Below are 72,089 nucleotides of genomic sequence, written 5' to 3' on the forward strand. Positions count from 1 at the left end.
CTTTTTTTATATATACGTGGGCTTGTTTCTCACAAATATTTAACCATTTATACAATAAAAGGGAGCCCCTTTGTGCCCAGTGCTGTATTCTTTGCTCCACTGACTTTGTCCCCAATAAAACTTTTTTTATATATACATGGGCTTGTTTCTTACATAAGCAACAGCAGAGATACAGCAAGAAACACACTACTTTCCTCAACTTCCTACTGCCTGCCCAGACAATGAATTCGGCTCTTGTGGAAGAGTATTAGCCCAATAGTAGGGCACTTCAACACAATGAAGAAGGGAAAGGTTAAATAATTAAAATATGTCCTGTGTGAACCAAGTTTTACATTAGTGATCTACAATGAAATAAAATAGTAAAAAGAAAAATAAGTGAGCGTGTATAATAAAAAGAATAATTATTTAATTTGAAGTGCTTTCGCAAGCATAATGTTAGTATTTCTGGTTTAAATCTTAAAGGATCAGCATTTATGAAAGTTAGATGACTCAGTTTCACACATCCAATAGCACTGGTTAAAACCCCCGGCAGTGTTTGTATATATATATATACACACACACACAAACTGAATAAAAATCAAAGACACACGAGATGTACAAGCACGCTTCACAGCTTTTATTAGAATTCAAGCAATTTGAATTCTCAGATAAAAATAATTATTTTAAACATCTAACATTGAACAAGCATGTAGATCGGATGTTTCAACTGTATCTAGGTAAAAACTTTTGTATCACATGGGAAAAAAAAGAACTATCAGCAGTACTTACAGTTGGTTGAGTAAACTCTTAATACTTGAAGACATGGCAATATTAGCCTGTGGTTTTGCAAATTCTGCTTCACTAAATTCAATGATATGTTTAGGGCACCATTAATTCTTGCTTTCATGCCAATCTTTTTGTCTGACGTCAAAGAAATACAAGATTATTCACACTAATTTTGAAGTTATCAAAAAAAAAGTTAAACAAACTGTGAATTTCTTCTGCTGTCAACTCTGCTTACCTATTTTTCATCATTCTTTCCTCCCCTCTATTTTACTCATCTTTGTGTTCTCCTTTACCAATTCTGAATACATGCATGCTTACACAATAATAGAAAGAAAATTTTTTTGAAGTTACAATCATAAAACTACAAAGTATTAAGCCATATTATGTACGTATATCATTATCACCTTTTGGACCAATTTTTGCAAGAAGAGTATGAAGAAGCACCATTAATTCTCCAGTTGGTGGAGAGTCTTTGCTGGCAGTCAAAAGCAACTGCAATAAGATCTGTGTCCCTCCTTTAGTGACTAAGACGCCTGCCCTCTGACCGCCACCTAGGAATTAAAACTCAACTGATATCTCCGAAGCCAAAGAACAATTAAGAACCTAAGCTACAGTTATCATAAGGGAAGTCTTTAGAACAGAAATATTTTCCTCATATGTGACTGCACTAGGCAAGAACCTGCTGGCCTTATACTTACAGCAACGTAAATTATTTGTGTATGATTATTTGAAAGGTGGCTTCAGTCTTTGTGTTCTTTTTATTCTGCATACAAATCACTGTTAGCAAACATCTGAAACCACCCAAAAAAATTACTAAACAAACACAAACCTGCCTCCCAAAGGAAAAACACAACTTCTGCAGAAGAATACAGGAATATAATCACAAATTGAAAACTGCTCCTTAATGAAAACTTACCAACTGACACAATCTCAATGAGGATATTCAATATATTTCGAATACTTTGAGGATCTTTTGTATTCTGCAATGTAAAATAGAGGGATTTCTTTACTTAATGTAGAAGTCTAATACAGTGGTTTAAATACTTACAAGCTCAGAGAAACTGCCACCACTAAATCAAACAGAATTTAAGATGTAACCACCCAGCTAATCATCTACTATGCAGCCTGAATTAACCAAAAAAAAACAATTAAAATTTAGTTTGCAATATGGCATATTAATTAGAACTGATAATTGACAACTAATTTCTTACAATATTTAAAAATAAGGGAGAGAAATTCTTAACTAGACCATATCTAATCATCACAGTCCTACACAAGTGTTGGAGACTAGACAGGATAACAACGTATTTGTAGTAATACAAAGCCCGGTGATAAAATGAAAACTTGCTACGTACCCATAACCACACAGATCGGAAGGTTTTACCTCTAGGGCTGACAGGATAACTTCTATTCCAGTGGAGCCCTTAGAAGTCATCTCCTCCTTGTTTTTTTCTGCCAGTCAGAAAAAGACCATTTTTCTTTTAATATACTAGCTTGTGGGCAAAATGCCCTGTGATCACATACAGATTGATCAGAAAATCTACACTACACTGTAAATAATAAAATCTATTAAAAACTGCATATATGTAGATAATACTAACTAAAATAAATCAAAGACTTAAGTGACTTTAAATCTCATTTTTGCTTTCACTTGTTCAACAATTTGTCCTAGAAAAAAACACTGTAAAGGTAAAATCTGTAAGAAAGCTCTCTTCCAGATACTTCTACTTCTCGTATATATATACACATGTATACTGTGAATTATCACTTAAATTATAGCTGTTTGACAATACAAAATGCACTCAGTGTAACCAATACTATATCAGACAACTTTAAACATGGCCTTAAACAGGTGCTTTAAACAATCAGTGACAAAAGCAGATGGCTAATCAAGTCCACCGAACAGAAACAACAATTAAAGTCTACCTCAGAAGAAATACGAGAAGGAAGGCTCATCAAAACAAAAACTACTAAAACCATAAAACTGAGATATTTACCTTGACTCTGAACTAGATGAAGGATCTCTGAGGTAACATATCTGGCATTGTCTGCTTCTCCTAATACAGAATCCAAATTGATCTTCTCCAGCTGTGACAGCAGAGACATAGTCTGAGAACTGGTAGAAACACTACAACAAAGAATTTTTACATTCATTTTTCCACCTCGATCAGAGGAAAAAAACACTAACGACAGAAATCCCACGTTAGAATAAGGGGAGTTGCTAATTCACCTTCATACTTTATCTCAACTGGAGAACAGTCTTAATTCTCTTTAATTCTGGCAAATTTACAGATTTTACAAAGCCTGCATTGCAGCAGACTAACTATGTATAACAGCATCTCCAAGACCAACTGTGAACAGAGAAATTAGTTGCAGCAAAAAAATCCAGATGTAGGTACAAATGTTGTTTATGTCAGTTAGAGTAATTTATATTTAATACAGTTTATCTTAAGGGCCAGGATACTGGATCAAACCTGCCATTCAAGAAAAAACTGCCTACAAACAGTCCCAAAGACTGTTTGCCTTCCGGGCTTGTGTTTCTAAAGTGAAAGAATATGTAATTCGTGAGGTGAGCAAAGCAGCACCCACCATTTGAAGAAAAAGAACACCATTCTGAAGAAAAAATTTTCGAAGGTGTTCAAAGCTATCATCAGAGTTTGAATTCATTTTTAACATCAAGGTATTTTAGCCTGACATCATAAAATTGCCTTGAAAATGTATTTAATATAAGAAACAAATTTAAACCAGGGACTCGTATAGGTAGGTAGATTACAGAGGCTAAAAAAAAAAAAGTAAATATTTATAGTATTCAAAATAGAATCAGTCTAGAAATTGTTTTATTGCTCTCCAGTTTTAGAACACAACAATTATTCAGAATAGTGCTGAGATTCACATTTCCACATGAAAGTAATTTTTAGACAATTTTTTAACATTTGAAGTAGAGTCATATAATTAATTACAGGAAATTATAACTTCCAAGGATTAACTACCTTGACTTTGCACTTTTGTAACATTAGCGTCCCACAATAACCGACAATAATTCATTTCATACACATACTGTTCTGACTATCTGCAATAAAACTAAAGTCTGTAACATTAGCTTTATAAATATGTCAGGTTTGTTTATAACAATGAGGAATTATTACGCCTTGATTTGTATTTTACATATATGAAAAGGTTTCACACTTACAGTTATCTCTACTAAAATAATTAGCTTAGATTTGGGCAAGTATGTTAAAATCAAGGAAAAAAAAGGTAGCTGACAGCAAAGTCTGTACTGCCATGAAAGCACATCGATACAACAGCTGCTGGGGAAACTGCTTCTACCACTTCCACTTTTCCACACTGACATCTAAATGAGAAGCGTGACCAAAAATCAATTTCAGATTACAGATGATACTTACAAGCTGTTAACATCAGTAATAAGAAATGGTTATACTATTTATAGAGCATAAGTCAAAATAATTTTATACGGTGAAGTAAGTATATCACCTTCTCGGTTATTTGCTGGACTTTGATTTTAAAGGATCTTTGGATCTAAAATAAATCTGTCTTGGTTGATAAAATATTACTTGTTCAAGTAAAGCATAATCCCCCCAATCCTTTCTCATCATCCAAAACCAGGTTGGATAGTATAAAGCCGTTATTATTTGCATAAGATTCGTTTTGTTTAATTCTATGCTCCCATTCATCCTCTGAACTTGAAACACTCCAAAATAAACCCAAGATTTTCATGAAATCTATAACCTCTGTTCGTCTGGTATACAAGCTGACAAGCTTCCAAAAGATGTTGCCTTCAGCAGCTCACAACCAAAACAAGTAAAGAGCCCAGCCAACCCACATCTAAACCAACGTGTAAGAGAACTGCTGCTTCAGTGTGCGGGTGTGTACATATCTAAAAGTTCCACTGTGGTATTTCATTGGTCTCACACAGAAATAAATGTAGTTTGAAAGCTGGAAACAACCCAAGAAAGCAAAGATAGTCCTTAGGAACAAACAAACAAACAAGACAATACAAGTTTTCATAAAGACAAACTCATTCACAGGCACTAAAATTTCAGAGCAAACATGATTTTTGACTGCTGTGACCTGCAAAATCCAAGCAATGCCAGCACATGGAAGTAATATAACATGTACAACGTTAGCATCTAACATAGTTTCTCCATACTTACTAAAAGCTTTAAAAGGTTCAGGAATGGTAAGTCATTCTCACTACTGGGTGATATAACAATTTAAATCCTAAGATTTAGAAGTATCATCTCCTCCTGGGGCCAGAGTTTCTATCAAGAGCGATGAGTGCTCATTGCAGTGGTTAAAGAGGTATCTTTAGAATGGTTTTAGGTTATTCATCTTGCAAGAAGTCTTCCAACAGATATACAGTCAAATAAACTTCATGTCTTCAGCATACCAAATCAACTGTCATTGAAAATAACATCAGCTCAGAGTCTATGCTGAAATATAAACTAAAGCCCTGATTTCCTCTTAGCTATGACTGAGTTTTCTTCCTAAAACAAGAATTATTTATTAATATTCTGCACTAATATACATAGTGGTTATAATACTGTGAGAGCTTTCAATGTCTGCCTAGTAAATCAGAAAGGCTGTAGGACAAGAAATAGGGCAGCCAGCCTGACTGACTGATCCGTATGTAATATTGCTGTGACAACCCATTTGACCTAAGAACAAAATAGAACCCAATTTGCAGCGTGACTCCTTCTGATATTTGGAATGCAAATACATACGTTTTAACCAACAAACCATTCAGGATCCAAATCTGGGAGACAGCTCTCCAAAACAGAGGGGCAACATGGAATTCAGTATTTTTAATCCAACAGCTAGGTAAACCAAGGACGTAGTCAGAATGGCACAATAAAAACTGCGTCCTGTCTGAGCTAGATTTCCTCTTAAGCTGCTGACGCTGCAGAAGCTCACAGGTGGCCCTGAACACTGTGGCCAGCCTTTCATACAAGGCTTGTCTTCCCACTAAGGAGACATTTTTGACCCCACTCATTCTAAAACTTCCTCACAAGAGCACTCTGTAGTCATTGCAGGCAACAGTTTCTGCTCTCTTTAGCTATAAAAATCAAAATGGCTGTAAAGCACTAGAAGAAACTTCCTAAGGCCATATAAGCTATTCTCTTCGGAGTTGGATCAACACCACAGCTGCTCTTCATGACAGACATATGCCCAAACAGTCCTTAACAGCCTGCAAAAATGGTGAGTCAGTAACCAAAGGCACCTTCATTCTCACACCTTGTGTCCCTTCATTCCAAAGATTTTCTCCCTGCAGTTCAATCTCACTATTTGTGGCTCTCCTCACTACGAACGTGACTGTCCTTTATCCCTTGCAGTTGTATACCTCTCTAAGCACAGTACCTTGCACATCTTCCCAGCAAATATTCTTTTCTGCATTTCACAGGAGTATTTGGAAATCATTTGGTCCTCTAATATTTTTGCAGATCTTTCCAGTTTCAAGCTGTCTGCAGCTTTAACAAGAACTCTTTCTTCTCTTTCAGATCATTAGTAGAAGCGCAAAGTATTTTCAGTCGTTCCCAAAAAGAGGAGGAAAGAGCACATCCAGAAACAAACCGTGCGCTGTTTCCTTCTGACAGTGATCAACCACCCCTGCTCTGGTACCCAGTCAGTGCCCTACTCCAGAGCACTTGGAGAGAGCAATTGCCTCAGCTCCCTGATGGCAATCACATGCAGTGGTTATTTTAGTAAAGCTTTAAACACGTTTGTGGTATTCTAATGCCACTTTTCTGACCGTGAGACCTGTTACTCTCTCACATAGGAAAAATCAGATGGATTTTCAAGAACAACTCAAACCACCTTTGGCTGTTCGCAGCCTCACGCATTCGGTTAGTTCTTCCAGGATCCTTCTGTGCAAAGAAAAGAAGACAGCTGATCTACAGCTACTTAGTTTCTGCTCCCCGACTCCCACAGACACAACCACTATGTTTGTCATCTCTGTCTTTCACTACTTAACCCAGATCTCATGTGTTCTGAAGACAACCGATAATTATTATACTGGGGTGGATTTAGACTTTTTTTAGCATCCTCAGGTGAAGTTTACCAGGCTTGTTTGATCCCCTACACTGCATGTCTCCATGGGCAGGAAACCCTTTCTCCAGCCCATGACCAAAGGCCACAGCTCCAAATGCCCCTCACAACACCATCTTACTTGCAAAAAAGAAGCAGGAACAAGCCTGACACCACCTCAGCTGCTGCCAAAGCGCACAGTGTGGCTCTAGCTACCCAGACAGCTTTGTGGATTTCCTCTTTCTCTGGTTAGGAAAGCTTTGAGTAGATATAGAGGAAGCACCTGCCCAGACAGTGAGGAACAGAGGGCTTCAGGGGTTCATGTTTAAAAGAGAACTCCCTCAACAAGAAAACATCTTCTCAGAGAAAGTTCCCTTGCTGCAGGGACGTTTCTCCCAGTCTCACCAACTCCCCAAAAGTTTAAGCGTTATTACTCTGATTACGATGAAGTGCTAGATTCACAACTCTCCAGGAGTCCCTGTACAGTACTGTGCTATGCAAATGCTAAAACACATCATTACACCTTCCTAAGTGTTTCTTCACAATGAGAAAGAGAACTCTGACGGCTGTCATGGCAGCTTATAGGATGGTTTTCAGCTATTCACCTTGCAAGAAGCCTCCCAAAAGATAATAGTCAAATGAAGGAAGTAATCAGAAACCTTCAGTTCACCAGCTGTACCTACTTCCCCTGAAGCTGCTGTTTGCACTCAGCCAGCGCGCTGCCATAGCAGGGAGCGTCTTCTTCCCTCGCAGCAAACAGGTCTGCTGTGTTTCAGCATGTTACAGGGAGCTTTTTGAAAAATATTTTGAAGTAGGCAGGCTTCTCATGAGTCTGGTTTTGTTTTATTCCAATGCAAACCACTTCCAAATTTTTTTCTCAACCACCTGCAGTTATCACGTAATCTTCAGAGAGCTGATACTTCTGATTATTGTACAGAGATAGCCGTGAACTAAAGTCACCATAATTTATTCATTACTTTGGGAACCACAGTTTTGAATTGCAGGGATGGAAGCTCTCCTTTTAACTCAAGAACTAAAGAAGAATAAACAGCACTTAAGTAGACACTTTGTAGAAATCTAATATTCTGTGTGATAGTATACTTCATGTATTATAATTAGTAGTATTTCCAATAATACCCACTGTTGATGGAGAGCTTGAGTTTGCTTATCATATCGCCTAAGGAACTAATACACCATACGTAGAAAACATAATAGTTTCTTTACTATTTCTTTTGATCCATCTCTTACACAAACAGGAGCAACCAGTCCCTGATATCTAGCTGTTCCACTGTTAAAGTCCGCAAAAGCAAAGATGATTCTACATGCAAGTGGTTTAAACTAAAATTTGTAACTCCATCCCAACATAGAAAATTAATCCACAGTAGAGCATGTCCTTCATGCAAATTCATCCACCCACTGTAGAAGATAATCGGTATTTCAGAGAACTAAGGCTGAAGCAAAAATTCCCTATTTTCCCATCTACAGAATATTTTTTTTTTTTTTTTTATGATTAGCTGGTCTGATTTAATGAGGTGCTTTAACCTGTCATATCTTAGGAAAAGAGTAAGACTGAAATCCTTTCCTGACACTTAAGAGATATTTTGTCTTCCATAGATAACCTCATAACTTTTTCAAATATTTGCTAAAACAAGTTATCATGAAAATAACAAACACAACTTTTCAATTCTTGAAACCTTCTGTAACCCCACTCTTGTTTGTCCTAACTGTTCAAGGTTTGTATACATCTTAGGACAAACATCATAGCTTCCTATACAGTATTATAAACTTATCCTTTAATTCATTCAATATAAATCATTTTATGTTTTGCCCATATTTGCTTGAAAATATTAAATTAGTCGATAACTGTTACAATGAAATGTAAGGCGTATTTTATATTTTAACATGTCTAATACTAACTGAAAATTGTAAATTTAAAGAGTCATTTATTAAATATGAAGCTACTTTATGCTAATCAATATTGACTCCCTTGGTGTATCAGGATACACATTCTTACTAGGGGCTCATAATGCATATTTGATTTATCTTATTAATAAGATAAAGTCTGCTTTTTCACAAATCTCAAATAGCTTGATGTTGAGAAGTCACTATGGTTTTAAATTCACCTTTTTTCAGATGACGCTTTTGCTTTGTTCATATTGGAAACCTGATTCTTCAAATCACCATCTCCGATAACCTGGAGGATACCAAACAACTAGAAATTACCAACATCTTTTTTTCTTTAACGATGAAATGCTACTGTGATATTGGACGTCTCTACACTAGAAATGTTAAATAAGTTAATTTGCATTGATTGCATTTCCCCACATTGTCACAAGCTCTTCTCTCTTCAATCTATCTGATACAGCTTTTAAAATAAACTATTGCAATGTAACTATGGAGTATGAATCTGCATTATAGTTCAGTCCTAATGAAGTTCAGAGACAATCTGATCATAATGGAACAGAGATTTGTATCAGTTAACAGACAGTATTTTCATATCCGTGACAGAATTCTATCACACAAAGCCTTTGCTGAAGCCAATGAGCCGACCCTCCCCAGCAACTCCCAGGGTAGCAGCTAACCGGCCTGGCTCACCAAACCACAGGGCAGGTCCGGTCCCACAAGCAATCTGAACAGACAGAGGGCAGGTCTCAACCCCCAGGGGCAACGTTTCCTGAGGGGGGGGGGCATCTGGTTTCCTTAGATCACATTAACTGAACCTCAGTACTTCCATTTGAGATCTAGGATGAATGACTGAATACTCCCACTGTGGGAAAAAAAAAGTGTCCTCAAAGGGCACAGTGGTTAGTTTTAAGGTAGAAGACAGAGTAAAGGAGAAAAGGATGTTCAAAGACTGAGATGGTGAGCATGAAGAAGATAAAGCACTTGTTCTCCTGGCAAATGCAGGCAAGAAATCCAGTGAGGCACACACAGCCCCCTCACAAAGAGAAATTCGTAAGACTTCTCAAAAATCCTTGTTGTTCAGCGCATAATTGGGTTTTTATTACTGGTAAATTACACTCTGCAATTGCTAAAAGCCCAAAGCAGATGAAGTATGAAGCAAGGGCATTTCCAGACTGACCTGAAAGCAGAATCTTTTCCCAGCAGCCAGGAAGCAAAAGCTCAGCTTTTCACAAGGATTCCAGATTGACTCGAGTTAATAGGTGTCCTAGATTTGCCCAAGTACCCTTCAGGTGTAAACTACCTTGACTTCCTTTAAGAAAATCAATAGTTACGAGAGAATAACTGTGTCCCCCACAATGCAGACAATCTCACAAATTAAAGAGTCAGGATTATTCGGACCTGGTCGCAGGTCTTACTGAGCAGGAAATATTAGATTCTTGAATTCAAGTAGCCAAGCGCTGTTTTGCCCGCAGCGCTGACCCCCTGTCAGACAGATGATGAACAGTCTGCCAGTGCCAATAGTGCCTACATATCACAGTGCACTGAACTGCTGTACGAGTGGAGCCAGCTGCAGAGCTGAACTATCTGGAACTGCAAGGTCTTAATTTGTTTTGCTCTAAATGTCCCACAAAGCATTTCAGTAAGTGCTAATGAGCAAATGCTTGAGATCAAGGGGGAAAGACAAGAAGATAAGAAAAAGCACAAGAACCTCTGCAAAAAAAAAAAAAAAAACCAAAAAAAACAAACAGTGTGAAGGAGCAGGGAGAAAAAGGATAGAAATGCATATATCAGCAATCCAGAGAGTTGTGGTGGAACAGTTTATGCATACGAAAGTACCAAAATCTCTCTTTAAAATTTTTCTAGGTGATGCAAAAATAGCCATTTCCAAACTATTTAAAAAACTTTTATTATTATGCTTATTTTGAATAAAGGGTTGATAAGGTAAAGGCAGAAGGTGCATGAGTCCCAATTTAAACATACTTTTAAAACATATTTAATGCCACTTCCCTGCCAGTGGTAGCAGAGCAGTGGGTAAATTAGCATCAGCTCATCTGCATTTAAAAGACCACCACCACCAATTTTACCAAAAAAAACAAAACAAACAAAAAAACCCACCCCCCCCCTCCAAAAAAAAAAGAAAAAAAAACGGCCTTAAGTTGGAGGGGAACAGAGCCGAGCAGGGAGTGTTGACTACTAGTGAAACTTCAAGTTAATATATGCTGGATTCTGTGCAACCTCCACCTGCCTTTTCACACTGTCTGTGGAACATTGCTCCCTCCATCCTCCCGCCTGCACAGGGGAAACCGGCAGCTTCTTCATAGGGAATTTCTCCAGACTGGTAAAGTTCAAATCAGAAAGCTGCAGTTACTGTAATTTATCTTCATGTTGGTAGCATTATTAAATGGACTGCAAGAAGTTATATATACAGGGTTCACCTTTTCCTTTCTCCCCAGAAATGCAAAGACATGCCTTATGGGACTTGTATTTGCCTCCCTCCTAGGTGAAGTCTTTGTCACGGAGCCAGTCACCTTCTCTGCTGATCCATCTTTTCAGCCCCAGGAAACTTTGCCACTCGCTGGCAAAGCTCCTGCCAAAGGGTGGGGGATACCACCCCCACCCCCCTACCCCCGATACTGACCTTTCATGTAAGTTTTGGCATGTGCTGAAACATAACAGTAACACAGAACCCAGACTCCTACTTCTTGGATAAATACTCTAACCACAAAGCTACTGCACAGCATGGCAAGCACTGCCACAAAGCAATTTTCTTTTGCTCAAAACAACAGCTAAAGAAATGAACTGGCACCATTTCATTCACATGTGTCTGTGAGGCATTACTGGGAGTGCCTGTTAGACTACAGAGGATTTGTAAGGACACCATCTGCCTGAATACTAAATTGATTGATATGCATTAGAAGAACAGCAAGATGCTTAGCCTCTCCAAGCCAGCAATAATTCTGGTCAGATCTTGTCACAGGATTCGGAGGAAATTCTACTGACCCAAGTTAGGTAGCGACCTGCAGGAGGGGCAAAGGGGAATTAGTAATTCTGGTACTGTGCTCTTAATGCTCGACCCTAATACCGTTCTGCTAGCACAGGTGACTGGACCTCAGGGCTTCTGCAAGGAAACATAAAGGGATGATGGCTAGGATCACAGAATCCAGATGTTGCTATCCTCTTTTATAAACAACGTCAACCCCCGTTGTTCTCATGTGGATGAAGAAACTTCTAGATTTGGGCTTTTCTTTGCTCTGCCAGGTTTGGGGTTTCCTCCCTCCCCGCAGCCCCTGAAGATCGCACATCAAATACTTGTGAATGTTTCTTGTCCAAACTCTTCACTAGGGACACCAAATGAAGCCCTTATTTTTTTTTTTTTTTCCCCCCCCACCTTGATCTCACCTATCTGTATCTACTGAACAGTCAAAACCAGCTCCTGTTCTTACAGAAAGCAGTGTCTCATTCCCATTTTAGGCATTCATTTACTTTTGTGATCCTATATCTGCTGCTTTGGGGGAAGAGAAACCCAAAATTCCATCTGTATCAAAAGATAAGAAAATAAATAAAAATCCCCTTCACCAAAATCAGGCCAGTGCCGGTCCCACGTCCCTTGTTTGTCTTCTCTCTTAGAGGAATCCTTTTTCATTTCCCCACAAATATCGGGAGCTTCATACCACAGCAGAAAGCTACCTATCATCAAATTTACTCTCCATCAACTACCTAATAATGGAAAAAGGGAATTAAAAAAAAAAAAAGTAAATGCTACTAACCAAATACTCTGCATGCACTGTCACATAGCTCTTCTTGCATCTTATTTAAGATTCTGGTAGTTAAACTGATGCATGTATTTCAGGGAGAAGTGAGTAAGTATATCCCTTATTTATTGTAAGCCACCCAGGTGGAATTTCTACATGCTCTAAACAGCCATCTTTCAATAAAACTGAAAAAAATCAAACCACTCAGTACAGTAATGCATGACTCAACTGCACCAGAACCTGCAGTCAATTGTATTCACTATAAATTGTTTTCCCTTTTGTCTCCCATTATTCACTAATGGACAGTAAAGAAGGCAGACAGAAAACCAAACTGCCATCCTTAGCCTAACTTACAATCATAGCATGAAAAAATGCATAGTCACCATTACAATATGTCAGCGTTGAGCACTTTCACTGTCATTTTGATAACACCCTATCTGAGAGAAATTCTCGTATCTTAAACACATAGGAACCTCACACCTGAGGCTCAAAACTTTTATTTTAACCAACAGCAACTCTGCTTTCATGGTTGCTCTTTTATTTTTTCCTTTTTCACCAAAACTGGAAGTTTATTGTATACACAGTTAAAACATATATATTTATATTTGGAAATTATACCAGACTGTCTTGCCATCAAGACCATCTTCTTGCAATGGAAAATCTCCCCCAAAAGTATGTTTTCAAACAACTGCCACACAAGACAAATCTGCCAGTATCTGGCAAGCTAATGGCAAGCAAAGGGAGCAGTACTAGTCAGACAGGGCAAGATGACTCTGCCAGAAAACCAAACATTTACAGAGCATGCCAGGTAAAGCCTCTCTGGAGACCATGGAGGCTGAAAAAAAAAAAAAAAAACAAAACAGTTGTTATGCTAAAATCCTGCTATCAGAACTCTCTGATGGAGAAAACAAAGCTAATCTATCTGCTACTGATGGTGGAGGATGTTCTAACAAAATTCACATGCTTCAGTTGACCACAACATTTTAACACAGATCATGCCAACCTTGGAAGGATAACTGTAATTAAAACATTTAAGTATTTTTGTATTTTCTTTTCTTAACTGTCCTCTAAAAAAAAAAAAACCCAAACCAACCCACACAACCACAAACAAGAATAACAAAACATCACAGAAAAGGAAGTCCTTAAAAAAGCCAGAGACCTCTGAAATTTACCTTGGTTAATACTAGGACTTTTCTGGAAAGTGCTTTGTAACTTTGTTTGTACTTCATTTGTTTCCAAAGACAACAGCTCTTTTCATCAAATCAAACTAGAAAAATCAAAACCAAGTATGGAAATGCACAGTTTGCTAATACTATTAAATCTGTTCTACTTGAGTGTATTCTATTTTCTGTGGTTTTATTTTCCAGAAACTCCTTTTCTTAACTAATATACTTTATGTAGAAGTAAAGGCCTATTTTTCAAGTCTGTTCACGATGTATTAAAAGAAAGTATTTGATTATCATAAATGAGTTGCAAAAAACACGTATTAGATCATATTCATGAAGAGACAAAACAAAGCTTCAGTTTTATTGTGTATATCTATCACAGTAAGTCTGAAAAACCTGTAAGATTGTTTGTCTCTATATATTTTCAATGTTTGCTTCGTCTCTGAAGCTAGGTGCATCCCAAAGTGTTTTCAAAGCCAGAACTCAGGCTTCACTTATGCTTATCATGGAGTTACTGATTTGAAAGGTTAAAAAAAGTAACCATGGACAAGTGCACAGCAAATCAGTGATTTCTTTGCTGTGTATTTATCAGGTAGTGGAAGAACGGAGCTTGGCAAAATCTTTGTAAATGATACAGATAAAAAAAAAAAAAAAAACAGAAAAAAACAAAACAAAACAAAAAAAAAACCAACCAAAAAAAAACCAAACCAAACTACCAGCTAGTACACGAAAAAGGAAGGAATACAAAAGTTTAGAGGAGAATTGTGTCAAAAAGCAATGAATTAAAAAAAAAAAAGAGAAACTCTGGGTATGAACTGATAAAACATGCAATGATTTAAAATTTCATAAATGCTAGGCAGACAAACAGCTAAATCAAACCCCTCCACTAGATGGGGTAATTCCATTCTGGGGTATGCTTCCAAAGGATACTTCTACCTCTCACAGAAGTACATGTGTTTCCTCCCAGTCCCAGTGCAGAATAAACTAGAAGCAAACTGGCCTTTGAGAGTGTACCATTTAACATATCCCAAAGTCTCCGAAGCTGTTCATAGGTCAAAATATTCTTTTTTAAGACACTGAAAAAGCCTGTTTAAACACAACCGTGTAAAAAGACCATTGCATTCTTTGCCTTTGAGGCAATCTTAATTCCAGAATCCTACTTGTGGTTTCATTGTTTAAACAAAGAAGTAAATTGTTTGCAGAAACAGACTGCTTTACCTAAGTAAATTTATACTTTTAGGAATAGGCCCCGTGTTCAAAATTCAGGATGAGCAGCAACATGTGACAGCAAGAGTCACTGCCTCAGTGCTAACAAGCAAAGTACCCAGAATGCTTGTAGAGAGCGGGTCAACACTGGGATAACCAGCATCCCAAATACGGCAAACCCCCACGATAGAATTGACTGAAGGCCAATTTCATAATAAGCATGCAATTTCATTTGGGTTCAGTCAATTTAGGGTGAGGAGCAATAAGCAAAGCAGCGCGGGGAGTCTCAGCTCTGCCACACGCACCCCGAGTTCTAACAGCAGTGGCTTTTGTACTCCTGTACCTGCGTCTTGACCAATCCCCCTTTACCAGACAGTCGTCCTGCTCCTCCTCCATGGGACCATTTGAGTTGCTGGGGTGCACGGCCGTCCCTTCTTGGGTCCTTTGAAAGTCTGGAGGCCTCTGCCTCTCGGCCCGCTGTTCTCCTCTTGGATCTTTTGAAAGTGGCAGGGGTTTTGTCTTTCGGGGGGCTGTTCTCAGCAGAGGTTGCATCAGCTCAAGGCGGAGTTTCTCTCCTCTTGGATCTTTTGAAAGTGGCGGGGTTTCTAAAAAGCGGTTCCGTTGTTCCCAGCAAGAAGCACGCTCGTCTATATTTTATGCTTGCATATTCTCGATTTGATCCCAACATTCATCCCAATTATTATACAGCTTATAGTGATCACACATCATTTCAGATCCACACAGGGTACAACAATTACACTTATCACACCATATCCTATTTTGACACCAACCATGCCTATGTTTTCCACACCCACAAATATCCCTGCCCAGTATGGAAAACTGAAGCATGTTACTTGAGATTACATCTGAAACATTCCCTGAGACAGCACAGTGCTCTTCCTTTGGCAGCAGTTAAGAACTGACCACTGCTATTAACACAGTGGTGCTGCCTCCACCATCTCATCCTCTTGTACCATAAGGAGGACTGTCCCTTTGCAAAGGGCTTAGAAATTATACCCTAAAGAACCTCTTTGGCCATTTAATAATTTACTCATTCACACAGGACATATATTTTCCTAATTCAGTACCCCAAGTGACAACTTCCACAAATATTTTTTGAAAAACTGTTTTGACAGAGAATGCTTCTATTTTAAAGCCATACAAACTAGCAAAGTTCATGGAGGTGAACAACTTCCTTAATAAAAACATGAGCTCTAATGTTAGATGAAAACTCTCACAGACTGTTTTGAGTTGCCACAGTTACTTGTACAAACTTCTTTGTACCCTGAAAGCTCCATACACAGTGCTATACATGAAGGTTTTGGTTATCTATAATCCAGCTTAAAACTAGTGATTGAAAACCTAGGGAAATCCTTCAAGCTCCACAACTAAATTGTAAAATGGCAATTCCTACCTCGTACTCAACCACAATTTAGTAAACAGAACCCATACATGTAAAGAGTTATGACTAGTGTGGTACTGAAAATCTGTTTTCTGAAATGGCCTATTCCTAGTCCAGTTCCTGACCCTTCTTCTACAAGCACTGGGAAACAAAAACAGACTTCCCACCCCATCTCCAGTCTTACTTTGTGGAAGTCTCATAAGAATTAAAGTCCTAGTCAATAGAGCAGAGAGAGACAGTTTTCAGGACTAGCTGTTTCCTAAATTAAATTAAATTGTCAATTAGGACAGATAGCTTCAAGTCAAAACCAAAAAAGTCAGCTGATTAGTTTACCCATTGCTGCATATAGCAAAGTGCTGACTTTTGACATGATGAGATAAACTGCAGCACATAATCAGACATTCAAAATGACATACATAAAGCTTCACAGAAGACTGAAGCACCAAAGCCCTGTTACAGCAGCTTGCCAACTAGGTCATGCAGTGGACTACCACCAGTCCACTTCACTGTAAAAACAAAGTCTGATACACGTAGCAAAAAAAAGCTAGTAAATATCTACACAGTGATTTCCTTTAAATGTTTGTTTTTCTACCTCTTAAAAAAAAAAAAAAAATCAGGAAAAGAGCAAATTAAGAAAATGGTATTTCATTCCTTGCCTGGAAAGAAGCTCCTAGAAAGTTACTGGCATGGCAAGCAGAAGGTTACTCCTGAAGACATGACAAACTTGCCATCCCCAGGCTTACAGAGCATCACATTCACAGCCGGCATGACTTAAATTGACAGAAATACTGCAAAAGTCAGCTACTTCCTGCCCAGCTGGTATAACCCGTTTATCAGGTAGAAGGTGAATGGCACAGGGAGGGAGAGGGGGTGGCAATAAAAATAGCCAGGAGGAAAAGGACCATGATAGCAGAAACCAAGCATTTCCTTACACCAAAGAGGGAAGAAGAACTGGAGACCCAGTAACTTTCCCCAGCTCTCGGAAATGCTTCATTGATTCAGTGCTAAATGTCAGAGGTGCTTTCCAGCACCTAACCCAGGGACTGCTCCCTTGGCTCACACTGTCTTGATGGCTAAGGTCAGTCTGTAAAGAAGTCAACCAAACATTTAAACTTGCTAGTTCACCAGCTGAGTTTAAGCAAACCCTCAACCCTGGTTTTAATCTAGGAAAAAAAAAAAAAAAAAAAAAAAGTCTGTGGCTCCCTGTTGCTCATTTCTCTACTTAAATATACTTCCAGCCCTTCAACCTCATTCATACACAGAAACACAATCATCTCACAAGCCATAAAACCCTCAGCAACCATTCTTACCGTCAAAACCTTGATTTGTACCATTCTAGCTTATGAATTCTACTTGAAGCAATTAAAACAGTATTACCTACCTCCAGTACACAAAACCCCGGACACCCTGCTTTTCATGAACTGTAAGGTTTTTCAAAGATGTAGTAGAAACTTATATGTGCCTTTTAATACGCTCAGCTTTTAGGATGACAGTTGCAGGACTGTCACTTCTGCAGCTGTTGCAAAACAAAGGATGTTTGGGTGCTCCCCTCCTCCCCACACCCCCTTCCAGTCTTTATATGTTGAACTGTTACAAAACTGTATTTCCAAATGTAACCACGCTGAATCACCTATGTATCCAGGACACAGGCTGAACAGTTCACAACCTTCTTATATCCTGCTTAGCACAGGATATAAGGGACAGTTAGGCTGTGGGTAGTGGCAGGGCTTGAAAACATCGCCAGGAGATACACTGTCATTCTAAATCCCCCCTAAGCACTCAACACAAGCAGCTGCCTTGTTCAGCACTCACACTCACTCCAAGAAACCTGACTTCCCCTCTCAGCTGTTTAAGGAGTTCAAACGCTTCAATTACTGCAGTTACACTCCAGGGCCAGGGTGACTTGAGCAGCATTCAGTTCTTTTGGACATTAGCAATTCCTATCACAGGAGCAACCTCTTCAGAGCAAGCAGCTTGCAGACACTGGAATTCAAGGAGAAGTTTCAAGTAACATACTGAGAGCCAAAAAACAGGTGGTTCCCAGATACGTCCAGCAAAGTATCACCATGAATTTTAAAGACTGCAAAGTCTCTAGTCATAAGACACATTGCTGACAAGTTGTTGAGTGACAAGCTGAACGCCCTTCCTAGACTAAAACCTAAACAGGAGGTGAAATAGCAAGCTCCTTCTGTATACCAAGAGGACTTCAGAGAGCTTTCTCCCAGGTTTCCCCCTCTCTAATTGTACCTTCTCACACATAATCACACATAATTTCAGGGAAATTGCTCCCAGCAGCAGCAAACTAGCTCATATACATCAGCTGATTATGCATTACCATCCAGTACATAATTATTTAACCCAACAGGATGAGGGTAGGTAATCCCTAGGGGTGTCAGGAGCTCTACCTCCTGGGGGGTATACCAACAGAAGAGCCCTTGATAAATTTGAAATTAAGTCCCCAGGAGGAAGATTATGTAAAAGATACAGCCTGGGCTGTAGGGGCCAAAGGCAAAGGGTTTTCAGTCCCAGTTATAAAGAATGTGTTAATACAAGGGGAAGATCAATATGCTGTTAATGATCTGTTGTTAATGCCAGGGGTAGGATGTAATTTGCTAGGTAGAGATTTACAAGTGCAATTAGGAATAGGTGTGGTGCTGGATGAAGGAAAACTGGTGCTTAAATTACTAGAATTATGGGAGGAGAATCAGGGGAGGATATTCAGGAACGAGAGCATCACTGTGTGGATTTTATAAGTTATCAAACGAAAATAAGAGAAGATCTGTTAGATGAACCTTTGTCCTCTAGGGAAAAACTGTTTATTGATGGGTCCTCTCGATGCCTAGAAGGGAAAAGAATATTGGGTTATGCAATTATCGAGGGGCAGAAGATGGAAGTGTTTGAAAAGGGGAATTACCTGCGGGGTGGTCAGCACAAGCCTGTGAACTCTATGCCCTAAAACAGGCATTGGTATATTTGAGAGATAAGGAAGGGACAGTGTACACAGACTCAAAGTATGCATTTGGAGTGGTCCACACATTTGGAAAAATATGGGAAGGAAGAAGGCTTATGAATACAAAAGGGAAGGAGCTAGTACACGAGCGGCTGATCAGAGAAGTTTTAGAAGCCCTGAAGCTCCCTACAGAAATTGCAGTTGTGCATGTGAAAGGACATCAGAGGGGAGCATCGATGGAAATAAGGGGGAATAATTTAGCAGATTAAGTAGCCAGAGAAGCAGCTACAGAATCATCATCAGTAGTTTTATTGGTAATAACAACGGGGGATTATGAGAATTTAACCCCAAATTTCACAGAACAAGAGAAGGTTATACTTAAAATAGTGGGGAAAAAGATCCAGAAGGAAAATGGACTTTACCAGATGGAAGGTAGATGTTAAATAAAACATTATCATGAGAAATTCTGTCATTAATACATCAGAAAATACATTGGGGAACGCAATCACTTTGTGATCATTTTCTTAGACAATATGGGTGTATAGGAATATATACGGAGGCTAAACAACTAGTTGATCGATGTCTGATTTGTTAAAAAGTGAACAAAAAGGTAATGAGAAAAAGGTGGCTGGGGAACAGGAGCTAGCCATACAAAGCCTCCAGGTAGACTTAACAGAGCTACCTCAAATACAAGGGTGGAAGTATTTGTTGGTATTAGTGGCTCACTTAACTCACTGGGTGGAAGCAATCCCCCACACCAAGGGCAATGGCAACCATGGTATCCAAGGTGTTACTGGAAAACATTATCCCAGATATGGATTAATAGAAAGAACAGACTTGGACAGAGGAACACATTTCATTTCAAAAATTATGCAACAACTACCTGAAGCCTTACGGATCGCCTGGCCGTGGCACCCCCGGTGGCACCCTCGGAGCTCTGGGAGAGTTCTGCTCCTGTGTCCCGGCAGGGGGAGAGCGCAGGGCGAGCTGCCTCCCAGGGCATGCCGGGAGCTGTAGTCTGCCGGCACTGGACGGCGGGCGCCATGCTGTGCTTGCCCCAGGGCATGCCGGGAGCTGTAGTCTGCCGGCACTGGACGGCGGGAGCCATCCTGTGCTTGCCCCAGGGCATGCCGGGAGCTGTAGTTTTCGCGGGCCCGGCCGCCGCACAGCTGCGCTGCTCTCTGCTGGTGCGTGGCCCGGCGCAGCCCTCTCTACCGCCGCGGCCCCCGCAGCGCGGCTCGAGGTGCAGTTTTGGTGCCGGTTTTGTGTGTTTTCCTGCGGGCTCCCGGCTGCTCCCCGAAAATCGCGGTCCTGCAGCCCCGGGGCCGCGCCTGCGCGGTGGGGGCGCCCTCTGCAGCGATCGCGGCTCCCTCCGCGGTTACCGGCACCGTGACGCGGCGGTGCTTGCGGAGCGGCGCCGCCTCGCCCGTCGCTTCCTCCCGGTCAGGAGCCGCCGCCGCCCCCCCCCCCCCCCCCCGTGCGCGGTGCCGCCGGGCGCTCTGCGCGCCGATCGCGGTCCTGCAGCCCGGCGGTCGCGCGCCGGCTCTGGCCCCTCCGGCGCAGGCGCGGTGCGCGGGAGAGAGAGGGGCGGGGCGGGGCGGGGCGGGGCGGGGCGGCGGGTGGCGGTGAGGGGAGCGAGCCCCTTGGGCGGGGGGGGGGGTGTCTCCTGGGGGCGGGGGGGCGGGAAGCGGCAAATTGGGCTGTTAGCGGGAACATTTTTGTTTCACTTTTGATGATAGTGCTAGATGAGCAGTTCTTTTTTTCTTTTATGCTCTTTGAATTGTTTTTTTGCCAGTTTCTTTTATGATATATTAAAATTGCTAAGTGTTTCTAAAAGCTGTGGGACTTTTAGATAATTATTTTCTGGTGGCTTTATCTGTGCAGGGCTTTTTTTACTTTATTCTTTTTTTCTTGTGTCAACTTTTCTGTTCTTCTGGTGGATGTGCATACTGTTTTCAGCTCCACTGGATTTCAGAAAAGGGAGGGAGCAGGGGAAAGCCAATGCATGATGTAGTGTGGACGTTTGCCCCAGCTCTTTGTGGACTTTCTTTACCTGATGTGTCTTCCTTCACCTTCCTTCCTCCCGTGTACTACTTTTCTAGGATATTGCTTTGATATGTCTCAATGTTTTTTGAGAAACAATGATGACCATCATAAACTAAAGATCTTGGCACTCTTGGCTTGCCCAAAGGCTTTCTTATACTCTGAATTGCAATGGCATAGCTATCATAAAGAACAAACATTGCAGGAGTTGCTAGTGGGACTGTGAACAGTAAATGGGACAGACCCGTGACACTAGCAGTGTGCTGCAGCTGGATTAGGCTTCATACCTCACCAGCACTGAAGGAACCAGGCCTGTGTGAACTCAAACCATGAAAGGAGATGTCCAGATACAATTTCCAAGTGGGTACAAAATGCTGATCACATACATACACTCTGAAACACTGTAAATATTATCTGACAAGGAAATTGTGACAAATTCACATTTCTGCTGACTCACACTGCTACTGTAATGCTTTAATAACAAAAGACTACAGCGCCCACAGTTTCCTTCCCACTGGAAATGGAATAGACTGCAGCATGTGCTTTCACTGATAGAAATTAAAAGTATTCTGACATTAATTATTAACATTTAAATCACGTTTCAAATACTAAAAGCAAGAGAAGTCATGTTATTTCCCTGGGAAAGCTGACTGCTTTCAGGGTCTAATGACAGTGAAATGAGCCTTCAGTGCTGCCAGCCTTTTCGGCTTCTTGCCCTCCCAGGGCCGCAGAGGCCCTCAGTAGATGGTGAGGTGTCCTGCCTGCAGTGGCACTGAATGTGTTTGAGCCATTCAAACATGTTCATGTCACCTAAAACATTCTACCGGTGGTGATTAGGCAAAGGATACAAAATGTTCTCCTTTTTCAGAAAGTCGGTATTCAAGATACTCCTGTGGGATATGGAAGTATTTTTTGGTGAGTGTGCTCTCCCACCGTGTGTTCTGTGGGTCTGCGTGTGCCTTTCATCACACAAGTGAAAAGGCTGCTGAGTAAAGGGCTGCAGGGTGGGGAACATCGACAGGATGTGGTTTACACAGCTTTTTGTTGAATTGTTTTGCTTAGTTTCAATTTTTTTTTAGCAGTGAAACGAGAACACAAGCTGAACCCATAGCGTTTCTTTCAAGATAACTAGAATTCAGTAATTCAGTTACTGTGGAGGAACGCCTAGTGATTCCTTGTACAAGTAAAAGTCATTAGACTAAACATTTGGCATTTTAGTGCACCAAAATCAGAGGCCTTAGGTGAACAGGATTTAGATACTAGAGAATCTGCCAACCAGGATGGCCCTGCCCAGTCAAACCTTCTACATACTGTAGATGGAGATAAAGTCCCCATAGGGCACATTAAAATTATGCGGGGGAAGACAGTCTGGGTTATTCCTGCCTCTGGTAAAGGTAAACTCATGCGTGGGATTATTTTTGCCCAAGGACCCGGGTGCAGTTGGTGGGTAATGCAGAAGGATGGGGAATTCAAATGTGTGCCTGAAGGGGATTTGGTTTTGGGTAAAAATAGCTGATGAATTGAACTGTATGATGTTAATTGCTAAATAACCCTGTTATTGAAGATGGTCATCACTACGGTTGGTACATATTATACTAACGACATCAGATTAAGAATCACCCAGGTTAACGAGAAATGAACTTTGGTAGATTCAGGACTGAATTGGTGCCCAGCAACTTCCTTGAGATCAACATCTTCAGCCCGCAATCTGTGAGCATGGACCACACCAGATACAGCTGCTAGGAGCTCCAGATGTAGCAGAGGCTACGTGCCCTCCTCCTGCTGTGCCCAAGACCACCCGCTCCACCCACCGAACCAACGCCACATCACCCCGCCTGACTTAAAAGACTGTCATGACAGTGGACCCCAAACTTATGGACTATGTGAACTCACTATACATGTTGGAGGGATGGCCTAGAGCCTAAGGGAATGATATCTGTGTGTATACCTCAAAAACCAGGAAATGGGATGGTGATTCCTTAGAACGTACTGGGAAACATGGAACCTGAGCATAACGTAAATGGTATGGAATCAGGGGTGGATACTGTCCTGGTTTTGGCTGGGATAGAGTTCATTTTCCTTCTTAGCAGCTGGAGTAGTGCTGTGCTTTGGATTCAGTAATGGGTGTGGTAGGAGAAGAATCTTGCTAATACACTGATGTTTTTCAGTTGTTGCTGAGAGCTCAAAGACTCTCCAACTCCCCATGTCCTGCCTGTGTGTGGGTGCACAAGAAGCTGGGAGGGAGCAGAGCAAGAGCACTGGACACAAATTAGCCAGTGAAATAATCCCCATCATGTAATGTCGTGCTCGGTGTATAGAGGAGGGGTGGTCGGGAAGGGAGGGCTCTCGCTTCTGGGATTGCAGTTTTGGGATCTTCACTTCTCAGGGATCACTGGCCAGGAATGGGCTGGGCATCAGTGGGCAGGTGGTGAGCAATCACATTGTGCATTACCCCTTTGTATTTTACTGAAAAAAAAAAAAAAAAAAATTACACTGTTTTTATCTCAACCTACGAGTCTCTTTAGCTTTACCCTGCCATTTCTCTCCCTCACCCCCGAGGGAGGGGAGGGTGAGTGAGCAGCTGTGTGGTGCTTGGCTGCCGGCCAGGTTTAAACTACATCAATCACTATCTCAAAAATCATTATTGGATTAATTAAGATACACCCACTCACAACTTGAAAAGCAGTCAGAAAAAGGAAAAAAAATAATAATCTTGGTTCTGCAGTTACCATAAGGCAGTATATTTAGACATCTGTAAGGTTCCAGTTTCCAACAATGCTAGCTGCCTTTTGATTTTTTGAGATAACTACTGTTAGCAGTAAAATCAAATGTTTCTATTGGAGTTGCGTTCAGGGCAAGCATCCAGTATTCAAGTAGTTTGTATTTACCGTAACAAGACATTCACTCATTCATTCATTTAGGTAAGGGCTTTGCTATTCTCTATATATTATGAACTGCCTTGGCTTTCTTTCCAGTTTTATAAAGGACTCTTGTGAGAGGTTTCAGTGATAGCAGATACCACAGCCTGCAAGGGAGCCGTTCCTTGTGTTGCCCTCACTGCAGATGAAAGCCCTTCGTAACAGAGAAGGACAGAAGCAGGTAAAGTGCGGAGCCGCGGACGAACGACACGCCGAGACGGGTTCAGTGTGGGTGATAGAGCATCAATCTACGTGTGTGTGTTTATTGGTCAGGGTACATATATTTATACAGACAACACTAATTATTATGCCTACTAGTCACTAGCTGATTGGCTTAAGCTCTAAAGGTCGTATTCGCACGGTCCACCTACTTGCAGTCAGCTAACAGCACAAGCTGCTCATAACACTAAGTTTCTCATGCCACTATTTCTAATTCCTCTTGACTTGTTTTCGATACACAACAGTACCATAACACTGGGTTTCTCAGACCATCGTTACCATAACACTGGGTTTCTCAGACCACTATTTCTAATTCCTCTTAACCTGTTTTTGACACACCACGGTACACAAGGCCGAAGCGTCCTTGACATTCCTCCTGTATCGGCAGCTGCGAGCAGCTGCAGGCAAACCCTAGTGAGGCCCAGCATCAGCGAGGCAGCATCAGCCCCTAGAACAGGCTCTGATCGTACAACTGCTCGGTGGGCTCAGGACCCTTGTCTCTGAGCCATTCTCCAACAATTCCCCCTTTTTCTTTTTGTACGAGCAGAGCCTGCCCCAACGTTCGTTCAAAGATTTTCTTAATACATGACAAGGCACAACTTAAGCATGCAGGCTTACAATCTATTGGCTAAAGGCACTCTTCACGCACCCAGAAGTGCTGTGATAGGCCTGCATCGTTAGCACGCGTGAACAAACTAAATCTACTTTGTGGTTAGTGTATTCAGGCATTCAAACAGGGAGGAAGCACTCGATTGACTTCCTCCTTCTTGCCCTTCCAGGTGACCTCAAGGGCAGGATTACCACGGGGCAGTTTTCTGCTCAGAGACCCAGCCTGGATTGTCCAAACCCTGTAGGATCAGTGCATAACCCTGATTCCCCCCAAAAAAATTCCTACCAGGTTTTCCTCCTTTTTCTTTTTGGACAATCCAGACTCCTTTTAACATTTGAATCATAGCATTCATAAAGCATTTCCACACAGACCCCAATACCATCATGACAATCATAATGACAATCAGCATTACCAGTCCATGCATCAACAAAGCTTTCAGCCACCCACTGATTTCCAAGTTTTGTAGATTTGTAACCATCATCAGTCCATTTTTCAAATTCCCAAGTTTTGTAACCATTCTGTCAGTCCATGTTCCAGTCTTATGCAGTCTTATGTAGCAAGAAAACCACCCTTACAAAGTGTCAGCAACTGTAACAACAGAGTATGCAATACAGAATTTCGTACAGGTTTCACCATGCTATGTTCTAAACATTGCACTGAACCCACAACATACAATGAATCTGATACTACATGAACAAGTTCTTGATACCAGTGTTGATGTTGAAACACCCAGATGGCAGTTCAGAGTTCTAAAGTTCGTAAGGAGTCTCCAGACCCCCCGAGGAGAATCTTGTGGGGTTGTGTTCCCGGGTGTCCCCCATCCGTTGTCACTACCGGGCAGGCCAACGCCCCAGCAGCATGCCAGTCCCCTTCTAACAAGGCACCCCGAATCCCCCCACTCCATCGGGGCTGAGCTAAAAGCGGAGCTGGTTCTGGTGAGGGTGACGGGAGTGGGTGTGGGGGGGCTGCCGGCAGCGCTTCCTCTTCTTGTCATTGTAAATGCAGAGTTCTGCTCTGTAGCTCAGCTTCTGTAATTTTCTGTCAAGCTCCCGGACTCTGTCCCTGTCCCTTACCGGTGTGTGACCCTGGTGCTTTAATTCGGACACAGCCGCCGTTTTTCTCTCCGACTCAGACGCTGACGCGCCGTCAGGGGCGGAACCATCCGAAGGGGGGGGGGGGGGCAGAGGTTCGGGCGGCAGCCGCTCCCCCCTGTCCCCCCGCGCCGCCTGATTTCTCTGCCGCTTCTTGCGCGGTGGAGCAAACAGGAACACTTGGTGCCGTGCCCTTAATAGAGCGGAGCTGCTGATTAACCCCGAAGAAGGTGGCTGATCGGGACGGGCGGTTGGTTTCGGCAGGGACCGGCGGGGATGGTACAGCGCCGACAGCCGCCATGGCAGCAGCAGCTACTTTCTGTTCTGCTGGCATCTCCCTCAGGGCTTTTACGGGCGTTCGCCAGACCAGCCCTTGCTGTCGTGCTTCACTGCCTTTATTGCCTCCAGTGATGGTCTCGTCCCACAATAAATCACCTACTGTGCGCCTACGGTATTCAGTCGAAGCAGGAATTTGGGGGATAAGAAGCGTGCTGATTTTGTGTTAGCATTTGCAACTTAAATCATAAACTACTGTTTATTCTCTTAACTCTTCAGAGTTAATGCATCATTGTTAGTACAACAGGCAGCACGTGCCTGCGCAGCGTTTGAGGTTTTACTTGAAAATTACAGCTTTGGTTGCTTCATGCACAGTGTAGCTCTTGCTCCTTGAATTTCACCAGCAGCCATGCAGGTTCCCCCAGGTTTCCTGGTATTTTGCTCTTCTTCAACCTTCAGTTTCAGAAATCAAGAAAATGGTTTTTTTGTTTGAATAGTGTTTGGTTGCTGTAATGACAGCAACAGGCTTCAGAGATGAACCTCAGCAATTCAGTAGTCCCAAGCTTTCCACTTTGTGCCTTTAGTAGAGAAATAATTTGAACAGTGATGAAAACTAAAGGGTGTTTGAGCATTGCAGAGTTTTTCTTTGTATGGGTGAACAGATTTTGGTTTTCTCAGATTAGTTACTGTCCATGGAGGCAAGGAAGGAGAAGCCAAGCGGCAGCGATGTATTTTCTTTCTATTTAAGACACGCATAGTGATTAGAAAGGTAGCCTAAATAGGGGAAAAAATGCACCAAGTTCTCCAGGAGGCCCTTTCAAAGCCGCAGCTGTGACTCAAGTGTGAGACGTGGCTGGGGTTTTATTGCTTTGAACACAGTAATCCTGCTCATCCCCTTCCCCAGCCCAGGTGTCAAGGGGTAAAGAGCAGCAAAAAGAGTTATTTCTGTTTGCTTCTGTAGTTCTCCTTTGGCTTTTAAGACACAGCTGCTCTTCAGGCAGTGAGAGCAGTGGTATTTCAGGCAAGGAGAGCATTGGCTGTCAGTCTTTGGCTTTTGCAAGGATAAAACCCGTGGTTTTGGTGGAAAGTGCACTCGCAGCAAGGGAAGCCTGAGCCTCCTTGGGCTGAAGATGAAGCTTCACCCTTGCAGGTTCCTCAGGGCCTGTGGAGGTTGTTGGTGGCCATGTCCTGGGGCCAAGTGCCATCTGGTGATTCCTGCAGCTATTGCCTTTCGATAAAGGCTGTGAGAAGAAGTGCAGGGTTTGGGGGGGTTTCGCCCACTTTGGAAATCCCTTTGTTTTTTTGTTTGTTTGTTTTTTTTTTAAAAAAAAAGGAACTGCAAGAACGAGGCAGGAGGTTTGTTTTTCTAGTGTGAAACCCTCAGGCCTCTCCCCCTGTAGTAAGTAACTTCCCAACTCACATTGTATACAATCTAGGTGATGCCACGTGCTGTTTTATTTGGGTATGGGAAGAAAAAGCTCCTCCAAGTCTGTGTTTTTAGGGCCGTGCGTGGAGGAGGAGGCACCCAGAGGCCTCGTGGACTGACGTGGAGGCAGGGGTGGGTGATGGCTGGGGGGACATAAGGGAGCTCTACACACCCATCTCCAACTTTTCCCTTCTTCTCGTTGCTGAACAGAGACATGACGAAGAGGCGGTAATTGACCGGGGAGGAGTGAGCAGTGTTGTCAGGACTCACTATGAGATGGAGGAGTTGGAAGGTAAGTCTCTGCTGAGATGCTCAGAGAGGGGCCACCAGCCCAGCGCCTCTTCCCACTGCACAAAGACCCTACAACGTCCCTTGCTCAGTGTCCCCTCACATGCAGGAAAACGTGCTGTGCTTCTTAATGAAGCAGCACAGTTATTAGCACATTGTTTACTATTACAGTTTCTCAAATGGAGGAGAAAAGCCCCTGCAGAGGCCACGGTGTGAGTTTTAGCCACAGGGCTGGATAATCCGTGGTTTGTTTTCCCACAGCAGCTGCTCCTGGGCTTGGAGAGGTCAGGAGACTGATTTGACAGCTGCAGGCATGGGGCTGTGATTTATCATGGGACTGATTTGATCTTCTCACCTTCTGCCATACAAAGATTTTATAAATAAATACCTTCTGTCACTGCTCAATGAGCAAGTCTGAGTGTTGTCGAGCCAAATCTGGAATTTGGGAAGAGGTTCGATAATTCAGGGCACTTTCCGATGACCAGGAGTCATCACTTGTTATTTCTCTGTTGTTGCAAAGTTCGAGTAAAACAGGCTTGGAAAAAAAAAGGAGAGGTCTGTGATGATCCAGTGAAAACAAAATTAAGAGAAATTGGTGTTTCCTTCTGGGACGGCTGCACTGATTTAGCCGTGGCCTCTGCATGAACCATACCTGCCGCGGCCGAAGACGGGGAAGCAAGACACATCAATATGATGAGTAAATAAGCTTCAGTTTATTCCGTGATATGTTCTCCTTTTATAATGTCCTAATGTCTCGTACATGCAATCATGCGCCTTGTCAAGCAAGCTCATTGGCTTATCACTACTGTTCACGCGACAAACACAAGCATAACATACATTCTGATTGGATAACAATGTTTTGCATACTTTGCAATACTTCAGCATTTTTGCGGTAAGCACATCCCTGTTCAGCATCCTGTTTTTCATAACTTTAACCAACTTCCCTGCTTCAAGGACAGTGTGTCCTTCATATCTTCTGATAAACATTTCTTACTGTTAATACTCTGGCCCCAGCATCTCCCTCTCTTTTTTCAAACATCGCATGGGCGATATCCGACATCCGCTGAGTTAAGCAACTGACTAAGCATGGCCCGAACAGGAGGCAGAACCCTATGAGCAATAAGGGTCCCAAACAGGTTTTGATCAGATCCCTTAGCCAACTTCCCAATCCCCGTGAGGCTAACCATCCATCTAGACCATCAGTCTCCTTCAAAGCATGCAATCCGTCTTTCAATTGTTGCAGTTTCCTATGTAAAGACTCTCCAGGTCCTGTCAAATTCATACAACACATTCCTTCAAACTCTTCACATCCGTGACCATGGGCTAATAATAAAAAGTCAATTGCGGCTCTATTCTGCAGAACTGTGTGGTTTACACTTTGTACATCTTTAGTTATTCGTCTAAAATACTAGATGTTATGTTTATTTCATCACGAGCCCAGCAACCTAGCTGTGTGGCTAAGTTTAGTGCTTTTGCTGCCGCCAGGCCAGGCAGGAGTGTAGCTGCGACCACTTGTTCAAATCTTCCCCAAAATTTAGGCTCTCCCACCCCATCACATGAGAGTTCGTGTAGGGTTCTTTTTTGTCTACTGCTATTATTCCTGGCCCACCTCATCAGCATTGATATGTTAGGATGAAACAATGCCAATTGACCTAAATAACAAGGACCTCCTGTTGGCCGCCTCGGAATACCGTTCCATGCTCTGTCTCCACAGATCAAAAAGATTCCTTCAGGTAATCTACGAGGCTCGGTTATGTTACTACCATTACATCGCGTATAGACAAACAAGTGGATCTCACCAATATCAAGGCTCGAATCTAAGGTTGCCCATAGCTTCCTGTTTACATTCAACTCTCTCTCAGTTAGTGGTTCAAACGATAACCATCCACCGTTAGATCCCTTAGTGGTAGCATTCATACAGCCAAATAGGTCCAACTCTTCCGGGTCCGATTGAAGGGAGGCATTAAGGGCATGAATCAGTCTGCACTGCACTGCCCCATCTTGCTGTTGGGCGGTAAATCCTGGCAAATGGCTACTGGTTTTGTTAATGCTTTCATACGTAAGGTTGGTTAGGTTTACCAGTCCTGAAAAAGCCGGAGCCGTCCAAGTAGGTACTCCTATGAGGCAGGTGCGGAATGGATTACCCACACCTCCCAAAGCAAGGCACATTGACGATTGATTTGTTTTGTTAGCAATGGTTACCCATATGTTGTCTCGCGGGCTGATGGAGGTAATCCCGTAACTTGCCTGACAGAGAACCAAAATTCCTATGCACATGCCCATTATCCTACCAATAAACTCCCTCATCCTTGTCCTGACGCTTACTCTGCTTCTGATATCTAGTACCCAACACCTGTGTCCTTTGTGCTAATTCTACAACCGTTACCAACTTTTGTAACCTAAAGGCCGTGTGTGCGAGTGTAGCTTCTTCCTCGCTCTCAAACAGCGCTCTCAGCTCGTGCTGAGAAACACCCTCCTTGTTAAGCTGCACAGCAAGCGCCTGGTTCACAGCCTCCACACCATATAATTATAAGTCCTACATTCCTACATCTACATCTACAATGAGTTAGCGGAAATGATTTTGCAGCAGCATGCATGCGTAAAAACTACAAATAAAAGAAAATGGTTAACTCCTCAGGGTTTTCCTGCAGGGAGGTCTGAGTCTTTGGGAGCTCCTGAATCGCTTTCGCTGTTCGGTTTGTTCAGCCACGGTCGTACCCACTTTGCCGGAAGCCACCTTGGCGCAGATGCCCCTGTAACGACTACAAGCGTAGCCCCGCCCCCAGGTTAACAAGTGACTTTTACAACCCTCCCATCCTCCTTTCACCGGATCCCAGGCTTCCACCCACACATCCCACTTGCTTAAATCGTGCGGATTGCCAGTCAAATGATAGTCCATTGGAACGGCATCGTCATTGCTAACAGGGTTTTTCCAATTTAAAACATAACAGGTTTTCATCAAAACAGCATTGGGGGACATCTCCCCCTCTTTTTTCAAAATGGCAGCAAGTCTTTTTATATCTTGATGTCGTCGCTCAACAATAGCTTGACCCGTACTGTTGTATGGGACACCTCTTTTATGTTCAATTCCCCAATCTGTCAAAAAGGCAGCACACGCTGCTCCCGCGTATGCAGGAGCGTTGTCCGTTTTAATGACCTGTGGCAGGCCAAGGGCAGCGAATGCTGAAAGCCAATGCTGTTTTACACATCGGAAGGCAGTAGATGGTGCTGGTGTCGCCCATATAACTCTGCTGCAAGTGTCCACAGTGACGTGAATATGGCGCAGTCGACCAAATGAGGGAAACTCAGTCACATCAGTCTGCCATAGTCCTCTCGGCTGCAATCCTCGAGGATTGGTACCTTGATCTTGCAGGGCCACAATACGGGCACAGTCAGGGCATGCAGCAACGATGGCACGGGCCTGTGTTCGTGACAGTGAAAACTCCTTCTGGAGAGCTCGGGCTGATTGGTGGAAAAATTTGTGTGATTGATGTGCTTTTGTCAGGGAAGGAGTGTTGGCAGTCACAGCTGAAAGGGGCTGGGATACCGCCTGATCAATAACAGCATTACCTTCTGTAAGTATTCCAGGTAAGGTGGTATGACTTTTAATGTGAGTAACCCACAGTTGACCTTGCTGATGCTGTATTATAGCAATCAAACTCCATAATAACTGTGCAATATCATTGTTGCTTACGTGGCCTATGAGCACATGGTCACAACGCTCCACCAGGCCGGCAACATAGGCGGAGTCCGTGATTAAATTTAATTCTCCCTCAAACAGTTGCAGCGCTAGTATCAGGGCTTTCAGCTCCAGCACTTGTACGGAAGTGCCGGTCTGGCTGCGTATCTGCTTCTCCCAGTTACCGTTTTCTAGCCAGGCACATCCATATTTTCCTGTTTTCCCGCTGGCATCTGTGAAAACAGTCTGCGCACCAGGCAATGGTTTCTGGCTAACTTTGGGCCGTTCCTGAATAATCTGAGTTGTTTTGAATAAAGGATGCGATGGGTAATGGACAGACAGAGTGATGCCCAGGGTGGCAAGGGCGAACGCAGGGCTCTCTTGCATCCATAACCCCAATATATCCAACGTTTTCCATGGAAGATACATGATGCGTGGGTCTTGTCCAAAAACAAGACGTGTTCTGTTCCTTGCTTTTAACAGTAGCTGGCCCGTGGCTTCAAGCACGCCCTGCAACGATGACGCAGGTCTGATAGGAGGAAACACCCATTCTAAGATAGTTACCATTTTGTTCACCACCTGTAGAATGACGGCCGATCGATGGCGTTCTGGTCTGTAAAGTGCTACTGCAAGGCTACTATTTGGTTGGTATCTATAGCATTGAGTCAGTGCTATTTTCTTTTCTATCTCTTTCAGAGATTGAACAGCCTCAGGTGATAATGTTCTGGGCTCACAAGGGTGAGATGAGTCCAGCAATAAAGCATTCAGCGGCTCCAAATCCTGATTAGTCAGACCACACCAGGTGCGTAGCCATTGCAGGTCTCCTACTAGCTTCTGTACATCATTAACAGTTTTTATTTCTGTATGCAATTGTAACTTACTGGGTTGTATACGGGACTCCGTCACTTTCATCCCTAAGTAATGCCACGGCGCTTGACGTTGGACCTTCTCAGGCGCTATGTGGAGCCCAGAGGTAAGCAACTGGTGTTTCAAATCTTCTTCTTCGGAGGACGGGAGGGGTTGCTCAGTTGCTATCAATATATCATCCATATAATGATAGACAATAGCGTGAGGGTTCCTTTCCCTCCATCGGTGCAGTGCCTTGTCGACATACATCTGGCACATAGTAGGACTGTTTGCCATACCTTGAGGGAGGACTGTCCACTCATATCGTTGGGCTGGTCTTGCGTTGTTAACAACAGGAACTGTGAATGCAAACTTTTCAGTATCTTCCGGATGCAGGGGAATTGAAAAAAAACAGTCCTTCAAATCAATAATTAACAGGTGCCAGTCTTGTGGTAATGCTGAGGGGGAAGGTAGGCCTGGTTGGAGTGCTCCCATGGGCTGCATGACCGCATTCACAGCGCGCAAATCGTGCAGTAATCACCATTTTCCAGATTTCTTTTTAATAACAAAGATTGGAGTATCCCAGCAGCTCACTGATGGTTTTATATGTCCCAATCGGAGCTGTTCTTCTACAAGTTCCTGCAAGGGCTGAAGTTTTTCCTCGGGGAGCGGCCATTGGGCTACCCACACTGGTTTATGAGAAGTCCATTGGATCTCCAGGAGGGGCAGGCCTTGCTCCCCAATGGCCACTGTTAAAAAGGTGTATCTCCTAAGGTAATGCCCCACTGGCTCATTATATCTCTGCCCAAGATCCAGAGGTTCGTGCACATCACATAGGGCTTTACTGTCCCCATGTGTCCCTCCTTGTCATCCATGAGTGTGCACCACTGCGCACTTTGACAGGTTGTCGCTTCCTCACCAATTCCAGCTATTGCTGACCTCGATGTTATTAGGGGCCATGTCTTCGGCCGATACATCATGGGGATGATAGTGATATCTGACCCAGTGTCTAACATGAATTGTGGCGAGTTGCCATTGGGTAACTTTAGCTCCTGTGGTGTCGCCTCAGCCTGTGACACCCTTACTGTCCTCATTGGCCTGTCTCGTGAGATAACCATTGAAAAAAGGGATAATACTTTGTTGTCGGTGATGTTGGTACTGCCAAATCCCCCTGTTCCTCTTTCCGTAGGCAGGGCCCGGGGTACTTGGGGAATGAACGGGATTAATTGTGCAACTCGGCTCCCCTTTGGTACTGTCATGGGCGGTTGCCATGCCTTTAGCATCACTTTAATAGTTCCAGTATAATCAGCATCAATTAAGCCAGGCAAAACGAACAGTCCTTGTTGTGTAGTGGATGATCGCCCAATCAGTAAAGCGGCTAGACCCCCACCCAGTGGGCCTGAAGTTGTTGTTTCTGCTAGGTGCACATCCGTGGTATCAATTGTTATTGTGTTTGCCAGGGCCAAATCAACTCCTGCGCTTCCTCTAGTAGCGGCGGGTAGTTCGTGGAGGCAGCCATGCTGTGCAGAGGCTGTGGACCTGAGAATTTGTTCGCCGCGCTCAGGCCGCGGCTGTTGTAGTTCCCTGATCAAGGGGGGTACCATCTTTTTTAAATCGAGATCGGCACTCCTGTGCCTTATGTCCATATTTCTGGCATCTCTTGCATTCACCTTCAAATCCTGATGGCTTATGAGGCTGCCGCCGTCGTTGTTCTGGACATTGCTTCTTAAAGTGCCCTTGTTGTCCACATAGGTAGCAGGCAGTTGTTTTTGGCCCTCGATCCCCTTTTCCTTGCAGATTTTGGCGTAGGGCTACAGCAAGAGCGGATGCGTGAATGCGTGCTTTCGTCTTTTCTTCTTCCCAAGGAGCTCGAGCACACGCCTCTACCATCTGAACGAGGGTAGCCGAGGGGGCTAAGGTGGTCAAAAGACGTTTGCAAGCATTGTTGGCATTTTGTGTAACCACCTCTTTCACCATTATATCCTTTAAGTCCTCTGGCACATTTGGGGCGGAGTCCACAGCTGCCTTGACTTTGTCTACGAAAGACAAAAATGATTCTGTGTCTGCTTGAGTGATCTTCATATACGGCGGATTGATTTTGCCAATTTGCGGCAGGGCCATGAAGGCTTCCAGGGCGCATGCTTTTGATTGGGCCAACACACGAGGCGAAAGTGCCGCCTGCCGTTGAGGGTCTCTATACTCCCCTGTTCCCAACAGCTGAGCTTGTGTGGCAACACGAAGCGGATCTCCAGCGGCCAGCTGTGTGTTGTCCGCTGTTTTTCTTCCACTCTCTCCTGCCATTTCGATAGGAATAACATAAAAGTAGTAGGTCCCAATATCATTTCAAACAGAAGGCGAATATCCGTGGGTATCATATCTGCATATTTCACAAATGCCATGACCTGCTTCTTTACAACAGGGTTATCTAGTCCATAAGCCATGACAGACTGCTGCAGTTTGTTAATCTGGTTCCATTCAAAGGGCCTCCATTCTGGCCCATTAACGGTTGTGACAACCGGTGCTGATACTAATGGTGTAAAGGTAAAGTCCCCCGACAGTTGGGCATTGGTAACCACTCCATGCCATCGTTTTGACAAGTCAAAAGAGGGGTCTCGTGGTGGCTCCCTGGCTGGGGCTTTTGAGGACGATGGCTCTTCAGTTGGTACGGGCACCTTTCTAGGCGCAGCAGACCCATATTCCCTATCCTTCACATCTGGATCCAATCCCGCTTCGCGAAGCTGGGTTCTCCACTGTAAAATGTCTCGTTGCTCAGCTTGGGTCAGCCCTTGCCCTGACCCATAATTAAGCCTGAGATAATCATTGAGTTCCTCAATTCCCATTTCCCCGTTTCCAGCATATTGGATCAGATTGAGTCTCTGGGCCTTAGACAACGTCTTAGGCAACTCCTTTGTGCCCGCCTTAGTTTCAGCCCCTTGACCCCACTCTTTCAGCTGTGCCTCTATGTTTGACAGTCCATCCTTAATAGCGTCGGCCGCCCTCTGATACGCAAAGGCGCGAGTCTTTTTGTGGGCCCCACCGTCCAGTCTTTTCATTTCCTCTAACAGATTGGTCATAACATTTTTTTGCGCTTGCAAAAGTGTCTCTAACTTTGAGTCATCAACAACACCGTTGTTGTTTTTATGCGGGGATGTGACCTGGGTGTCCATGGGCTCAGGTGGTTCAGGAGGGGCACTCGGTACAGCAGGTACAGCAGGGGACGCGGGTTCCCATGGTGGGATCAGGTCATCAAATGCTCCTCGAAACCCTGCCGGGGCAGCGACCGGGGGCATGGGAGGTGCAAAGGGACCCCGGTCCGGATCAGCGTGCTCTTTCTCCCGTTCTTTCTTTTGCATAGCTACATCTAGGGTGCTTTCATCATCGGGAGATAGCTCGTCCTCTGGATCTTTTATGGCAGGGGATGCGATTGCCGTTTGTAAGGCACGAGCTATTTCTGCATCGGCATGAACCTGGTCCATCATCAACCGTACCTCCCGATAGGTTCTTGCCATAGCTTTTGCTCCTTTCATGCCCGTCTGCACACTCTCCCATAGTTCTGACCCCACCGTTTTCCAGGCCCTGGGTCAAAAATCTGATCGGTCTCAGTTAAATGACCGCGCCGCCTGCACCAAAACAACAAGTCCACCAATTCGCGGCGATCTATCTTATAGCCCGTTGTAGACGCGATCTTCATAAGCCCGTCCACTGTGGCTCGCTCCAGGGCTGTCATAGCAGCATTCCCCATCCCGAACCAGACCTCGGTCTGCCTGACTCACCGGTCAGCCGTAGCTACGCTGGTTTCAATTTTCCGCAAGTTTTCGTCCGCCTCTCTCGGGCGCCGGGATGGCCGTCTCCTCTCTCATCCGCGTTATAGCCGTTCCATCACGCGGGGTCACCAGATGCCACGGCCGAAGACGGGAAGCAAGACACATCAATATGATGAGTAAATAAGCTTCGGTTTATTCCGTGATTTGTTCTCTTTTTATAATGTCCTAATGTTCCGTACATGCAAGCACGCGCCTTGTCAAGCAAGCTCATTGGCTTATTACTACTGTTCACGCGACAAACACAAGCATAACATACATTCTGCTTGGATAACAATGTTTTGCATACTTTGCAATACTTCAGCATTTTTGCGGTAAGCACATCCCTGTTCAGCATCCTGTTTTTCATAACTTTAACCAACTTCCCTGCTTCAAGGACAGTGTGTCCTTCATATCTTCTGATAAACATTTCTTACTGTTAATACTCTGGCCCCAGCAAATGTGAAAGATGTTTTCTTCACAGGTGAAACCCCAGGTTTCCCAAAGCAGAGTCTCAGGCATCAAATCTCATTAAAAAATAATTTGGTAGAGTGGTACAGCAGCAGGATCAGCTTGAGCTGGGTGCCTCCAGAGAGGGACCTGAACAAAGAAATCCCTGGGAAATGATACCCTCACAGACTATTCACCCACCCCTCATGCACTCTCACCACTCTCTTCTCACATCTTCCACGAGCCTTCTGGTCCAACAATGATTCTGGTCTGAGATCTTCTGACTCCTTATTGTATTCCTTCACTGGATCCAGACAGGCTGTTGTCTAGATGCAGATGCTGTTGATGGTTGTACACTTCTTATCTTTTCTGGTTTGTGCTCTCTCTGGAGGCCTTGCTTTGCTCTGATAGACAGAAGTTCAGTAGAATTTAAGCAAGGTGAAAGTTTACAGTTTACGGCCTAAGACTTCAGCAAATCTAACTATTCCTGCTAAGTAAGTGAAGCTAAGCAAACAGCATACTAAATCACACAACATTACAAGTCTAAGCAATTCATTCAATTTAAAATTTATTTAAGCTAGATGACTATTTTCTCTTAACAGTCCTCCCTTTGTTTTTATTAAGCATTCCTGGTAATATGCTAAACAATCTTTGCAGAGTCTTTTCTGTTTGACTAGTGCCCATAGTTTTATAGACAGTATTGTTACAAGTAACAGACATATCAGACAACAAACAATGAGAGTCCTTTCTATAGGTTTTTCAGAAACTGGGAAACCAGGGCCTCCATATCCCACGTAGGTTTTTTTCTTTTCATATTTATCACCTCTCATCCAATCCAGAGTATCTGTCCTTTTTGATTTTATACTTAGCTATGCTGTAGCAGTCACCAGAATTGACAGTATCAGGAGAAGTGTAACACTCCACCTCATCCTTTGCTGATTTTCAGGAATCTGTCATCAGCTGGCTGGCTATTCACCACTCATTTGACATGAGAATGGTGTACCTAATTTTCTTTTCCTAAAACTTTAACATCAAAATAAGAACACAATAAGACAGTATGGGCCTTCTCATTTAGGCTCCAATTTTGATTTTGGGGAAAATATTTTATGACTTAATCTCCAGGTTGTAAATCATATACCTGTATTTCAGATAGTGTGTCTTGATATCATTGAGCATATTTTCTTTTGTTTTCAAACTCTTTCTTCATATCTAAAATGTAGATTCTGCAGATCTATGTCAACTGTTCCTCTCCATCTAAGAGGCTGGTCCTGGTGGGTCAAAGGTCCCAAGTACAGCTAAGTGCCTGCCAAACACAGTTTCTGATGGTGACATCCCCAGATTGGTGAGGGGTATTTCCAATATCCCACAGCACTATTCTTAAAAACGTAGGCCCTTTTAAACCTATTCGACTATAAGTTTGAGCAACTGTATTCTTGAGAGTCCTATTCATTCTCCGCCTGCTCTGAGAACTGTCGTTTTATTCTTAAACTTGTATAGATATTGTTTAGTATTCCCGATGAGGAAAGGAACCCTCATTCTTCCCATAACATACTCATTGCATGACACACTCCAAAGGCATATTTAGATTCCATATAAATAATTACTGGCTGATCACATCCCCATCAGGCTGTTCTTGTTACTGCAGTTAATTCAGCCTCTTGGGCACTCACCAAGGGTTGTAGAGGTTCTTCTTTGAGTACCTCTGTGTTTCTCACTGTAGAATTACCTGTGTGTCATTTTCCATTTACATAGTATGATGATCCATCAGTGAACAGGTTTAGGTCTGAGTTCTCAAGACGTTGATCCTGTAGATCTTCCTCCAGGTTGCTGGAGTGAGATCCAGGATGAATGTTTTTTAGTTTGTTTTTTTTTTTTTTTTCCATTATAGTTGCTGTTGATGTTGTTTTAACACAGCAGCTATTCCCAGCAGCTACAGGATCCATTGAGTTGTGTAATACGTGATGTGTGGATCTAGCTTTTGATTAAGGACTCTGCTGGCTATTCCGTTGTTCTCACGTACAAGTAGTTCTAGGATATCAGAATAATCAGGCAATCTCAACGCCGTAGTAGAAGCTGAAGCTCATTCTATATCTTGGAAAGCCTTTTCTGTCTCTGAACCCTTCAGTATAGGTTCTACTTCCTTGACCTTAGTAGTTTCTGTCAATGGCTTACTTAACTCTCCTGGTCCCAACATATTTATACATCAGCCTGGACCTGTTCTGGGTCAACTAATCTTTGTTCTTTTAAAATGAATCCTAAATATTGTTACTTCCTGCTGACTCAGCTGAAACTTAGGAAGAGATGTATTGTGATTTTTTTCTATTAAACAGCACATAGACAAAAAGTATTTTTCAAATAATCTCCACGTGCTTTACTAGCAAGTAACCACTTGTTTTCATATTGTAGAGGTACTGATTTGCCTGGTAGTTTTACGTCTCGGATCAAATTGTAGGAGACTCTTCGAACCCTTCTGGGAGACACATCAAGGTAACTTGTTGTCTTTTTCATGTAAATGCAAACAAAAGTTGACTGTTCTCATCTGAAGGGATACTACAGAAAATGGCAATTATATATATATTAAAAAAAAAAAAATCTCTTGCCCAGTATGTTATTTGTAAAAGTATAGTAGCAGAATTGGGCACTACCAGGTGAGGGATTACTATGTGCTGGTTAATTATCCACAAATCTTGTATGAAAAGGCAAGTATAGTTTTTGTTGTTGTTGTGTTGTTGTTGTTGTTACAGGGAGTTTAATATGCTGACACATATGCTTTCAGAATTCCTTGGGTTGGATACTGATCTATTTGCTTTTGAACGCTCTTCTCAGCTTCTTGATGAATAGGGTACTGTTGCACAGCCAGAAGGGGGATTTCCTCTTTTTGTTTTTATGCTCAGGGTTTGAGCTGAAACCAGTAATCCTATATCCATGCTATCTCTACTCCATGGCTGTGGTAGGATTTCTTGAGGATCAGGGACATGCACTCATCCTACAGGGTTTGGACAATCCAGGCTGGGTCTCAGAGCAGAAAACTGCCACGTGGTAATCTTGTCCTTGAGGTCACCTTGAAAGGCTAGAATGAGGAAGTCAACCTAGTGCTTCCTTCCTGTTGAATGCCCGGATACACTAACTGCACAGTAGATTTAGTTTGTATACACGTACTAACGATGCAGACCTATCACATCACTTCCGGGTGCGTGATAAGTGCCTTTAGCCAATAGATTGTAAAGCACAGAGCGCGTGACCGTCTGGCTCTGTATATCTTGGCGCTATTCGGACAAATAAATGGAGAACGACTTTCATCGCATCGGTGTGAGGTCGTTCCTCGGGTCTTGTCTCCGTACGGGGTCCCTCCTACACATGGCTTTGTTGGTATGGACTTCAATATTTACAGATTTTTAGCTCATTACTTGGGCTTTCAGTGACCACAGTCATTCCCATAACTATTCCTCCAGGTGACAAGTGTAATTCTACATCCAGATCCTCTAAGAGATCTCTCCCTAACAGGCATGCTGAGGAGTCCTCCGCTAGGACATATGACCTCCATATACTCTTGTCTCCTATGACTACTTATAAGGGTTTGATCAAATTCTGCTCTATTTGTCCTGTGACTCCATGTATTAAAACTCTGTCTGTGGTCGTAGAGGGTCTTGGGGTGAAATTTAAAAGAGGCAATGTAGCTCCTGTATCCACCAAGAATTCAGTATCATGACATTCAACTTTACCTATAATATATCCCTGCTTGTCTAATTGGGTTATCCACATATTAAAAATTTCCAATCCTTCTAACCCCCTGTGAAGATCCTCATGGTCCACTCCCTCTTGTCATTGTGATTGTGAGTCTTCCTGGGGCAATTCTTCCCAGAGAAAATTTCCCTCTCTTGTCCTTCCCCATGACCAGAAGTAGGCATTCCCACTATATCCGTCCTAGCTCCCTGCAACCATAACGCTCCCTTTCAGCATGCCTTCCTATTCTCCTTTCCTTTTTTTTCTTGGTTTTAATCCATGCCCTATTCCAGTCTTCTCCTTCCCCATCACCTATCTTTCCTAAATCCTTCCTAATGCCCCCTCCAGAAAACTGACTCTTGTTCTTTTGCCTTTTTTCCTTCCTTTAATCTGCCTTTCCTTGTGCTCATCATATACAAACACTTCAACATTCAACATTTTTTGCAAATTCTCTCCCTGCCACCTGGGCATATGCTCTTCAACATATCTCCTTATATCATGGGCTGCCTGATCCACAAAGACACTGATTGTGAGCGTGTCATTAAAATCTCAGGTGTCATTCATCTATATTTTAACAGTGCTCATCGGAGTTATCCCCAAAAATCACTACGATGATCATCTGTCTGACAAACAGCTTAACCTCCTGCATTATTATCATCCCACTTTGGATCATTTGCTGGCTAGGGCTTCCTGTTTCCTTCCACCTGTTGCGCAATTTTTGCATCCTTATTAATTATTTTACCTCTCTCATCAGGTTGGAATAATTCCCTCAGAAACACCTCTGTACCTTCCCAATTGGGTTTGTGCCCAGTACATATGTAGAAAATAGTTGAGCACATTTCTCAGCATCCTCTCCCAGTCTCGGCATTTTACTTCTTACTTCCCCATAGAGCCATTTGAATTCCAAGGTCGGTTAGTAAATACACGTAATACAGGTGGGGGAGCTTTACCTGCTGCCCCCAGTTTCATTGTAGTAGGACTAAGTAAGACAGTAGAAACCATAGGATAGAGTCTGGCAGTCAGCACAGCAGAATCAGAAGACAAAGAAAGAGCATCAGGCAGATAAAATGTGGCGGCCATGGTTGGCGCATTATCTGCAGCTTTGTCCAGGGCAGTAGCCTCCTCTACTGCAAGTGTTACCTTTGGCGATACCTTGTTCATCCTATATCTCTTTCATTCTGTACCTCCGATTTTGGTGTTTTCTCTCCCAAGCCCAATCATCCCAAACATACCAGTAATCCCTTTGTCCTGGAAACATATCCTCTAGGAGATGTCCCAGAAAGATGTCTGTGCTGGTCAAAGGTCCCTTGCAGTGGCCACCATTCTGCCAGGTTTCCAAATCTAGATATAAATGGACAGCCCTCTTGGCATAAAGTAGCTGCACACCTTTTTGACAGACTTGCTGTAACAAAAATTCTTTCCAGTGTTGTAGTATGATGGCCAAGGGCATGTCCTTCTGTGTACTGGGTGTATTTCCCATCACTTTCCTTATTTATCAATACATGGTTTATGCTAATCAGGCCATGCACTCACTCTTTTTCATTTTCTCTGTTTTATGCTGATCAGGCCCCATATCACAAAAAGCTGCATCAAGGAACTTCCTTCAGTATTTCCACAAAGTCTGCTCAGGAAGTTTTAACCCTTACCCTTTGCTGTCAACTGCTACAAAGATCTCAGGTGAACTCACCCGATGCTGGCAGTTGGATGTTTGGAGATGAGAGGATCTGAAGGTGGTGGCCTAGGGTCCCATCTGGGGTGCATTACTGATAAAGATGTTTCTGCACAATAGATTTCTTAACCTAGTAGAGTCTCAAGCATAAAATCTTATAAAAAATAATTTATGCAGGTGGTATAACAAAAAAAAAAAAAAAAAAGCTTGACTGTCACCTTTGAGTCACCAATTCACTATGCTCATACTGCTGCGGGTGACTGAGCTTGAGCTTTTGCTCAAATACAGCCAGTGCTTTAATCTCAGAAAGTTCTTGAGGTGAACCCGGTGCAGAGATTCCTCTATGCCAGACTAGAGGCAAAGAACAATCCAGGCATTTGAGATGTAAGATCAGCCTGAGTCCCGGGTTAAAATGTCAATGCAAACAGGGAGCACTGCCCTATACTGAACTTTCCATTTTACTCCTTGTGCAAGTGCTAGGCATTCTGCCCTGGGACAGAATCTGAGGGGAGAACACAGTCTGTGAAGAAGCTTTGTTTCATGCTTCAAACCCACCATCTGTTCCCCTCCCTCTCCTCCACATTCATTTTGAATCATTCACTTTCTGGAGTCACCTGCTCTGCTCCTTTCTATGTCCAAAAACAAAAGTAAAGATGAAGGGAAAAATGTCAGTCTTTATTGCGTGTATTTTTCTTGTGCTTCCTTCTGCTAGATGAGCATTTCCATTTTAAAAAACAGTAACTTAATAAACCAGAGATTTGAGACTGGAATAATGAGTTTCATCTAATTACCTCCAGGTGCCTGTGAGAACTTGTTTTCCCAAGGCTCCCTCTGTAGTCAGTGGAGACAAGAGGAAACACTAGAGGCTGGGTCCTCCCAACCTATAACTGGCATGAGAAAGAAAGGTTACAAATCTCTTCCAGATACTCTTCTCTTGCTCTGCATTTAGGTCAGCACATCTGATAGTAACATCAATGAGCAACTGCTTGGAAACAAGGGCATTTCAGTGCAGGCAGATGTCAGACAAGACTGTGTGACAGACTGTGTGGAACCGTAATAAATTTCAGTCATTGCTGAGAGCACTAAAGAAGACGAGTGATACTTGGTCCCTACTCCACCCCCTCCCCCTTTGCTGAGGAAACAGAGAGCAATAAGTTGTGGAAGAAAGCATGGAATTACAAAAGAGATACTTGATATTACTTATTTTGGAATCAAGAGATTCTCAGGGATTCCTAGTCCAAAAAGGCAAGTGTTGAAAAGTAGAAAGCATAGCTTTCAGCATACGGATTTGATGTGGTTTGATTTGATGGTCTAGCATTCGTGCAATAGAAGAAATGAGTCTGGCACGTAGTGTGAGAGAGGTGTGCAACAGGTCTGAGTGAATTTGGTATTTCCCATGAATAGGTGAAACAGCTAACAGCCTCTTGAAAACCTTCTGTTCTGGAGAAAGGATCCTTTGTGAGTGTTTGAAAAAGGCAGAAGAAGCCAGCAGATTCTCTGAGGACTAAATGAAATGTAAAACATACAAATCAGGGTGTGAGAAATGCTCGAAGGACTCTCTCTGCCTGTATTATGGAGGAAGACTGCTAGAAAGGAAAGAAGCAGAAAAGGAAGGATAGAACTTTTCACCCAGACTGTGACATTACTACACATGTTTGTTGCTGTGCTCCAGTCTCAACAGGATGAACTGAAATTCCACATGGGACCAGAAAATGAAACTGCGGTTACTGAGTTCACCCTAGAGGGTTTCTCGGAGCTTGATCGACGACTACAGCTATTTCTCTCTCTGGTCCTTCTGCTCATCTACCTGACAACAGTGATGGGGAACACAACCATCATTTTCCTCGTGTGTGTGGATCACCGCCTGCAAACTCCCATGTACTTTTTCATCAGCAATCTGTCCTTCTGGAAATCTGGTTTACATCCTCCACAAGCATCAAATTGTTTCTGATCCTGGGTTCTGGTAGGAGAACCATCTCTCTAAGCAGCTGCTTTGCCCAATCCTATTTCTATTTTGCCCTGGGCTGTACAGAATTTGTTCTACTTGTTGTTATGTCCTTTGACCGCTATGTTGCTGTCTGCCAGCCTTTGCGTTATGCTGCCATCATGAAGCCTCAGCTCTGCATCCAGCTGGTTGTTGCTGCTTGGGTCATGGGCATCACGCTCCTGAGTTACCGTCTGGTCCTTCTCTACCAGCTGACTTTCTGTGGCTCAAACAAGATCTACCATTTTTTTTGTGACAACTCTCCCTTATTCAAACTGTCCTGCTCTGACACCAGCCTGCTTTGGAAAATAGACTCTGGTTTAGTATCATTTGTCATACTGGCTTCCTTATGCTTAACTCTGGCATTTTACACAGGCATTCTCCTCTGTATTCTACACCTTCCAGCAGCCTTGGGGAAGAAAAAGCTTTTACTACGTGTTCTTCCCATCTCACCTCCTTGGCTATTGCATATGGGAGCTGCATTGCTCTCTATGTGCATCATTCGGAAGATGTTTCCTTGGAGACAAACAGAACTGTAGCTTTGCTGAACACTGTCCTGTACCCATTCTTAAATCCCTTCATCTACAGTCTGAGAAACAAGACTGTGATAGCAGCCCTGAGTGAAGCCATTGGCCGTGCAACACTGCAGATTTTCCCCTAATCATGATGCATTTCTGGACAGCAATTCCAATGATCTGCTATCATATGTTAAGTAATACCAGTGCAGATGTATGCCACCTCCAAAGACAGATGCCTCTGGAGATTTCTCTTCTTCTTGGATTGTGTGAGGTTAAATGATAAGAAGCTCATCTGCACACACCAAGGAAGCACTAACCATGGCAGGAGGGGTAACTCAGTGAATATCCTGCCCAGCTGCTCCCAGGCCCATCACAGCACAGCCAGCAGCTCATCAGGAACCCATCTCCACAACCCAAGAAGAGCACAGAGGCACAGTGGCAGGTGGGAAAACAATTTACAAGCTCCTGAGCAATGAACATCTTGTCCCAGCTCCTTACAGAGCTGCTGTAATAGAGTTAATATTCCTTTTCAGGGACTAGATGAGTGCTGTGTTTTGGATTTAGCTTTGGGTTTGGTTTGAGAAGAATGCTGATAGCACACCGATGTTTCAGCTGCTACCGAGACTTCAAGGACTCTCTGACTCCTCAAGTTCTGCCCGTGCACAAGGGCACAGGGAGCAGGGAGGGAGAACGGAAAGAGCACCAGACCCTAACTGGCGAATGAAATATTCCATATCATGGAACGTCATGCTCACTATATAGAGGAGGGGTGGTTGGGAAGGAGCTGTATCGCTTCTGGGTTTGTGGTTGTGGGACCTTGGTGTCTCAGGGTCGCTAGCCAGCAACGGGCTGGATACTGGTTAGCGGGTGTGAGAAACTACGTTGTGCATTGCCTGTTTATATGTTTATTTTTTTTTCTATCATCATCATTGTTCTCGTTTTATTGCCATTATTAAACTTCTCCTGTCTCAGCCTGTGAGTCTCTCTTTACCCATCTAATTCCCTCCCCCATTCCCAGGTTAGGAGGGGTAAGGGAGTTTGACCAGCTGCGGAGGTTGGTTGCAGACCAGGCTCAAACCAGGACAGCTTCCCTGGGAGAGCCATCAGCCTTGTTGTCCAGGTGTGAAACCCATCAAGGTGAGCCACTGAGAGCAGCTCTCTGGATCACCATTTGGACTAAGGGGATTGTTGCCTAGGGGTGGAGGACACATTATAGGATGCGGGGCACGAGCATTTTTGGACTGCTCAGGACCTATTATGCTCTTTAGTGGACGACCCTGACCAGTGTGTTCCATTCTATCTTCTCATTAAACTTATTTTCTAACACCTTCCTGTGTGAGGGAATCTCTCTTCTGAGTGAATGTGTGAGCATGGGGGTGTGTGCAGCAACTGGAGGTCAGATAGCCCACATCATTAGTGCCACCAACTGAGCAGCTGGAGTGAGTGAACTTAAAAGTCTGTGTGTGTGTGTGACTAGGGTGGTCTATACCATCATCTGGAATGGGGGTGCTGCTTTGAGGGCTTGTATGTCCAGATGCCTGCAACTGGAAAGGCTGGTATCCAGGGGCAGCTATTGACGACACACAGTGTCTGAGCCCAGCTGCTGAAGGTATCCACCCTCTACAGTTATATATACAATGAAGAATAGAATAGAATAGAATAGAATAGAATAGAATAGAATAGAATAGAATAGAATAGAATAGAATAGAATAGAATAGAATAGAATAGAATAGATAGAATAGAATAGAATAGAATAGAATAGAATAGTTCAGTTGGAAGGGTCCTACAATGATCGTCTAGTCCAAATACTAGACCACTTCAAGTCTGGCAAAAAGATAAATCATGTTATTAAGGGCACTGTTCAAATGCCTCTTAAACACTGATGAGCTTGGGATGTTGACCACCTTTCTAGGAAGCCTGTTCCAGTGCTTGACCACCCTCTTGGTAAAGAGATGCTTCCTAATGTCAAGTTGATATTTCTCCTTTTGCAGCTTTGAACCATTCCCGCATGTCCTATCACCAGATACCATTGCCAAATGCTCTCCTCCTCAGGAAGACATAGACAGCAATGAGGCCACTCTTCAGCCTCCTTTTCTCCAAAATAGTCAAGCCTGGAGTCCTCAGAGGACGTGCCTTCAAGCCCTTTCAGCAGCTTTGTTGCAGTCCTCTGGACACATTCAAGTACCTTCACGCACTTCTTACATTGTGGGGCCCAGCCCTGCACACGGTACTCACAGGGAGGCTGCACCAATGCTGAGTACAGCCTGATAATCACCTCTCCTGCCCGGCTGGTTATGCCATGTTTGATGCAGCCCAGGATGCAGTCTGCCTCTTGGCTGCCAGGGCACACTGCTGACTCCTGTTGAGCTGCTGCCCACCACACCCCACATCCCTTTCTGCAGGGTACTCTCCAGCCACTCCTCTCCCCCGTCCATACTTGTGTCCGGCATGATTTCATCCCAGGTATAGAAACCAGTATTTGTCCTTGTTAAACATGGTGACTCCTCTGGGTCATGGATACAGGTGTTAAACTGAACAGGATCCAGCACAGAGTTCCTTGTGCTGCCCTAAATATGTCCCAGTAGGTACCCTTGGTAAGTCCATGTTGACTGAGTTAGGACACACTCTTTTAGGTGCCCAGAAAAGTCACCCAGGAGGACACTAACCGATGGCACACTCCTCACCAAAGTGAGCTTGTACGTCCTGGGGTTCCCTGGGTTGCACTTTTGGCCTCTTTCAAAGATGGGTACGACATTGGCTTGTCCTCATTCACAGCAGATCACTACCAATCCCATGACCTTTCAGACGGTTCATTCCAAAGAAATAGTGATTGTCCCCTCTAACTTCATTACCACTATGCTGCCTGTTAGGCAGTGCATATAATTTCTCAAATCTTTCATACATTTTCCCCCGTCCTGATACAATGACCATTTCTAAAGTCATCTTTTCAGATGATGGCTTCCCAGGCAACGGCCCTTTCTGTTATTCTCCAGTTTTCCTTTCCCTTTTATTCTTTGTTCATTCAGACACCTCTCAGCTATGCTGCTGCTTTGAGCTTCAGGAATTAGAAGCCTGCCAGTCTTTCAGTATTCCAATTGTCTCTTTTAGCCAACTCTTTCATTATGTTTATATCTACCTTTTTCTATCAATCTATCTAAATAATTTCTCATAAGATTATTCCTTGACATTGCTCACCCTCACACCCCAATGCTCCCAGGAAGGTCCCTGAGCCATGTGTGAGGGTCAGGATCAGCCAGGGCCTAGGGGACAGGTATTGACATTTCTGCTTCAGGAAACAAATCCAGAGTATTTTCTTCAGCATTACAGCCACCTGCAGAGTGCCTTTGCCTACCTGCAGTCAGAGCCTCCAATTATCTGTTCTAAGGAGTCCATGGGGAGGCTTTGTCAGTAATGGCCCTCAGTGGGGCCAATCAATGCTTCAAGGTACTTTGGGTTTTGGTTCTGACATTGACTTCTTGAGTACTTTGCTCAGGCTCCTCTCAGTATCTGAGGTTCATGGACTCAGGGCCAAATACACCCTGGGGCTCATTAAAAAATAGAAAGCCCTAACGAGCTATTTATCCTCCTTCCATTTTCTTCAAGCCTTCAAGACTTGTACAGCTAATTGTAATAGTTTCATAGCACAGTTAAAGAGGAAGGTTTCAAACTGCACCTAATAAAAATAATTTTAAAGGTTTTATTTCATCAATTTCTGTTTAGAGAAGAGGTGATGGAAGCATTCTGCAATTGATATTGATGTAGCAACTCTTTTCAGGAAGTCTGGACAGGTAGGAAAAACAGTCCCTTGAGGTCTGACACTATATGGACAGACAACCTTGCTCCTCATTTCCCCTACTCACCATTTCTGTCATTGTCCAACTGGGGTTTACATCATTTTTCGTTCTATAAGGTTTCTCCACTGAACTCTGGAAGCTGAATTTTCCAACTCCATTGGACCACCTCTCACCTGTTTTCCTTAGAGAACTGGCTGCACACAGGCGCAGAGGGAATTTTCCTCTTTGCAGACAAAGAAAATTGAATCATCATCAAGTTTTGTAAACAACAAAACACCCTCCAGCCGTACGCTGAGCACAATATTTCTCTAATGGGGTTGCCTTTTGTCAAGGGATAATCTCGTGGGAAATGTCATAGCTAGCTAGCTAGATAGATACAAAAATGCAGATATAAACATAATGAAGTGTTTGCTAAAAGAGACAATTAGAGTACTAAAAGACTGGCAAGCTTTTCTTCCCTGAAGCACTGTATCTTAGAGGTGTCTGAATGAACAAAGGTTAACAGGGAGAGGAAAACTGGAGAATAATGGAAAGGGCCTTTGTCTAGGCAACCAGCATCTGAAAAGTTGACTGTGGAAATCATCATTGTATCAGGACGGGGGAAAACATATGAAAGAATTGGGAAATTATATGCACTGCATAACAGGCAGCATAGTGGTAATGAAGTTAGAGGGGACAATCACTATTTCTTTGGAATAAACCTACTGAAAGGTCATGGATTGGTAGTGGTCTGTTGTGAATGAGGACAAGCCAATGTCGTACCCATCTTTAAAAGAGGTCAAAAGTGCAACCCAGGGAACCCCAGGACGTACAAGCTCACTTTGTTGAGGAGTGTGCCATTGGTTAGTGTCCTCTTGGGTGTCATTTATGAGTCCTTTGAAGAGAAGAATGTGCCCAAACCTAGTCAGCATAGATCTACCAGGGGTAAATCATGTCTCATTAGCTTGATTGCCTTCACGATGAAGTAACTGCCTCAGTGCATGTGGGCAAAACAGTGGATGTTGTTCACCTCAGCTCAAGTAAAATCTATGGTGTGGTCTCCATAAATATTCTTAACACTCGTTACGCCATTACAGTCTGGACGGGTCAACAAACAGATGGGTAAAACCTCAGTTGGATGATGAGGCTGAGAGAGCAGTGGTGAAGGGGTCACACCTTCTTGGGGCCCACTGAAACATTCTGGGTCATTGTGGGGCAGTACAAGGGACTCTCCTGGGCTCCATGAAGTTTAATTCCTATATCCATGACCCAGAGGAGTCAACTGCCTCTTGATGACACTAAATGGGGAGACCATTCCTGTGCTTTAGGGATGCCATTTGGGAGAATCCTGACAAGCAGATGGACTGTTCTGTCAGGAACTTCAAGAAATAGAAGAACAAAGGCCAGTTCCTGTTCATGGAATAGACTAATGACTTGCAGTGGCAGGGGCAGGGGACTGCCTGGCCAGGAACTAGCTCTGTGTAAAAGGCCCTGGTGGTGCTGGGGAACAGAGGGCAAAACATGATCCAGCAGTGATCTACATAATCCAGTGTGACCTGGCAGCAAAGGCAGCCAGCAGTGTCCTGCAGTGTATAAAGAGAAGCCTCGCCAAAAGTGTGAGGGAAGAGGTTGTCTCCCCCTACTCATCTCTCATTAGAACCTGTACACTGCTGTGTCCGTTTCTGGGCTCCCTGTTCAAACATCCTGGATCTGGCTGGGATGGGGTTAATTTCCTTCATGGCAGCCTGCATGGTGCTGTGCTCTGCATTGGTGCCTAAATCAGCCGCTGATAACACACCAGTGTTTTGCCTATTGCTGAACATTGTTCGCACCGTGTCAAGGTCTTCTCTGTTTCACACTCTGCTTCCTCCCAGTGAGTAGGGTGGGAGTGGGCAAGTGGTTGGCAGGGGGACACAGCCCAGAAAGCTGAACCCAGCTGGCCAAAGGGATATTCCATACTATATGATATCATGCTCAGCAACAAACTCTGGGTCAGGGAAGAAGGAGGTGGAGATTTTTGTCATTCAAGGTGTCTGTTAATGACAGCCTGCAGCTACCTGGAGAGAAGGTGGAACCAAGCTCTCTTCTGCAGTGGCCAATGATATGACACAGGCAACAGCCAAACTACCTCTTGGAGCTTTAGGCTGAGCCTTGGGAAAAATAGAATAGGCCAGGAGGAGCATTGCTGTGATCTCCACCTTTGGAGCACTTCATGTTTCATCTCAACAAAGTCACAGCCAGTCTGGAGGATGGCTAGAAACGCCCAGCAGTGTCTTCCCTACCAACCCTTCCATGAGCCTGTGCCTTGCAATGTGCACTACAAGAGACTAAGTTGGAAGGTGATGGCCTCTACAACATAGAACAATCCAGGGTAAAAGGGAGCTCAAGAAATCTTGAGACTAATGCCCAGCTCAAAGCAGGGCCAGCTCTGAGGTCAGACCAGGTTGCTCAGTAAATGTCAACATTCACAGAGAGATTTTATGGATGAGCCACGCACCTGAGCCACCATTGCAGAAATGGAGGTGAGACATTTGACCAGCTCCCTGAACCAGCTATCAGCATGCCATGACCCTGAGATTCCTGGGAACATCCACCTTCTTGTGCAGACTTCTGTAAGAGCCCTGGCACATCTCCTGGCCATGGGTGCTTTGGGCTAAAAACACAATTGAAAGAAAGCCTCTGATTTGGTTACTGTCAACTTAATTACTAAAAGGAGGGATATGGAGGGATCTCGGAGCTTCCAGGTTCCTGATGAAGATTTAAGCCTCCAAGAAAGGAGCTCAAAAGAAAAGTTTTGAACTAATACAGCTTTTTGATCACTTAATTTGTAAAGGCTCAGCTCCCCACATTCAGTCATTGGCACCCAATAACCTGCCCTACTGTTCCCTCCACTCCTCCTAAAACCTGACCAAGTGAGGGAAGAAAGGAAGCAGAAAGACCTTAGGCCTTTGTGAATCAGCTGGGGTCTGGCACTCGGAAGACAATAGTGTCATTTCATTGTACACCCCCCAAAGAACTAAGCTGAGAAGTGAGATTGCGAGCCCAAATCTACAAGGTTCATGGACAGGCAAGGCGGTGTCTAAGCTGGTCTGGAAACCAGTACACCTACAGCATAGATCAAGCTGGTGCTGAAACTCAGGCCTGGGCTGCTATAGTCTCCTGTGCCCATGGTTGTGGGTCCAAGCCCAAGGTTGGGTCTGTGGATGCTCTCAGTGCCCTGACACTGCCCCCGTGGGATGCCACCTGGCAGTGCCCTCGCTAGGCCAAGTTCTCGTTCCCTGAAGTCCAGGGCCTGTGCTCTGCTACTCTCCTTCCCCACATCCCTGGGGATCTGGGAGACCAGAATTTCATGGTCACTGGCTGATACTGGTCTACACATCTCTGACCATCTCTTTTAGGAATACCAGGTCCAGGTGAGCAGAAGAGTGAAAGGACTGTTGGACATCTGTGCTAGAACTGTTTCCACAAATACCACAAGAAACGTCATGGATGGTTTGCATCCTGCTGTCTCACATGACCAGGGAATACCAAAGAAACCGAGTCCCCCAGAAGAACCAGGCTGTGTGATCCGCTAATTTCCTCAGATCATTCTCTTAAGACATTGTTCATTCCTCACCCTGACTGTATGACCTGTAAATGGCCAGGATGGGGTGAGTTTCCTTCATAGCAGCCCATAGGGTGATGTGCTTTGGATTTGTTACTAAACCAGCACTGATAAGACAACAGTGTTTTGGCTGTTGCTGAACAGTCCTTGCAGAGCATGAAGGCTTTCTCTTTTTCCCACTCTGCCCCTGCAGCAAGTAGGCTGGGGTACACATGAAGTTGGCAGTGGCACAGCTGAGACAGCTGACCCCAAATGACCAAAGGGATTTTCCATTCCATATGTCAGGCTCAGCGAAAAACCAGAAAACTACAACAAAACAAAACAAAACAAAAACAAACAAACAAGTTAACAAAGAAGAACAACAAAAATAATGGAACACAACAAACTCAAAGAATGAAAAAGGGGAGATATTTGTGGTCATGGTATTTGTCTTCCCATGCCCTGATTTCCTGGAAATGGCTAAACATCAGCCTGCCAATGGGACATAGTATATGAATTCCTCATTTTGCTTTGCCTGTACACTCAGCTTTTGCTTCGCTTATAAAACTGTCTTGGTCTTGACCCGTGGTAGGATTTCTTGAGAATCAGACACATGCACTGATTCTGCAGGGTTTGGACAATCCAGGCTGGGCCTCAGATCAGAAAATTGCCACGTGATAATTTTGTCCTTGAGGTCACCTGGAAGGGCAAGAATGAGGAAGTCAAGCTAGTACTTCCTTCCTGTTGAATACCCGGATACACTGACCGCAAAGTAGATTTAGTTTGTTCATGCGTGCTAATGATGCAGACATATCACAGCACTTCCAGGTGCGTGATAAGTGCCCTTAACCAATAGATTGTAAGCATAGAGCATGTGACCATCTGGCTCCGTATATCTTTGGTGCTATTCGGGAAAATAAATGGAGAATGACTTTCATCGCATCGGTGTTGTGTCGTTACTCGGGTCTTGCCTCCATACAGGACCCTCCTACAAATGGCGCCCTAACAGGGACTCGTCTTGGAGTAGCTTAAATGCTGAAAACTCCAAGCGCTTAAATGCGGAGAAGCTTCCAAAGATCGTGAGACTGTGGTCACAGGAAGCGTGGAGGCAAGACAGCGGAGGTGGGCACGAGCCAAAATAGAAAGCGTCGGATCCTGAAGAGCTGTACTGCAGGACAGCCCCTTCACCTTGGGTAAGACCGCGATAGAAATGGACGCGGCAATAAGACTCCTCGTTAGTATCCTCTCTAAGAGAAGGAAGTGAGTCTGAGAAATATACAAGCCCTCGTTAAGTGGGCGTAAGTATGGGGTCAGAGCACTGCTACTTCATTTCTGTTTAGTCCAATAGAATGGCGGGAAGTAGGTGACTTGCTTTGGACAGCCACCATAGAAGGGGGAAAGGACGGCAAATTAGCTCCAGAATTGGGACCTTTGTGGCGAGCCATCATCAATACCTTGAAGGAAATGAAGGCAGAGAGGGAGGTTGTCGCTTCAGCAATGACTGCTTTACAGACAGAGAATATATCTAAACAGGCAGAGTCGCAATCTGAGACCATAACTGATCAAAGAAATTCGAGTTGTTTGTCATCGTTTTTTGGACTTGGGCAAATGTGTCCATAAAGGGTATGACAGGGGATCCTTGTGGGACTGCTACTGAACTCCAAAAAATGGTGGCAGGGAGGAAAGAGGAAATGCCTGCTGAAGATCCGAAGCAGACTGAGAGGAAAGAGGAAGTGAGTCTGCCAGGCAGTCAAGGGGGACGGCACACGCCAGTTATGCAAACAAAGGAGGAGGAACAAGGAGGAGCGACCTGTTGACCAAAAATTTTCCCGCCGCTGACATCTTCTGGCGAAGATTCAGATTGTGAGACTAAGGGATCATCGCCATCTTGCACCCCCCCCCGGCTATACCAAAGAGTGATAAAGTGGAGAAAATGATGCAAGTGGTCCTTAAAAAAATTGAGGGTTTATCAACAGGACAAAAAGAGAGTGATTCAAGCAATGATAAACCCACAGTTTCAGATACTCCGTCAACATGGTGGAGACAACAGCTGGGATCTATGATACCACATGTACCCATGAAACAGTCTTGGAATGATGGAGAAAAGATACGACCTCCACCATATGCTACTTCCCCAACAACTGGCAACCCGATTCAATGACGCTGGTCTGGGGTGGTAAGAGATGCCATTATAGATGGAGGCTGGCATGCAGCAGGAGCCATTGCATGACCCTTATAGTACAAGATGGGCATGTATCCTGGGAGCCCAATGACTGGAAGATATTGCAACAAGCAAAACAGACTATATCTACACATGGAATTCGAGCCAAAGCATCACGCAACATCATCAAGTACATTTTCACCTGTGATGTTATGTGCCCAGGGGACTGTCAAAACCTGGCTGCTTTACTGCTTTCGCCATCCCAATACCTCCTTTGGGAAAGAGAGTGCAAGAGGTTGGCTACCATAGAAGTAAACAAACCCAGACATCTGAACGATCCACAGTATGCAATCACAGTGGAAATGCTTACTGGGACAGGCCCTTTTGCTACTGCTGCCTCGCAAATGCAGTTTCCTACCTGGTTGCATCAGTTGAGTGCTTCCCTTGCCCATCAGGCATTGTATGGACTTCCAGAAAAATCCACCATTTGCTTTGATTCACCGAGGAATGACCGAACCATTTTCTCAATTTATAGGTTGGCTGTCAAATGCAATAATGGAACATACTGATATTTCAAAAGAATGCAAGATCAATTTCTCAGAATGCTTGCTTTTGAGAATGCCAACTCACGAACAATGACCATACTGGCCGGATTTCCTCAAGGTAGTCCCGTAGATGAAATGTTAGTCAGAGCATCGCGAGCTGAGCAAAACAACCAAGCTGCAATAGTGGCTGCCACAGTGGGAGGGGCAGTCAAAGAACAAAATTAAATAATTGCTGCTGCTCTGCAGGGAGTAATGAAAAAAGGTGGCAAGATAAAGGGATTTTGTTATCGCTGTGGAGAGCCAGGCCACATGAGAAAGGGTTGTCAGAAAACTGTCTGGTGTCAGAAGTGTAACCAAGACACCCATGATACTCAAGCTTGCAGGAAGTTGGGAAACTTCAAGCAGAGCACGCCAGGGCAGCGTGCCAAGACACAAGTGACCACCTGCCCGATGGTTTCCTGGTCCAAAACAAACCAGCAACCTGGGGAATCCTTGGAGTGGATGTGGAAACAGCAGTAGAAGTGACCTTAGTAGATCAGAATGTGGTCCTAATACCCACCACTGCCAAAGGATTGTTATATCATGAAGATTCACTTGTTGGAGGACTACTATTAAGAAGATCATCCTCTAGCAAACAAGGACTGATAATATTGCCTGGAGTTATTGACAGTGATTACATAGGAGTCATGAAAATTACGGCCTACATGCTGCATCCCCCAATAACCATCCCAAAAGGGAGTAAGATAGCTCAAATTATAGCCTTGCATATTATTCTCCCAAAGTGTCCTTCAACAGAGAATGAGCTAAAAAAGGGTGAACAGGGTTTTGGATCTACTGGTCATCCTGTGCTCTTTACTCAGAAGCTTATGCACAGACCACAACAAAAGGTACTATTGGCATGTGACAATATGAAGGTGCAAATATTTCCCGTGTTGGACACAGGAGCTGATGTAACCATCACCAATGAAGAAAAATGGCCTGCTGAATGGTTGTTGCAGGACCCCACTGTGCAAGAACTGGGAGTAGGGGGAACAAAAAGGCCGAAATTGAGTATGAAGCCAATCACTTTTCAATTCCAAGAAGGACAAACAGTGACGTTGCAGCCATATGTGATGGCATTGCCAGGAGATTTAGATGGATTCATAGGACCGGATGTGCTATGGCAAATTGGTGTTGTTTTAACAACACAGCCAAATTTTTAGTATCGGTCACAGAAGAGCAGTCTACTCCACCACTGACCTGGTTAGCCGATACTCCCGTTTGGGTGGATCAGGGGCTGATGACTCAAGAAAGGCTGCAGATTGCTACCAAATTAGTACAGGAACAGTTAGAAGCAGGTCACATTAAACCATCAATGAGTCCATGGAATACTCCAATTTTTGTAATTCCTGAAAAATTGGGAAAATGGAGATTACTGCATGATGTAAGGCACGTCAATAATCAAATGCAAGCAATGGGAGTGGTGCAACCAGGCTTTCCGTCACCCACGATGCTTACTGAAGGATGGCCTTTGCTGATTATTGATCTAAAAGATTGCTTTTTCACCATTCCATTGCACGCTCAAGATACTCAGCACTTTGCTTTTACGTTGCCGTCTATCAACCGAGCAGAACCAAGTAAGCGCTATGAGTGGATTGTACTGCCACAAGGAATGAAGAATTCACCCACATTGTGTCAACTATATGTTGCCTGGGTGCTGAAAGACCTTTGTCTAAAGTGGGCGGAGGCAATCATTTATCATTACATGGATGACATCTTATTTGCAAGAGCAAACACCGATCACCAATGAAGAGCTGCAGAAAATTGGAGATCATCTTAGGCAGTATGGATTAATCATCACTCCAGAAAAGGTACAATGATCTGCCTCATGGAAATACTTGGGATGGACAATTTCAGATGCCCAAGTTTGCCTTCAGAAAGTTGAGCTCCATACTGAAGTAACTACCCTGCACGATGCCCAAAACTTGCCAGGAGATCTACAGTGGGTACGGAACATTGTAGGTATTACTAATGAAGATTTAGCTCCCTTATTGCCATGGCTTCAAGGAATGAAGGCAGAAGAGCCACGTGTGTGTTCCGATGAACAGAGACAAGCTTTAGAAAAAATTTCTAAAGCCGACTGGCAGATGTTCCCCTATCCTTACTGGTAACTAATAACAATCATAGCCCGTTTGCAGTTCTTTGCCAATGCAACAGAAAAAGGGGGAGGAGACCAAGATTGGGATACTTGAATGGGTCTTCCTGCCTACTCAGCCAAAATCGAGGGTTTTAACTCGGTCTGAAGCACTTGGTGTAATAATCAAGAAAGGAAGAGATCATCTTGTGGGAATATCAGGACAAGAGCCTGAGGACATCAGCATTCCAGTAAAGACAGAAGATTTAGAGTGGCAATCGCGTCACGCTACTCCCATTCAAGAAGCACCGTTAGGGTATTCTGGACTGATTCATAATAAACAGTCAAAAGGACCATTATGGCAAGTGCTGACACAGAACAGATGGCTGGAAAAACCTCAATACTCTTCCAGACCCATCTCAGGAAGAACTGTTTATACAGATGCAGGGAAACGCAATAAAAAGGCAGCATGTGTCTGGTCTGAAAAAGGACAATGGATAACTCATGTAATTCTGGGCAATCCACAGGATAGCCTGCAAACACTGGAACTTGCAGCGGTGCTTGGGGTTTTTTTATGGTGGATCAGTGAGCCTTTGAATGTAGGATCTGACTCACTGTATGTAGTAGGAGTGGCACTGTGCTTAGAAGAGGCATTGCTGCGTCAGACTCACAACTCACGATTGGGACAATTGTTCCAGCAATTGCGACAGGTGCTGCTGCTCCGAAAGCATCCTTACTGCATTATCCACATAAGAAGTCATCAATGGGATAGAGGCCTAGTAGAAGGAAATGCTCATGCAGATGCTGTGGTCAGCTAGGTTGCTCATATTCCCCCAAATAATCAGTTTGAGCGAGCTCGAGAGACCTACTCAGTTTTTCATCAAAACACTTGTGCACTGCAAAAACAATTCAGATTAACACGTGCTGATGCCCAGGGAATTGTTCACACATGTCCTCAATGCAGCCACCATGGGCCAGGACTAGGATTAGGAGTCAATTCCAAGGGTTTGAAGTCCTTAGAGCTTTGGCAGATGGATGTTACCCACATACCAGAATTTGGCCATTTAAAATACATGCATGTCACTGTAGACACATTCTCAAAATTCATTTGGGCCACTGCTTAGCCCAGGGGAAAAGCGCTGTATGTGTGAAAGCATTTGACTGCATGTTTGGCTGTAATGGGAGTCCCCGAGCGGATAAAAACAGACAATGGGCCGGCCTATATCAGCCAGAGTGTAGAAAAAATTATGGCCATTTGGGGTGTAAAGCATGTTACGGGAATACCTAACTCACCAAAAGGACAGGCAATGATTGAGAGAACACATAGAGTGTTGAAAGATTATCTACAAGAGCAGAGGGATGCGGAATCAGTTGACGCTGTCAGAGATTACATAAGGTGCTTTTCACCCTGAATTATCTCTGTTTTACAGAAGGTAGAGAAGAGCCTTCTGTTGTGATTCACCACGCTGCCATAAAAGCAGGGCACCTACAGTCTCTTCCCAGACTTGTGGTGCATTACAAGAATCCAAAAACCGGGGTTTGGGAGGGGCCATCCCCTGTAATGTTCAATGGTCGGGGTTATATGTGTGTTTCTACAGGTGAGGGTCCTCTGTGGGTACTGAGCAGATTTACACAACCAGCCCACCAGACAAGCAAGTTGGGTGACGATGGAGCAACAGTGTAGTAGTCAGAGCAAACATGGAAAGAAAAAATCAGAAAGATCAACACAAAATAATAAACTTCTTTGCATGTTTTGGATTGGGAATTGTGCTGCTACTGAATCATCCAACAGTAAGTCTTGCATTGAACTGCATTGACCCTAGGCCAAACGTGGATCACATTTGCTAACCAGACCAACCAGTCCTCTTTCTGCCTATCCATGGCTGTGCCAGAGGACCCTTTTTGCACATGTTTGGTGGGGCCCCTGTATTGGGACCCTCTGGACTGGAAGCAGTGGACTAACAATGCAAGTGTATTGAAGAGAGAGTGGTTAATAGTACCTGCCATAGCCATCTGGGTTGTGACAATGCGAGGCATGTCTGCTGTTCTGGTGGTGTGAACATGACCAGAGTAGCAGCAGCATTAGCGATAAATTCACTTAATCACACTCTACCATGGGATCTGCAAGAATTTGATCTACTGGGCTCCATTGCAGGCAAGGGGTCATGTTTCTTTATAGGGGCTAAGCTGGTGACTGGTTTTGGTGTATTACACAAACATCATCTAAGCACCTGGACAAATATTTCTAGCAGAAAAAATTGGTATGATTACAAAAATAAATCCGCTTCAAACTACTGTTCGGGGCCACGGGGTCAGAGTTGCATGGTAGGAAGTTTCCCATTTGGAACAACAAAACCACTTAGGTCATTCCCCCAGGATATTTCTTGATATGTGGGGATCAAACTTGGCAAAGGGTCCCTGTCAACGCTATTGGAGGACCCTGTTATTTTGGGAAGTTAATTATGTTTACACCTTCTTTGCCATTGCTTAAAGGAAATCATAGCAGAGCAAAGAGATCTCTTCAACAGCTTATGCCTTTATGCGATGGTAATGTAACCCTCTGGGGTAGAGCAGAGCATATATTAGCTTCATTATTTGCTCCAGGGGTGGCTTCAGTGTTTGCTCTTATGCAATTAAATAAGTTGGCATGCTGGTCAGCGAAGCAAATGATTCTAACCTCTTCAATGCTTACTGAATTGCTGCAGGATATGGATAGCTTATGCCATGCTGTGCTTCAAAATAGAGCCACTATCGATTTTCTATTACTAGCGCATGGTCATGGGTGTGAGGATTTTGAAGGAATTTGTCTGATCATTCGAACTCCATTCACAAACAACTTGCCGAGCTGAGAGAGTGTACAAGACATAAGAGTGGAAAATGGACTGACAGAATGGTTACAAAGCTTGGGAATTAGTGGGTGGCTGAAAGATTTGCTAATGCACGGACTAGCAATGCTGATAGCCATTATCATTTTCATGATGGTGTTGGGGTGTGTGTGGAAATGCTTTATGAATGCTATGAATCGAGCATTAAAAGGAGTCTGGACCGCCCAAAAAGAAAAAGGGGGAAGTGTGGTAGGATTTCTTGAGGATCAGGGACATGCACTCATTCTACAGGGTTTGGACAATCCAGGCTGGGCCTCAGATCAGAAAACTGCCACGTGATAATTTTGTCCTTGAGGTCACCTTGAAAGGCTAGAATGAGGAAGTCAAGCGAGTGCTTCCTTCCTGTTGAATACCCGGATACACTAACCGCAAAGTAGATTTAGTTTGTATACACGTGCTAACGATGCAGACCTATCAGACAGCACTTCCGGGTGCGTGATAAGTGCTCTTAACCAATAGATTGTAAGCATAGAGCATGTGACCATCTGGCTCTGTATATCTTTGGTGCTATTCGGGCAAATAAATGGAGAACGACTTTCATCGCATCGGTGTCATGTTGTTACTCGGGTCTTGCCTCCATACGGGACCCTCCTACATTGACCCATAGATTTTCTTGATTTTACACTTTCAATTCCCTCCCCTGTGCTGCTGGGGGTGGTGGGAGCAGGGAGGAGTGAGCAAAGGACTCTGTGGGTGGCTAGCTGCTGGCTGGGGTAAACCAAACTGAACAGCTACCACAGTGTCATTGTTTCTGGCCTCTCCTTTGACCCCTACACATCTTGATCAATGAGCTTTTCTGATATATTTTCTCTTCTTGTCCTGTTGAGTTGGGGGAGTGAGATAGCATCTCAGTGGCTGTCTGGTGGCTGCTGGTCAAAATTAACCCACCACAGGACCACATCAGGACTGCTGTGTCCAGTATGGGGTTCTCCAACAAATAAAGATCCTGACAGACTAGAGTGAGTTCTGCAGAGACCAGGAGGATGGCAGGGTCCTGGAGCACGTGATGGACAGGGAGAGGCTGAGAGAGTGGGGATTTTGAGAAATCCCTCAGACTCAAACACTGCAGCAAGGACCCAGGCCAGTCAGTGGAATCTCAATTCACTCCCACTCCTGGGCATGTGGTGAGTCCTCATCCTCTCCTGATCAAATTAATTTCCATAAAGACAGCTATGTGCCATGAGTCCTGGCATATGTAAAGCAGCCTGAGGTAGTGGGGAGCTCATTCACCATCTTACACCGAGAGCCTTTAAAAATAGAGATTTTGGTCCAGTGAAACTCAACGGTACTGTGAGCTTAACCTCAAACACAGGGAGAACATAAGGAGAAAAGACTTTTAAAAAGACCAATTCCTTAGATGATTTATTGGCAGCCACTTTGGAGGAAGAGTCCAGCCTTCTGACACTGCACCAGAAGATTCCCTTTTACTGAAGAGCTGTTGTTGGACAGGTCACGTCTGAAAGTGTGGTGCTAGAGTCAGGCACAACAGGATAAAACCTCAAAAGAAGTAGTGGAAGTCCAGAAAACTATGTATATATAGTATTACAGGGGACATAGCAGAGTCCTGACGTAAGATAAACTCTGGGAAATATGACAGGACAGAAGGTGGATTGTTGTCAGTGAAACTACAACCACTGGATCAGTTTCCATAGAGCATCCTTGAGCTCCTGGTTCCTCCTGCTATAGATGAGAGGGTTCACTGTTGGAGGCACCACCGAGTACAGAACTGACAACACCAGGTCCAGGGTTGGGGAGGAGATGGAGGAAGGCTTCAGATAGACAATCACGGCAGTGCTGGTAAACAGGGAGATTATGGCCAGGTGAGAGAGACACGTGGAGAAGGCTTTGTGCCGTCCCTGCTCAGAGGGGATCCTCAGCACAGCCATCAAGATTTATGCATAGCACAGTGCAATGAAAACAAAACAGCCAAATGCAAAACAGACACTATCTACAATGAGCTAAACTTCCCTGAGATATGTGTCTAAGCAAGAGAGCTTGAGGATTTCTGGGATTTCACAGAAGAGCTGTTCCGTAGCGTTGCCTTGGCAGAGTGGTATTGAAAATGTATTGGCTGTGTGCCTCACAGTATATTAAAATCCACTGTCCCAGGCCACTGCTGCCATTTGGACACAAGCTCTGATGCTGATGAGGGTCCCATAGTGCAGGGGTTTGCAGATGGCAACATAGCGGTCATAGGCCATGTCAGTGAGGAGAAAATACTCCGCGGACATAAAAAAAGAAAAAGTAAAAGAGCTGGGCACACATCTTTGGTAAGAGATGGCTCTGGTGTCCTGGAAGGAACTGACCATGGATTTTGGAACAGTGGTGGAGATGGAGCCCATGTCAAGGACTGAAAGGTTGAGGAGGAAGAAGTACCTGGAGGTGCGGCGGTGGTGGTCACAGGCGATGGCGGTGATGATAGCAGAAGGCAGCTGTCATGCCTTGTGTCTCTGATGGTGCAGCAGGGAAGCCCTGCTCTGGAGCAGGTCCTACTCCTCTATGTTGCAGAGAGATCTCTGTAGGCTCTGGCAGATTTATGATACCCCTCCAGGAAGCTCATGTTCATTGCTATGCAGGGCGAGACTTACGGTGTAGAGGGCCGTGAAGATTTCTCCTCCAATCAGCTCTCGACCATCCACCCAGCTTAGGCTGCCTTTAAACTCTCTCTGCCCTACTTTCCTCCCCTCAGTGGCTGCAGTGAGCGCTCTCAGCTCTGCTGTGCTTTGCAGAAGAGCTGCTCCATGGCAGAGCTGTCTCTACTTCTTCCTGCTTGACATGTGTTCCCTCTGTCCCATGAGCCTGGAACAGCTCAACAGCAGAGGACCAGCCCAAGGCATTTTAATGACCTCTCTGGTGGGCCTGGGACAAGTCCATGAACCTCAGACACTGAGAGGAATTTGAGGAAATGTCTCACAAAGTAAACATTGGATAGAAACTCCAGACTTGAGTCTCAATGGGTCCCACTGCAGAACATTACTGACAAAGCCTCCCTGGGGACTGTTTAGTGCAGAAAACTGCAGGCAGAGATGACAGGCAGAGGAGATGTAAAGGTGGCTCTGATGCTGAGGAAACCTTAATGTGTCTCAGTAAGCTAAAGGGCTGATCCCTGGCCCCACTGACCAACTGACCCCCAGCCCCTGGGAAGGGAGGTCCTGTCCCTCACAGGCTGATCAGGGCTCTTCCTGAGGCACTGTGATGTGGGTATATGTGATGCCAAGGGCAGGACTATGGTATGACCCCTCCCAGGCTTCTGGATATGGACAAGGAGACCGTGTGGCCCTAATGCTACAAGGTATAATAATGCTCTAATGGTTAATGCAATAAGGACAACAGCCATCTCCAACAGGAGAAAGAGCTTGTCTCTGCTTGGGGCTTTCAGCCCGTCTACGTCCCTCTATCACCTCCACCACAGGCTATCCCACGGTGTTGCATCGCTTGCGTCTCTTTCCCTGTAGGCTGTAGGCATCCATCCTGCTACTGCACCTTGCTCTCACCTGAGCATCTTCCTTCCTTCACTGATAGCTCTCCATCCTCTGTGGCTGGTCTTTAAGACACAAAGCCTTGGCCTGATCCAGGGTGACCTGTTGCACTGCCCTCAACGTGATGTTTCTTTCTCCTCATGCCCACTCTGGACATCCCAAGCTGCATTTTGTGGCATTATTTCTTTCACATGCTATTTCCCACTACAAAGAACAGCTCTGATATCTGTGAAACCAGCCTTCAAGCTCTCCCAGGCTTGTCTGGAGCCTCCACAACACTGGGCCAAACACAAAGCCCATGTCCTTCAGCCATCCCACCCAGGCCATGTGAACCAAAGACCACCTTGGCAGACCTCCTCTGGCCACTCTCCAGTTCCTCCCTACTTCTGCAAAACAGGGAGCCCCACACTGAGACACACCCGTGTGTGTGTGGCCACACCAGTGCTGAGACAAGAGGGATGATATCTCAAGGTATCTGGGTGGCCAATGCTTTTCCTAATGCAGCCCCGTATGCAGCTGGCCTTGCCCATGGTGAGCTTGCACCACTGGCTCATATCGTGTCCCTTGTCATGCCCAGGCCCTTCTCCTCAGGGTCCCTGATCAGCCAGTCAGGTCCCAGCCTGCCTTTATGTTTGGGGTTATTCTCCCCTCCTCTAGGACTGGCCACTACTTGCTTTAAAACTTCAAGAGGTTTCTGTTGACCAAATCGCAGAGTTTTTCAAGGTCCCCCTGAACTGAGCCAGCTGTTAATATTTGTGTGCAGATGTCTCACCCTAATGGTAGTGAATTGAGTAAGTGAAACTTACGGGATATATTCTGGGCTTGAACTGTGGCAAACAGCTCATGGTTTACGACTGTGGCTATTGTCTTAATAGGTGCATTTTGTGAGTAAGGAGTGTGAGGGGCATCTTTGTGTAATTGTGTGACTGTTGTATGAACGAGCCACAGTCCGACTGAAAAGCAAGTGTGGAGTTCCGATCTGCGGTTCCATTATTCCCTGTGAGGAGAGCAGCCGGAGACAAACGAAGCGTATGTCAGACTTTGAAACAGTGTTGTCTGAGCCAATAGTTAACTTTTTGTGCCCTATACATGTGCCTCATGATATTTCCTGTAACCCAATATTTGGTTTTGAATGATTCTGGTGTGGAAGAGAAGTCTGGGTAAAGTTTGGAAACGATTTTTGGTGTAACAAATGTCAAGGGAATTGGTCTGACTGGGACAGAATCGAGCGCTCAGGTCAGCTTAAAAGAGCATATTGTGGAAATATGGGAAACACACAGAGACAGTAGAATTAGAATTTGGGTAAGCCCTCAAAAGCAACAGTATAGGAGGGAAACAGAGTGGGAGAATTTTGAAAAAGAGGCCTTTAGGCTGCATCTTGACTCATTGGAAAAATATAAAAGGACCGCCAGGTGGGAGTGTGAACAGGAGGACTTTAATAAAATATTGTAATCAGTGGTGGTCTCTGTATAAATTAGATGATGAGGAAAGATGGCCCTTTAACAGAACCTTGAATTATAAAAGTTTGTTACAACTAATGTTTTTGAGGAGAGAGGGAAAGTGGGATGAGGTCTTGTACAGACATGTTCTTTACCCTCCAGAATCACCCTGAATTCCAAACAGACTGTGGACTGCACCCACCCCCACCCCTCCTCGGGGACCCGATGTTATTAGCCTAAGAGAAGGAAAATAAGAAGGAAGCAAAAGGGAAATTAAGAAGGTGATGTTTGGCATGTAGCATAGGTCAGAGATGTATGAGACTCTGAAACTGAGAGAAAGCTGAAATCTGGAAGTACTGTTAGATGAAGCATGGAAAGCGTAAGCATGGAAAGCGTTTAGTAATGGGAAGGAGGATCGGAGGGGGGATAAGTGAGCACTGGTAGCGATGTTGCAGGCAATTAAAACAATTTGAGGGTGCTTGGCCTAGGAAACCCCAGGGAAAAGACCAGTGTGCATGGTGTAAACAAAGGGGACATTGGAAAAATGAATGCCCAGAGAGATGGAAAGGGAAAGGAAGGATGCAGGCCCACGTCAAAGAAGATTGATGGGGACCTGGGGGGTCTACCCTAGCGGATCCACTCGTTACATTAAAGCTGGGGAAACAACAATAGAGTATAGAATTTCTAGTAGATACCAGGGTAACATTTTCAGTTTTGAACAAAGCTTTAACACCTACGGATGATTTTGTAATGGTAAGGGGAGCTACTGGCCAAAGTGAAGAGGTGTACTTTTTAAAACCTCTTAAATTTAAATTGGGAAAACAATTGGGAATACACAAATTCTTATATATGCCTAATTCGCTGAAACCTCTATTAGGCCGAGACCTATTGGAACAACTAAAAGTAAAAATAACATTTGAGGGAGGAAAACTAGAACTTAGAGTGGGAGATGACCAACTCATTGAACTTTTGAGTCTGGCCCTTATAGAGACTCCTGTTAGTCAGGAGTACCTGAGGAAGTCCAGAACCAGGTATATTGGGGCTATGGGCCTCAGAGATACCCGGGAGAGAGAAAAATGCCTCCCCAATAATAGACTTAAACCAGGGGCGTGGCTGGTAAGAATTAGGCAATACCCCCTTAAGTAAGAAGATAGGAAAGGAATCTGACCAATAGTTGGCCGGTTTATTAAATTTGGGCTGTTAACACAGTGTGACTCAGAGTATAACACTCCCATTCTACTGATCGAAAAGTCGATGGGAGTTATGGAATAGTACAGGATCTCAGAGCTATTAATAAGATTGTTGAAGATCTGTATCCTGTTGTGGCAAACCCATAGACATTATTAACTAAATTGGCACTTGAATTGATCTGGTTTACCATACTGGACCTGAAAGACACCTTCTTTTGTCTACCCTTGATCCCAGAAAGTCAGTTGCTGTTTGCATTTGAGTGGGAAAACCCTGACTCCAGGAGAAAGGCACAACTAACATGGACTGTATTGCAACAGGGGCTTAAAAATAGCCCCACTTTTTAAAAATCAATAAGCCAAAGACTTGGAGCAGTGGAAGCGACCACATGGAGTTGGAGTAATACAACAATATCTGGATGCTTTATTGATAGCCATGGAAATGAAAGAACTAGTATCGTATGGACAGTCAGTCTGCTCAATTTCCTTGGACTTAATGGCTATCGAGTCTCTCCACAGAAAGCCCAAGTGGCTCAGCAGCAGGCAACTTACCTTGGATACGGGATAACTGCTTGCCAAAGATCTCTAGGCATAGCAAGAAAGGAGGCTATCTGTCAGACTCGACCATAGACAGCTAAAGAACTCTGCACGTCTTTAAGAATGATGGGATGGTGTCGCCTATGGTTATACAACTACGGACTTCTGGTAAGGCCACTCTATGAATTGTTGAGATCTGGCCTGAAAGACCTCACTTGGAATGGGGAAGCAGAAAGAGCATTCCACCAACTGAAAAGGAAACTCATGGAGGCCCCTGCCTTGGGGCTACCAGATACTACTAAGCCATTCTGGCTGTTCTCCCATGAGAAGCAGGGAATAGCCTTGGGAATCCTAGCCCAGAACTTGGGACCATACAGAAGGGCAGTGGAGTACTTCTCCAAACAAATTGATGAAGTAAGTAAATGTTGGCCTAGCTGCCTAAGGGCAGTAGCAGCATTAGTGCTAAATATTCAAGAAGCATGAAAATTGACATTAGGCCAAAAGATTACAGTGTTGATATCTCACACTGTATCTACAGTATTAGAGGTAAAAGGAGGACATTGGCTCTCACCACAAAGATTCCTTAAGTATCAGACCATTCTGGTGGAAGAGGATGATGTGGAAATAGTGCTTACTAACATTGTCAATCCAGCATCTTTCCTTAGCGGAACTACGGGAGAACCGGTATCATGTGACTGCCTGGAAATGATTGAAGAACTCTACTCCAGCAGACCTGACCTAAAAGAGGAACTGCTGGAAGATGCTGAGACTCCTGGAATACGGACGGAAGTAGCTTTGTTTGGCAAGGTGTCTGCAAAGCAGGGTATGCTGTAACCACTACAGATCAGGTAATAGAGTCCGCAGCCCTTGCCCCAAGTATCTCGGCACAAAAGGCAGAATAATAGCTTTAACCAGAGCATGGAACTAGCCAAAGGCAAGAAGGTTATTATCTGGACAGACTCTAAATATGCCTTTGGAGTAGTCCATGTCCATGAAGCCATATGGAAAGAAAGAGGACTCCTGTCCACCCAAGGGAAACAAAGCATGCTGAAGAAATTCTTAGGCTCCTGGAAGCAATACAGCTACCCAAAAAGGTGGCTATCGTGCATTGCAAGGCTCATCAGAAAGGTAGTACTGCTCAGGAATTGGGCAATGTCATGGCAGATTGTGAAGCCAAAGAGTGGCTGAGAGAGGTGAATTAGAGGTGCAGTCTTTGGTCCCAGACGGTAAAATACAAACTGATTGTGAACCCAGGTGTTCTAAAGAGGATCAGGAATTAGTCAAAGACTTAGGTGGAAAAATAGAGAAGGATAGGTGGGCAAAGACTCCGCAAGGCAGACTAATAATCCCATTTGCGTTATTGTGGGCCATAGTTATGTCAGCACATAGAAAATCCATTGGGGAGTGGAAGCCCTGTATAGATACTTGACAGAGTATAGTTGCCCAGAACCTCTACACCACTGTTAAGCAAGTGACACAGAATGTGAAATATGTTTGCAAAATAATCCTAAAACAAGCCCCAGACAAGCTTGGACAAATAGGGTAGGAAACTATCCGGACAGCAATGACAAATTGATTTCTCAGAGCTCCCAAGAAAAGGGGGGCACCGGTATTTTTGGTCCTAAGAGACACCTTTTCAGGCTGGACAGAAGCATCCCTTGCCAAACCAATAAATCCAGAGAAGTTACCAAGGCCATATTACAAGAAATAATACCAAGGTTTGAGGTCTCATCGGTCATATCCTCATACCAAAGGTCACATTTCGTTGCAAAGGTTGTTGAACAAGTGTTGGAGAATGGCTCAGAGACAAGGGTCCTGAGCCCACTGAGCAGTTGTACGATCAGAGCCTGTTCTAGGGGCTGATGCTGCCTCGCTGATGCTGGGCCTCACTAGGGTTTGCCTGCAGCTGCTCGCAGCTGCTGATACATGAGGAATGTCAAGGACGCTTCGGCCTTGTGTACCGTGGTTGTCGAAAACAAGTTAAGAGGAATTAGAAATAGTGGCATGAGAAACTTAGTGTTGAGAAGCTTGTGCTGTAGCTAACTGCAAGTAGGTGGACCGTGCGAATACGACCTTTAGAGCTTAAGCCAATCAGCTAGTGACTAGTAGGCATAATAATTATCGTTGTCTGTATAAATATATGTACCCTGGACCAATAAAGAAAACCATGCTTTATCACTCACATTGAGTTTGTCTCGGCATTGTTCCTCTGCTGCTCGCAAACAAGTTAGCAAACTTTTGGGGATAGATTGGCAATTCCATACCCCATATTGGCAACAAGTAAGTGGTCAGGTGGAGAAAATGAACCACCTCATTAAATTGCAGATTGTAAAATAAGGACAAGAGGCTGGATTATCTTGGCCTTGGGCCTTACTCCTGGCTGTTTTGAGGATCAGAACTAAGCCCAGATTAAGGAAGGGTTGAGCCCCTTTGAGATACTGTATGGGAGGCCCTACATGATGCAGGCAGGAATATCAGCTCAGATCGGGGATGAAAAGTTATCTGATTATGTAATAAGTCTGGAAAACCAACTTCAAGAAATAGGAAAACAGGTCTTGGAATCAGGGCCAGAGGCCTTGATGGACCAGTGCATGATATTAAGCCTGGTGATTATGTGTATGTGAAGTCCCTTATAGATTCACCTCTGGAACCAAAATGGGAGGGGCCCTTCCAGGTGCTGTTGACATCCCATACAGTGATCAAGATTAAAGAACAGATCTCGTGGGTACATCACACCAGAGTGAAGAAAGCAGCTTCTAAGCTCCATTGGGAATCAGCACCTATGGGACCATTGAAACTTCACATCCAAAAACAATGATATGGGTTCATATGACTCTGCTAAATTGCAACTTATAAACCAAAGAGGCTTACTGAAGACATATGGGCCTTAAAATTAGCAATGAAATATGCTGAACCACTTTTACAGCAAGAGAATTTGCTTAGGGAAAAGGGGGAATTGATATAGGGAACTAACTGCTTTGCAATTTCTTAACAATCCTGTTTACCTTTAATGTTATTTTGAAGCCTTGAATGCATTTTTGAAACTTGTTTTCTAGAGATTGGTGCTTAAGCTTATCAGGGACTGGTAGTCATCAAGGACTGTGTGTCAGACATAGGGGGAGATAAAAAGAATGGCGGTTTCAGTGTGACCATAAAACTGGTTAGAACCCATCAAGAAGCTGCTGAGATCACCAAGTACGAAGAGAACGTGCGCGAATGACTAAAGTTCATCTAAAGCACAACAGAGGAAGAGGAAGATAAGACCGCTGAAGAAACAAACTACCACCAGAGACAGACCTGAGTCTGCACAAACTAACCCCACCTCGCTTATGCATATGTATTTGTGTTGCATAATCCCATGAATATTTATACCTGCACTGCATAAATTTTTGGCAAAAAGTGCTGTTGGTGTGCAAGCTAGGAGGAGTGATCCCCCTTGCACCCAGCGCTGCAATAAACATACCTGCTTTAGAACTCTTTGAGCTGTAAAGTTTGTTCCGCGCTTCAGGGCAAAAAAGGGACCAAGAAATTCTGCTCAGGACAGTGTGTCATGAAGAACACTGGTGCCCATGCACCGCAGGGAACGGTCCTCAGCACGGCTTTGTCAGCTGTCCTGGGAACATCAGAGGTCTCGCCGTGACAGACCTCTGGAGGGAGGATGCTGCCATTCAGGCCTCAGCTCCAAGACGTTCCTCTCCCTGGCACTGGGGGGACAGTGTCCTCTCCGTGGGCAGTGTGCCCTGGTCTGGGAACTGTGATGAGGTGAAGGATGTGTGTGAGGAGGGGAGCAGTCTGTGCACCACTGAGAATGACAAAGAGGAGAGAGACGGGGTCTTTTCAGAGACCCTGCAACGGAGAGATTCTGATCCCTGTGGGGCAGGGAAGGAGACCCAGCTGGAGAACACCCCAGAGAAGCACTGAATGGAGCGTTCTGCACAGGGGAAGGCTGTTGGCTTGTGGTGCAAGAGGAAGGCTCCTTCTGACCTAGATCTGCAGCTACAGCATACGGGCAGTGCTCTGGCAAGAGGGAAGGAGCAAGGAGGGCCAGGGCAGGATTGTTGCAGTTACCTTAATAAAATAGCTTGAATCCTAGATTGTTGCTGTTGAGACGGGCGACACATTCATCAAGGTGCAAGCAAAGCCAAAAGCCAAAAGCCAAAACCAAAAAGGTTTATTGTCTTAAAACCTTACATATAATTCTTAAGGATGTGTGTTTTTAGTTTATTAGTCCAACCCAAGCCCAACAGTTCATGATTGGATGACCTTATCCTTCTTGCCACATCTGCTCTTTTTCTTGCAGGGTTTCTGCTGTTCTCATGTTCCGTTAAGTTGTTTACATCTGCAGTCCCAGCCTCTTCTTCTTTCTCATGGGTACGGCTGTCTTATCCAGGTCAGTGTCAATTGTCTCCGTCTCAGGGTCCTCAGGTCAGCTGTGGACCCCCACAATTCCCCCTTTTTGTATTTGTACTACAAAAATGACCTGTGCCATCTGCTGCAGGGCCCTTGCAGCAGAGATACAATACATGGCAACATCAATAGCACAACTACAACAATAAGCAAAATCATTAATCCTGTTTTTATCAAAGATAGCAACCATCCTGACAGTCCCCATTCTTTAAACAATCTATTCAACCAGTCCCACCCATCAGTGATTTGCAGCTTCTTTACCCCGCCTTTCAAAAGCTGTATACTTTTATGTATTGATTCATAATGATCTGACAAATTCATACAACACATTCCTTTTAAGTCTTCACATCCATGTCCTTAGGTTAACAACAAAAAATCTATTACAGCACGGTTTTGTAAAGTCGCATGTCACACAGAGTCTACATCTAAGAGCAAACAAGTCAAGGCTATAAAAGTAGTGTTTGTTTGCTTGCTCAGCCAACAACCTAATTATTTATCTTTGTTAAGGCAATTCCTGGAGCAAGAAAGAAAGCGGCGATTATTTCCCCTGGGCTCCAAAATGTAACATAGTCATCACAGTCTGATGTAAAAGGGTGTGTTGAGCATTTGTATCGAGGCTGCTTATGTCTCCTAGCTAAAATCATAGACATATTAGGGGTCAAAAGTGTCAGCCGTCCCAAAGTGCATGGACCTCCCTTGATGTGGGATGGAATTGCATGCCAGGCAACATGTAACAAAAGGATTACTCGGGGAAGAGGTAGCAAGACAGATGGAATCCTGATCAGTTATATTGGCAAAAGTTACCCACACATTTGTCTTGGGTTGTGGCACCATCCATGCTTCATTATTGTGTGCAGCAGTCCACAACAGGCCCAACACAGCGAGCAGGAATCCACCGAGGCCCATTATCTGTTGAAACACAAGCATAACCTCTACCCCAGGTTAATAATTCACATGGACCTGACCACTGTCCACTCTGGAGGTCCTTCACCCTAACTTTAATTCCTGCAGAAACAAGCGTAGTCGATGTCAAAGATGTGAAGTGGCAAAGCATTGGCAGATTCTGCAATTCATCTGGAATAGTAAAAAATTTAACACATACAATGCCTTGTTCAGTTGGGCTTCAGGTGTTTCCTCAGACATTCCCCCTTTTTGTTTTTGCAGAAGTTGTTTGAGCATTCCGTGGGCACATTCCACAGTCCCCTGGCTGGTGGGAGAATGAGGAATTCCCGTGACATGGGTGACATCCCAT

The 72,089-nt window shown here is 44.1% G+C and overlaps 1 protein-coding gene and 1 long non-coding RNA gene across 2 annotated transcripts; one reads left to right on the plus strand and one right to left on the minus strand.

The window, feature by feature from the left end:
• Positions 1-650: 650 nt before the first annotated feature.
• Positions 651-9,908, minus strand: LOC122152414. Its single transcript, XR_006166171.1, has 7 exons — positions 9,890-9,908; positions 8,931-9,001; positions 2,763-2,893; positions 2,121-2,217; positions 1,682-1,745; positions 1,170-1,316; positions 651-900 (listed from the first exon to the last, which is right to left on the minus strand). It is a non-coding gene; the product is annotated as an uncharacterized LOC122152414 (long non-coding RNA).
• A 34,017-nt stretch (positions 9,909-43,925) lies between these two features.
• LOC122154283 (olfactory receptor 49-like) lies at positions 43,926-44,952 on the plus strand. Its single transcript, XM_042801627.1, is given in 3 exon segments — positions 43,926-44,130; positions 44,133-44,618; positions 44,621-44,952. Coding segments are annotated over 3 exon segments (942 nt in total). The 3' UTR covers positions 44,872-44,952.
• The last annotated feature ends 27,137 nt before the right edge of the window (positions 44,953-72,089 follow it).

This window comes from Tyto alba, unplaced genomic scaffold (genome assembly GCF_018691265.1).
Source record: "Tyto alba isolate M040663 unplaced genomic scaffold, T.alba_DEE_v4.0 Super-Scaffold_36, whole genome shotgun sequence".
NCBI lineage: Eukaryota > Metazoa > Chordata > Aves > Strigiformes > Tytonidae > Tyto > Tyto alba.